The sequence below is a fragment of the Cannabis sativa genome, chromosome X (genome assembly GCF_029168945.1).
Source record: "Cannabis sativa cultivar Pink pepper isolate KNU-18-1 chromosome X, ASM2916894v1, whole genome shotgun sequence".
Lineage (NCBI taxonomy): Eukaryota > Viridiplantae > Streptophyta > Magnoliopsida > Rosales > Cannabaceae > Cannabis > Cannabis sativa.
This window is the reverse complement of record NC_083610.1, coordinates 18,577,149-18,648,653: the sequence shown is the minus strand read 5'-3', so window position 1 is coordinate 18,648,653 and position 71,505 is coordinate 18,577,149. Positions and strand designations below refer to the sequence as shown.

Genomic DNA, 71,505 nt, shown 5'->3' with positions numbered 1-71,505 from the left:
TGTGATTCAAAATAAGAACTTGGGTTTCCTACACTTGACCATTTAAGTTAGGTGAACTCTACAGTATTTCCATTAACTTTTTTATAGCAACAGCACTGTACCTGTGATTTGACAAGTGTTCATTTATTGATTGAGCCTTATATAATTCGATCTAGCTAGCTCCTCTTCCTTCTAAATTTTTAATGCCTTGCCTGCCTGCCTTTTATTTATTACTCACTTTTCTTTTAACTCATAGCTTCTATTCCTTGTAAGAGTAATTAATTATGGATCAATTCAAGACTTTTCTCTTTTGCTGAATCAGACAAGATTACATTAGAAGAGTTTTTTTTGGCTTTTACCATAGTTTACAAAAACAATGAATAAGGCTGGCTAATCACGCATTATCTCATATATATAAGGATTCAAACAAATTTTTAGAAGATAAAGTTTACTTTTCTGGGATATTGTTCCTCTTTTTCCTATTATTATTCTTATCCACTTCTGAAAAGTGACCTCATATATTACACTCTAGTGCTTTCATACTTTATTTCTATTTTTAATAATTATTTCAATTATATACATTTATATGGGACAATCACTTGGTGATTGTGACGACTTTTCTATTTGCCTAACCTATCTATATGCCAATTATCCCATTTTTATTAAAGCCTAGCTTCCAATACCATAATAACGTACACAACATAAGATAAGGAAATTAATAACCTACTAATCCTCATATTTTCCAAATATTAAAAAAGATTGTGACAATCTTAATTTAGATTAGTTGGTCTAATATTTCTGCCTTGTTCAATCTTGTCTTCATAGGCCAACTGCCCACCTCTGTGTGTGGACCATTTTTTGAGATAGGGAAAACCATAATAGGCGTTTGCTGGGTTTGGTTTAAGCTGACCAAAATATCAACTAATTGAAGTAACAAAAACCAAAATACTCTCTACTTAATCAATTAAGGTAGCCTAAGTGGTTGAACTGTTAGTTGATCAAGTTAGTTTTAGTTGGTACAAATACAATGATAAATAAATAAAAAAACGTGTTCTTTTTTTTTTTTTTAAATAAAATAAAATAATTAGGTAGTGAATTTAATTTTGAAGTAATTAAATTACATCACAGGTTGTGGGATCAAACTCGCTTGTGCTGGTTTCGCTGTGTTTGGTATCGATTATGAGGGTCACGGACGGTCGAGAGGGGCCAGGTGTTACATCAAGAAGTTTGATAACATCATTGACGATTGCAATGATTTTTTCAAATCAATTTGTGGTATATATTTAAAAAGATTGGAGTCAACATTATATAAAGATCTTAAATAAATAATAATGTAATAATTGAATGATGACGTGGCATGCAGCAACGGAAGAATACAGGGATAAGGGTAAATTCTTGTACGGTGAGTCCATGGGAGGAGCTGTGGCTCTTTTACTTCACAAGAAGGATCCTTCATTTTGGAATGGTGCTGTTCTTGTTGCTCCCATGTGTAAGGTAACACCACATTATTAATGTCTACTTTGGTTGTCGTTTTGGGTTTAACTTGTTCGTTTGTTGTTAGATATCAGAGAAAGTAAAGCCACATCCTTTGGTGGTGAATGTACTGACTAGGGTGGAAGAGATTATACCAAAATGGAAGATAGTTCCAACAAAGGACGTAATTGATTCAGCTTTCAAGGACCCTATCAAGCGTGAAGAGGTTAAAATTTACTGATAAACAACATCATTACTAAGTACTTTTAGTCAATAATTCTTCCTTACTCGATTGGTTAATGAGTGCAGATAAGGAGCAACAAACTTATCTACCAAGACAAGCCTAGGCTGAAAACAGCACTAGAAATGCTCAGAACGAGTATGAGCCTTGAAGATAGTTTACACGAGGTATGTCTAATGTCTCTACATTATTAAGAGCTTTGTATTAAGATTGGAAAATCCATTGTTGACTCTTTCTTTTTCAGATAATGATGCCGTTCTTCGTTTTACATGGGGAGGCAGACACGGTAACAGACCCGGAAGTGAGCAAAGCATTGTATGAGAAAGCTAGCAGCATAGACAAGACCATGAAGTTGTACCCTGGAATGTGGCACGGTTTGACATCAGGGGAACCCGATGAGAATGTTGAGATTGTGTTCTCTGACATCATAAGCTGGCTCGAGAAGCACACCAACGAACGAGATCATATCACGAGCATTCAACGTCCTATTCCCGCGCTCAGCAATGGTGTCGTGAGGCTTGCAACCACAGCCTCTGTGTTGCCAGAGAAAGTGAGCAAAAAACCGCGGACACATTCACCTGTGAGGTATTTGTGTGGACTGAAAGGCCGCCGCTTGCAACATCACTCTGCAATGTAGCTCTTGCTCTTGTTGTATTGAATATAGTAAACTAAACTCAGGTTTATAATCAGATCTTTTGTGCTTTAGATATACTGGACTTAGATTATCATCCCAGTGAAAAATGTATTATGTGTAATTTACTCGAGCTTTCAACCAAGGTTTGAGAAAATGACAGAGTAACTATGAAAAGCCATTCTAGCAAAACAAGAAAATAATATGAAAAAGAGTCATTCTGAGTGATAAACTTTGTTTTGGTATTTTTGGCTTTTGGTTTATTTCCTCAAAAAATTATTAACTACTACTGAAGTAAACAATGTTCTTTCATTCTGTTTGTTGGGCTTAAAGCTCAACTTTTGTCCCCCACCTTTTTTCAAAAGTCAAGAGTAGCTATACAGTAGGAAGAATGTGTAAGCTAAATACCATAACAAGGAATTTTAAAAATCAGAAAGCTCATCGTCTATTGAAGCTTAAAGAGGGTAACTGATACAAGGTTACAAAAGATAGACGTAAAACAAATGCCAAGTGGACCACCTAAAAGGATCTATTCCGAACGATAACCAATATAGCTGTGCTACCTCTTCTGCTGTTACTGTATCTTTTGGAAGTAGGGGAAAAGCTAGGAGTACTCTTTTTTTCTAGTAAGCAAACAAATTTTTTTCCCAGGTACCACTTCAAAGTATAAATTTTCCTCAAACTTGGGGGATTAAGCCGTTGTGGACGAACCACCTTCCTTGTGGTCACCAAAAATGCGTTGACGAAAGTCCTTGACCATAAGAGGAAGACCCTTGCGAAGGGACACCTTTGGTTCCCAGCCCAATTGTTCTTTAGCCTTGGTAATATCTGGTTTCCTTTTGTGTGGATCATCCTCTGTGTTGGGCCTGTGCTCAATCTTTGCATCTGGGTCAATGGTTTCCTGGACAACCTGAGAGGATGAACACATATAGAACGTGGTGTTCAGATTTCAGGATATAATGTGTGGTCACAGAGTACATGACAGCTAAGTAGATGAATAGCTAATTACAAAACCCACTTTCTATTTTATTCATAATTAAAACTACGAAAGTCAATGTTATTCTTCATCTTAAAGAGATCTTGATGCCAAAAAAAAGGCTTATCTAGTAGCCGACCCGAGATAATGTAGAACTACTACGAGACCTGTTCTAACATACAAGCTGGTCTTGACTATATCTATTGCAGTTGGATCTGACACCGTCTACCAATATTATTATAATGAGATTAGATTGCTGAATGAACTCATACAATAAATAAATATGCATCACTGATGACAATGACAGATATATCACCAACAAATGGAAGCGCATGGTCAACGGGAGTAATGCTCTTACCTTGGCAAGTTCAAGCATGGTAAATTCACCAGGGTTTCCCAAATTGAAAGGTCCTACATGTTCTCCTTCCATGAGGCGCATAAGTCCTTCAACCTATAATGACACATTTTAAAAGTCATCATCTTGCAACAAAACTAAGATTAAAAATAAATACAAAATTGCTCCGTAAAATTCTTCCATAGATAATTACAGAAAGACAGACAAGTGGAATCACTCTCCCAATCGTCCCAGCTTCGATTAATATTAAAATAACACAGACAACCCTGCCTACCACCAAACAATGAAAATATTCTTTTGAGCCCAGCCAAAATGGACAGCCCTATTCTCTACAACACATCAGTAATCAGAAGCCATCTGGTGCTCATCATCAATGGCATTAATGGAACAATTACTTTCAGCACTAAATTAGAAATAAACCCAGCTTCATTTTCTAGAGGGAGAAAAAAAAAGTCAGTTATTGAAAAGGACATCTATTTATTACCATTTGATAAGAACTTTCAATGCAAAACAAATGGTGGTATCTATCAACCTACGGTACAATAAATATCTGGGAAGGGATGGACCCAGACAACATTTCAGGAGGTCCATCCCTCTGGGCCACCTGTAGCTAATTGATATTGGCTCTATAGAGGAATAGATTTACGACAATGCAGGTTTAAAAACTGGCGCAGGTTGTAATGTGCTATGCACATGGAAAAAATATAAAGAAATATGGGTGTCAGAACCTCTAAAGAGTTTCAAACTTGCGGTTCAATTAACCACTCCAATAAAAATCTTATCTTCAAGCTAGAGTGGCGGTTTTTACAATTCATTAATCTCATCAAAACCAATCATATGATATGAAAAGAAGCAAACTAGGTTTGGCCAAATAAATAATTTTTCTTTTTAAGAAAAAAGTAAAGCAACTAAGGACCTGGCCGGGCACCAAAGGAACTTTAAAGAGAAAAAGAAAAAAAGAGACTGTAAAGTTGTGTAACTTGCCAGATCAGAAACATATTGGAAGCTCCTTGTTTGCTTCCCATCACCATAAACTGTCATAGGCTCCTTCCTCAAAGCCTGCAAAGTCACCAATAATTAACGTTTAATAAAAACATTAAAATATGTTAAGAACTCCTTTTGTTCTTTATTTAAATAAAAAACACATACATAAGAATAATAATAGTATACCTGGGCAACAAAATTACTAACAACACGGCCATCATCAATGCACATTCTTGGTCCATATGTGTTAAAGATCCTGGCAATCCTAACCTGCACCAAAAGGGTAAAAGTAAATATTTATTTCTTCCCCCAAAAGAAAAACCTTTTTACATCCATGTGAAAGTGCACATATCACAAAATTTAGTGTTTGTATTTCCATAAAAAAAAACAACCTTTGTCACTTTTTGTTTAATTTAATTAATATTTCCAAAAAGTTAGATTTTTTCATTACCACCTCTGTGTAAATTCATATGGTAAAAACAAAATAAGTAAAAATAAATAAAACTAACCTCAACATCAGCGCCTCTATGATAATCCATGGTCAACGTTTCGGCCGTACGTTTACCCTCATCGTAACAACTTCGGACACCTGTCAAACATACACAAGCACTGTCAGATAACCGACGAGCACTCTGTCTGTTTATCAGTCCCACCAGCTGACAATTACATAACTACCCTTTCCTTTTCCTTAACTCGTTTTCAGAAAGATAAATAACAAAATACCCTGCCTGAACTACTGGACGCAAAGTGCGTTTAAACCGTCGGATCAGTGGACCCCGACAATCAGGGCCAAACACGTTGACTGTAAAAACAAAAAATCAGACCGGATCTAAAAGAGTTTGGCCGTGTGGGTCCATGTGGTGAGGACCGACTCGCTGGAGAAAGACAAAGCCCCCTCACCTTAAACCCCGTTTGAACCGCTACAACATCACGATTCACATTTCACGGAAACCTCTTGGCGCAGGTTAATAGGGAAATAAGGTACTTAAATGCTAACGTGCGCCGATACCGGTATCTGACTAATTCGATCGGCAATTAAGAATTGAAAAAAATGGAGAGAAAGAGAGGAAACTGACCGATGGGATTGACGTTTCCCCAGTAAGTTTCAACCTGAGGATGTTGCAGAGGATCACCGTACACCTCACTGGTGCTCGTTAGCAAAAACCGGGCACCCACCCGTTTCGCCAACCCAAGCATATTCAGAGTACCCACCACATTAGTCTTGTGGGAATAAGAATTAAGGATTTTCCAAATATAAATCGAAAACACCATTTTCGAATCTCAGAGAAACAGATTTAAAATTTGAAAGGAAAATTGAAAACTGCGATATTTAAATTAAATGTGGAAAAAGGATATGATAGTCTTAACGGGGTTGAACTTGTAATGGACAGGGGAGGCAGGGCAAGCCAAATGATAGATCTGGTCAACCTCGAGGAGAAGTGGCTCGACGACGTCGTGTCGGATCATCTCGAATCTGGGGTTACCGAAATGGTGCATCACGTTCTCTTTTCTTCCAGTGAAAAAGTTATCAACGACAATCACGCTGTCACCACGCTCCATGAGACGGTCCACGAGGTGAGACCCGACGAAACCTGCTCCGCCAGTAACAACGATCCGCTTCCCCTTTCTCTTCAGCCCCAACGGAATCTTACCCCCGGAATTCCAGTTCTGAATCCCGAAACGACGCTCGTTGTACACAGGGCGATGAGTCAAGTGGCTCGATTCGAGCTCGGCAGGGAACGAATCAAAGATCGCGGAGCTGTACCTTTGGGGAGCTTGGTTGGACGGGAGAAGCGTGAAACCCAGAGTAGCTATAGCAATGCCGATGAGAACAAATGTCAACCGCTGTTCGCGGAGGATGTATCGAATCGGACGGGTCACGGCTAACCATGGCTTGGGTGGTTTGGGGGAGTAGGTATCGGCCATTGGTTGGGTCTCATGACCCCTGAAAGTAAGCTCGGAAGTCATTGAAACCCTTGTCTTCTTCGGTGAAAGGTTTCGATTCCGGAAAGTTTTGGGGTTTCGAGATACGAATTATTATTTGTTTTGATATCCCACCCTGGAATTACTGGGTGACTCGGGATTCAATTCGAGAGAGAAGAACATATACAAATGAAAGAGGTTGAAAATATTTCTGTATATATAGGAGTAGGGAGAAGAAGAGAAGAAAAGGTTAGTGAATAATAATAACAACAACAAATAAATAAATAAAAAATCTGATAAAAAAAATAATAAATTTACTCCACCGGTAACTCGCTCTCGCTTCTCGGCGCGTGGCTTAAGTTTTAGTTTTAGTTTTTCTTTTCTCTTTTTCTTACTAAAATTGCTTTGTATATATATTTGTGGGTTTCTTTCAAAAATATATATTTGTGGGTGATTTTATAAAGCATCTCCTTACAACAGATTTATTGATCTACTTTCTACTTGTTTTGATATTCAAGAAAAAATATTGAAAAATTTGAATATTTTATGTGCGTGTAAAATAAAATAGTCACGTATACAACACACTGTTTGAAAATAATTTTTAGTGTGCTAAACTTTTTAGAATTTTTTAAAATTACAATAAAGATCTATGGATGCATCCTTTTAAAGGAGTACATTATAGAATTTTCTTATATTTTTTTATTGAGGAGTGGAAATCATTTATTATAATTCTTTAGTTAATATTAGTGACTAAAAATATATGTTAGAATATTTTTTAAAATTTTTTTATGGTTTGAAGGTTTTTGAAGGCCCTTGGTAACTGGACTACCAAAAATTCTATTTTCGACATTATAAACCATTTGTAATTTTTCAAAAATTTATGAGATGATACTATAACTATAACAAATACTGCTATAAATTTTTTTTTTAAAAAAATATATCCTAATTTCTAATTTCAGGCATGAAAATTATAATAATAAATTGTAATTAGCATTCTTATTTTTTATTTATAAAAATGCCAAATAATTCAAACTAGAATTTTTTTTGTGGATTTATGCTAATTAAAATAATTTATATTTTGGTTAGTAGAGGGTAGGGGGCGGCGTTCCATTCCATGCTCATGAACCAAAACCCTTTAAATATCTTCCCAAGTTGGCTATTTTGACTTGGAAATATATGTTTAGGGTCTAAATCAAATCCTTATGGTGCATTAGTCTCGATGTGACTTTACCATATTTTGTATAAAACATCCACGAAGCCCCATCAATCATGTTCCATATTATTTGTGAAATTTCATGATATTTAGAAGAAGGCAAAAAAAAAAAAAAAAATTTCATAGCTTTTACGTAAAACATTATAAATAAATTAGAAATCGGTTTCACTTTCACCATGTCACAATTTTATTGCTAGCTATTAATTTGTTACTTTGCTTTAAATAATTCGTATCAAGGGTACACAATACATTATTAACCATGTAGATTTTTTTATTGTGATCATATATATTGAATGATCATTATTGAATTGGGTACTGGAATTTGGATTTTTATTGGCTGTTTCTAAATTTGATGCTCTTACCAACCACCTGAGTTTTTTATTTGGTAATTTATTAACACAAACCCAATAATATAACCATGTACGTTTTCATTCATTGTTTCAAAAAAAAAAAATGTATTTATATTTTATTTTTATTTTTGGTACTTATGTGTATTACAATAATCCATATTTATCAAAAATCTTCTTTTCTTTTTTTCTTTTTTAAAAAATATCCCTACCCTTTTAAGGAAACGCTCGGATATTTATATGAATGATTAAGCAGAATCAATATTTAATAATATGGGGGCATGTGTCTTTTGTGACAGCTCTTCTAGAATTTTTAATTTTCCAAATATGAGGGACAGTTCACCTTAAAATTTAAACATAAATTGGATGAGCAAAGAAATATATTATAGTAGTACCTCCCCTGATTCAGTTATGACCTATGACAGTCCCTCTAATAGAAGTAGAACCTACTGAAATTAAATGGCTTATTTGTATCACAATCTAAATTTTGACAAAGTTTATTTACAAAGTTTTTTTTTTTTTTTAGCTAATTAAGATTTTTGTCCCCTGTCATGTTCCCTGAACTCTTAAAGTCGTTAAAAAAGTCCAATGAACTATTGAGATTGTTGGATTTAAGGATTTTTTTTTTCTAATTTTAGTTAAAAAAGTCTAACATGGATGAAAGTTCAAGAGCCATAATTTACTACATATAAAAGTTCGAAGAGCATGATTTGGTAGATATCAAAGTCTAGGAGCATGACTTAGTACATAAACAATCACTGAAATAGTAAAATTGAATGATATTAGACAAAAGTCCTTGAATCTAACAATCTCAATACTTCAGGAGACATTTTTAACGATCTTAAAAGTTCAAGAGTCATAATTTAGTACATGTCAAAGTTGGGCAAAAATCCTAATTAACTTTTTTTTTTTTGCAAATCGGTCTCCCCAACTTAATCTCAAACAATGTAATGTTACCCCCATAATACCAACATTAGATGACTAAGCTCGTAGAATACAATTTTGAGATTCAATACAAGCTAGGGCGGGACACAAAGTTGCTAATGCATTATCATGGGTTAACCAACTAGTTAACTTTACAAATCTTCTTGTTTTCAAGGTATTAACTGGGTAACGGTGCAACAAAATTTATTTTTGACAAGAATGGTTACTGATTTGCAGCAGGGGAAGTCGAGGGCAGCTGAGTTTTCTTTGGAGCATGGAAAATTAATGTACAAAGGGCGTTTGATGTTGTCCAAAGATAGCTCACTTATTCCTACTATTTTTTGAGAATACCACAACTCTCATTTGGGTGGACATTCAGGTGAGAATAAAACTTTTCGTAGGAATGCTTCTAATTTTATTGGGTGGGCATGAAAAAAATGGTGGCTGATTAGGTTTAAGAATGTGAAGTGTGCCAGAAATATAAGACTATGAATACTTCTCCTACGGGTTTATTGCAACTTATAGCATTACCCTCGCTGGTTTAGGATGAATTGACTATAGATTTTATAGAAGGATTGCCCTATTCCCTCGAAATGGACATTGTAATGGTAGTGGTGTATAGATTGAGTACATATGCTCATTTCATATTGTTAAAGTATCCTTTTACTGCTCATAGTGCTGCTGAAGTGTTTTTAAAAGAGGTGGTCGACTTCACACAAGGTTTTGATAAGTCATTTTTGGCAAGAGCTCTTTAAGGTGCAAGGTATCAAGCTCTGACATAGCACCGCATATCATCCCCAAACTAATGAGCAAATAGAAGTTTTTACTTACGTTGTTATGTGGCACATCAGCCACAAGTTTGGATGCGTTTGCTAGCTTGTACTAAGTATTGGTATAATATTTCGTTTCACCCACAGCTAGTGTGTATAACAATTTTGGCAACCTTTTAGGCTTAAAAGAACCAAAATTTTGATTGTCTTATATGTGATGGTTGGTCCAATATATAGGCCACCAAGAAATAGACCAGATTAATGGGAACCAATGCAGAGTTAATCTCCAATTAAGCTCAACAATGGAGTGGGATTACATGACTAAACGAGACTGACTTCCCCATATGTTGGTCCAATGGGTTAGTCCTTTCTTCATGGTGATGTTGACAAGAGCCAGCAACCTAAGAGTACAACCGTTTGGAGAAAAGGTGCACACGTTAAGTATCAAAGTAGTAAGTGCACGAATCCCATATTTATACTCCGGGCTTACTAAGATCTTTAGAGGCTGTTTTTTCAACCCATTTCATGAAAAATTGTCCTTTGAATCGAAATTCATAACTGAAGTACTGAGATATTACAGATCTTTTAGATAAACATTTGTTACCGTTGCTCCAGGATCAACCAGTCAATATTCAAAAGATAAATTATTATTAGATTCTGCAACAATTTCCTATGATATTTTTTTGGTCAATTTTGAATTGATATATGAATATGACAGTATACTTGACTGGTGATTGCTCATGCATACATGTTATTGTTAGCTCCAATCGGTTGATACTTATATAAATATATGTCACGTTCTTTATTATATTTATATACAATACGTATAAATATATATCATGTTGGACACATTCTATGATTAGAGAGCGACTTCTCAATGTCATATTAAAATGGTCGATTTCAATTCATGTGAAATTGTGAAGAAACTAAATTAAATTAAATTGTATATGTTGGTACAATTCCTAACTTGTAGGGGTAGCAAGTTATATTCCTATTTGTGTGTGGTTGACACGTTTAATTAGCCAATTTTAACCCGATCATTTCATATTTCGTGTTAAGAAATCTCAGTCTTATCTTGACTCGGTGTGTAGCATGTTGACTATATTTATCTTATACAATATGTTGATCAACATAATTACTATCTCACATTTGATTTTTGTAAATTTTGTTTAAATAATTTTTCTTTCTAATTTTTCAGTAAAAATTAAGACAAATTTAATTATAAATTAGTACTTTTAGTAATATATTAAATATAACAGGTTTATTTGTGTTGCATGGGTTAATTCTAACCCAAACTTAAATAATTATCGTGTCATTCAGATTTAACTCAATTTCAACTACATCTACTTTAACACGTAATAATTTGTATTGAGTTCGTATCGTAACCTAAATTGCTACCCTAACTTATCACTTATCAACATAATAAACATCTTAATATAAAACATTTACATGGATGATTTCATGGTTAAAATAAATTTGTAGGCTCACACTACAAAAATTTTTACTTTTAGTTACAACAAAATTTGTGACTAAAAGTAAAAAAGTTGTGACTAATTATAAATTATTATTATTATATTGTGATTAAAAAGTCCGTGACTAAAGGTATTTGTCACAAAAATTACAATTTGTTGTGACTAAATGTGTTTTTAGTCACAATACTTGTTGTGACTAAAAGTAAATTAGTGACAACTTATATCTAAAAATTATGTTGTAGTCACAAGTAATTTTTTGTTGTAACTAAAAGTTACATTTAGTCACAAAAAATCTATGTTGCGACTAAAAATAGTTACTTTTATTCCAATGCCTATATCATTAAGTCCTGATTAAGTTGATTTTGAACTGTGCCCAAAAAAAAAAAAAATCAATTTCTTGTAGTGGTTTCAATTACATCCAATTACATAATTAAATAAATATAATCACATAATTAATTATATATCAAACATATTAAATTATATAATTAAGTTGCATTCAAATCTAATTCTTAATTATACTTGAGAAAGTTAAGAGAGTCAATTGCTCCTTCCAGTGCTCATCAATGCCCAAATCATACCCCCCATCGTAAATATGATGTTCCCTCAAGTAACAGAAATATACTTTGATAAATTATAATGTTATTTATATTATTTAAAAAATATCTATATATATTAAATGAAGAAAGTAATAATATATTGTTCAATGATGATCATGCTTAATTGCAGCCAATACCTATCACACGAGATTATTAGACTAGGTCTGTTGTTATTGTTACCCTCAAATCTCAATCCATACCAAATTAATTGAAACAAATAGTAAATATTATAAAAATAAAAATAAAAAAGTTCCTTACCAAATGTGTTTTCTTTTTATTATATTATTATTAAATACCATATAATGAGAAATTTATTTTAATTACAAATCAAATTTTTCAGTTATTATGGGAAAAATGATTTGTATATGGTTGATGAATAATGAGTAGCTTGAGCTGAATTAGTAATGACCCTTAGCCTTATTATATTAAATAATAATATTTCTCTTTAATATTTCTTACAAGAGACGCCAAATAACACTTCTTGAATTGTACAATAAAAAATATCTATAAAAGAGGATTTCATGTGCCATATTCAAAACCAATTTCAAAGAAACCAATCCTATAGCCCTACAATTACTTAAAGGCAATTTTGTTGAATCTTGGAGTGAGTTGGAAGCTGTACTTCTAATTAGTTATAACCATTAATAGAAATTTATAAATATATATATATATATATAATATATCTTTCTTTAAAAAGGAAAGGAAAAAAAATTATCTTTTTGACTAAACCTAAAATTTTATCATGAAAGTTATAATAGCTTGTTATTATCATTATTTTTTATACAATAGATGATATAATAGTTTGTTATTCATTACAAAGAATAGTGGTTTATTCTTTTAAGGCTAAAATCACTTTAACATAACCAAGCAAAAAAGAGTTACACTCCTTTAGATGAATGTGGACATAATTATATGTATAATATATACTTAATTAAGTTTTATATTCCATCTTGACATATACTATACAACTAATGCAAAATTAATAATAAAAATAGAAAGGTGAAGATTTGTGTGAGAGTAAATCAACTAGTGAACCATAGAGATGTGAGAAAGTTTGGGTGAGACACATGCTCATGAACATGCATTTAATTATTTATAAAGAAATATCCAACCCTAAGCAACTAGCTGCTTTTTATATTTTTTTGATCCTTATATTAAAATTTCTATTTTTCTAATAATAATAATAATAATAATAATAAGATACTACATTTCCTAATTGTTTTGAAGTTTTGGGAGGCAAAGGAAAGTTCCATTTAATTTTATTTATATATTCTATGTAAGTTAGCTGATAAAGACCTTACACCATTCGAGAGAATAGTTAGGGTACCACTACCACCTCATTCAATATATTTTTTTTATTCTTTAGTATTTAATATTTGTGAACACATTTAAATATTTGTCCAATTGAACTTTTTAGGTTGTGCATCATTTTTATGGTACGTTTATTTTAAGAGAATAAGAATCAATTGTATAGTATTTAAAATTAGGCTAGTTAAGATTTTTGCTCCCCGAACTTTGACATATACCAAGTCATGCCTCCTGAACTTTTCTGATCGTTAAAAATTTTTCCTAAACTATTCAGATTGTTGTATTCAAAGATTTTTGTCTAATTTCAGTAAAGAAAGTCTAACATGGATGAAAGTTCAAGGGGCATAATTTGACACAGGTCAAAGTACGAGGGGCGTAATTTGGTAGATATAAAAGTCTGATGAGCATGATTTAGTACATAAACAATCACTAAATTAGTAAAATTGAGTAAAATAGGACAAAAGTCCTTAAATTCGATAATCTCAATAGTTCATGGAGAATTTTTAACGATCAGAAAAGTTCAAGGGACATGATCTGGTACATGTCAAAGTTTAGGGGATAAAAATTATAATTAACCTTAAAATTAATTTTTTTTTTATGATTATCAAATTAATTATTTAAATTAAATAATTAATTATTGTACTGTTACCGAGATATTTAAACAAACACAAAAACTATTTGAATAAAAGGAGATATATTTAAACAAATTTTCAACCGAATGTAAAATTAAATATAAAATAAAGAACATACGAATACATGATATTAACAACCTTCTTAAATTGCTATTAGTTCACGATACCATATTCAGAAAATAAAATTTATTAGAAGAATCTCAAAATGATTATAAAACTGGATTGACTCATACAAATAAATAATTCCTCTTTGAATTTGTCACAACTTTACTAATATAAACTCCTAATCAAAGTTCTGAAGTGGAAGATCTTTTTGCAACAAAAAGAAATATAAATGCAACTATTATGAAATGATTTTTTTATATCTATGAACACTGTAAATGCTATATTTTGTAACAAAAAGAAATATAATTTTTTTCACTGTTTACTAGTGTGTATTAAAAAATTCTTAAAAAGATTCCTATAAATTCACTTATAAATAATTTATGTGAGATATGACTTATGTATTAAGAATAAAAATGATTTTTTATTTTTATTTTTCTTTAGTACTTATATTTTAAAAATTGGCCCCCTCATTACTTAATCCTGGCTTCGTCCTTGGCGGGTATCATTTGTCTTTTTTCCTTTTCCTTTTTCTTTCTTTTGTTTATTTGCATTAAAACAACCTTATTATGTGGCTACATCACTAATTATTTGGACTTAAAAGTACTACTGTAACTTATTTTTTGATATAATTATTTTAATATGTGAAAAACATATATTTCACAATCATTAAATAAAATATTCAAAATCAAAAGAAGTCATTTGTAGTTTATTTTACATTATTGCTAAATGTTATTGAAAAATAAGACACAATTATTTTTTTATTTTCGAGTTATATATGTAAGATTTGTTGATCAAGATATAATTATATTTTTTTAATAGCAATTTTTATGTCATCTTCAAATACATTAAAAATCTAATGAGTTATAATAAAATTAAAAAAAAAAAAGAATTACTTCATATATTATTTTTTAAAATTTTTTTTTTTAAATTTACAATTTAGGTTGCTCTGGTAGTTTTTATGTGGGTTATTATACGGATTTTAGTTGCGATTTAAGTTGCTCCGTTAATTGTTATAGAGATTTTCCTATGTGGAATTCTGTAAATATATATATATATAAAAAAAATAATAAAAAAAAAAACTGTTTTAAGGTGTGAAAATAAAAAAACTCCTAAAAAAATACCAAATAATTTATTGACAAAATAAATACACTTTTTTTTGCTAATTTAATCATTGTATGATGTTTAAGATATTATTTAGTTTCTTTATTTATTTTTATTAAAAAAAAAGACTTGTTGAAATTTCTCTATGGAATAAGCTTATATAAAATATAGGGAAATTTTGAAAAATACTTTTTTAAAATGTTTATTTATAATTTTACAGCCTAAAGTTTTCATTTACAATATTATAGTTTAAGATTTTCAAATTACAAAAATATACTTTTCTTAGCAAAAAGTAAGAAAACAACTAAAAGTCAAAGATAAATCAACATCACGATAACTATAAATCAACAATAAAAAATAAAAATAATTAGAAAAACAACCTCATGACAACTACAAATAACTCAAAAAATAGTTTATTATTTTTACTGAAGTGGTATTTTTGTAAATAAAAAATTCAAAGCGTAAAAATGAAAAAAAAAATTGTGTTGACGAATTTTTGTAATTTTAATAGTATATTATGTAATTTTTTCTAAAATATATACCGTTTAATAACTTTTAGGTATGAAATAACAAATAATTTTTAGAAGTCTATAACTAGTACATATTGAATTTTGTTTAAATTATTGGCTACTTTTTTTTTTATTATTAACAAATTCAAAAGAAACTACAAAATTGTTTTTTGTTTAATTTCGAATATATTATTTAATAATAATAAAAAATTTATGCTTCTCACATATCAAAATGTTCATCTCGAAAAATAGATCACAATGGTACTAATTTTGAGCTCAAACTACTAACGATGTAGGTAAAATTAAATTTTTCTATAAATTATTTACAATATATCAAAATTGTTCTACAAAAGAAATTGAGATTATTTAAAAAAAAATTACAAAAATACAATTGTATGAAATTTTAAATATTTTTTACGGTTTTTAAGATTGTATTTACATAAAAGACAATCTTTTGATGTATTTTTATACTGTACTTTTGTTATTTTATTGTTAATTTTTTGTTATTTATATACTATTTTTTATGTTATTTTCTTGTTACTTTTATGTAATTTTTTTGTTATTTTCTTTTTATTATAGAATATCGTAAAATGTAAGAAAAAAAATTGAATGCAAAAGTGTAAAATTTTTACCAAAAATAACAGCTTATGTCATTTTCCTTTAAAAATTTGTAAAAATACAATTTGGTATATTTTAAATTTGAAATAAAAAAGATACCTTTTTAGTAATTTATAAAGTTGGTTGGTATTATTAAATTTTCTTTCAAAAGACATAAGACTAAAAACTAATAGGTTGCCTATTTGATGTAGGTCATGTTTTTTTTAGTGAAGGTAAAATAATATTTGATTTCCATATGTTAAAATGAACACTTTAATAAGTAAATTATAATTAGTAAAAGTCTTAAGCACATACAACTACGGGTACGGTCTGAAAATTAATTTAAATTTATAAAGAAAGAAAAAAGATCTAAGTGTTATATAAATTAATATAAACCCCAAGATCAATTTGTATATAACATAGAACACAATAATAAGATATAATAATTAGGTATGTGTACCTGATTGATCCATAGCAATTATCTCTGTTTGATAGTGCAATACTATCAACTAAGTCTTCCTCCCTAGATCTCTAAATCAGAAGCAGTTTATTTATCTGATTATCAAAAGGTATACAATTGTGATTAGACAATATGTATTTATAGAGTTAGGGAGGGGACTTAGCTACAAAACCCTAGTTGGGCTGGGCCTGCTCATCAAAGGCTTCAGTCAACTAGAAAAGCCCACACTTCTGCTTCACCTAGACTTTACACACAGATGCTAAGCCCATTAACAATTGATCACCAACAACATGGGCTAACACAGCAAAAGAACTATCCAATCAACCCAAGTTTTAATAAAACCAATAAAATTTAATGTAAGCCCAAATAAAAGTCTAACATTCTCCCACTTGGGCTACATTGATTTTAATACATATATATTATATTAAAATAATTTTGTTTGAAAACGACTCATGGGTTGAACAACAGGAAAACATTTGTGGCCACTTTTAAAAAATGATAGTTCTCTGATAGCATCTCAACATACCGGTCCAATTTAACCTTTGATAATGAACTATGACAGTCATATTGTTTTTAACTCAACAAAGACATTCATAATCACAAATACCAAAGTATTAAATCGACATGGTCAATAAGTCTAGTAGTGTGGTAAGAAATTATGTTCAACATGTGATCAATTTAAAATAACATAATATCCTTATCAGTCCTCAATTTCACTGATACCGTGATGCTTAATAAATAAGCCAGTGAAATTAAACATACACAACTTAATAAATAAGTCAGTGTCACTAAATTTGCTTAAGAATTAAGCCAACAAAATATCATTGTCATTAAGCAAATATACTTAATATACAATGATCACAACAAGATATGAACTACATGCTTTCAATTCAATTATTCTCGAGAATATAACAAAGCCTAACTGAAAGCATAAACATCCAATAATCAAAAAAGTATTGGCCCACAAAGTAGTTCATAACATCAACAAGTAAATTACATATAAATGTAATCTCAAAAGATAAAGCAGAAAACTCCCACTAACCCAAAGGAGCAAAAGATTATAAAATGCCTATATCAAAAACATGTTTATCAAACAATATGGCACTTAATCCTTTGGTTAGAGGATCTGCAAACATCAACTTGGTCTTTCAATATTCTATCACAATGTCTCCTTTCTTAACCAAGTCTTTAATAGTGTGATACTTTATTTCCTTAATTTTGGAAGCACTACTAATCTCATTATTCTTTGAAAAGAAAACAACAATACTATTATCACAATAGATTAGTATAGGAGAGGAAATAGGATCAACTAGTCGTATCTCTAAAATCAAATTCTTTAACCATAAAGCTTGCAAAGATGCCCCATAACATGCAACAAATTTAACATACATAGTAGATGATACGATTAAAGTCTATTTAACACTTTTCAAGAAATAGCAGCACCAACAAAAGTGAAAATATAGCCAGAAGTTGACTTTAAATCATCTACATAACCACCAAAATCTGAATCTAAATAACCAACAACTTAAAGATTGTTGACATGCTTATACACGAGCATAAAACTCTTCATTCTTTGCAAATATCTCAAAACTTTATTGGCTGCAACCCAATGATCATGGCCAGGATCAGATAAATATCTCCTAAGAACATCGACCATGAAAGCAATATTAGGTCTAGTGCAAACCTAAGCACACATCAAACTCCCTACTGCACTTGCATATGGGATATTCTTCATTGCTTCTCTTTTTTTTTTTTTAAGTCGTTCTTAGGACATTGTTGCTTAGTGAACTTGTCCCCTTTCAGAATAGGAACAGAACCAGCTTTACACAAATCCATGTTGAACTTTTTGAGCACACGATTAATGTAAGCTTCTTGAGATAAGCCAAGAACTTTTCGATTCCTGTCACGATGGATCTCAATCCCCAAAACATAGGATGCCTCTCCAAGATCTTTCATATCAAAATTGGAAGACAGAAAATTTTTGGTCTCATTTAGTAATGACAAATCACTGCTGGCAAGTAAAATATCGTCTACATAAAGAACAAGAAAATTATAACGACTCCCACTGATCTTCATATAAATACACTGATCAAACTTGTTCTCTACGAAACCAAACGATGTCACAACCTTGTCAAACTTCAAGTACCACTGGCGAGATGCCTGTTTGAGACCATAAATGGATTGTTTTAACTTGCAAACCAAGTTGTCATTTCCATTTTCCTCGAAGCCTTCAGGTTGAGACATATAGACTTGCTCACTCAATTCTCCATTCAGAACAACAGTTTTAACAATCATTTGATGCAACTCTGAATCAGAGTGCACAACTAAATCCATAATAATTATGAATGAATCTTTAGTGGAAACAGGTGAGAAAATTTTGAGTGTAATCAATACCTTCTCTTTGAGTAAAGCCTTTAGCCACTAAACGCGCTTTAAACCTTTCAATCTGTTCCTTTTTATCCATTTTAGCCTTTAAAATCCACTTACAACCTATTGGTTTAAAACCATCACGTAATAAAACTAGCTCCCATATACACCATTTTTCTTCATGGAGTCGATCTCATCATCCGTAGCTGCTAACCATTTTGAAGATTGTGGACTATTAAGGGCTTCACTAAAAGTGACAGGATCCACAAAATGATCAATATCATATTCTCCTTCTCCAAGATAAACAAAATTATCATGACACTTTGTTGACTTCTTTTGTCTCTGAGATCTTCTTAGAGGAGGTACTTTTGGAATAACCTCTATTTGTTGACCACCATTTTGAATGACATATTCCACAATTAGATTTCTCTGATAACAAGACCCTCATCAACAACAAAACCTTCTTCAATAATAGGTTCCTCATCAATAGTAGGACCCTCGTCATCTTGGATAGTAGGAGCAATATATTCATCAGCAATGGGAGTGTTATCAACTAGAGTAAGAATAAGACTGCTATTATTATCATCTCTTGAAAAAGAGATAGGAATAAAATTTCCTTTAGATGACTCCCCCATTTCAAGAGATGGTGAAGTAATATTTTCAGCAACATCAAATTCCAGAAATTTAGCAGTCTGAGATTCAACAATTCGCGTACCACGAGTAGGACAGTAAAAGCGATATCCTTTTGAGCGCATTGGATAACCAATGAAATAACAACGATTTGTTCTCGGATCTAACTTTTTCAAATTAGGATCATAAATCTTTACTTCAATTTGGACAACCCCATACACGAAGATGATTCGTACCTAGGCTTCCGCCTACCCACAACTCAAAAGTGGGTCTCGGGGAAATCGCATTTACTGGGAACATGATTTAAAATATAAGTTGCAGTCATAAGTGCGTCACCCCATAAAAATTCTGGAAGATTTGTTCTACTCATCATGTTTCTCACCATATCCATGAGAGTGCGATTTCTCCTTTCAGCAACGCCATTTTTCTCAGTGAACTTGACATATTGTATTGAGAAACTACACAATTTTCTGGAAAATATTCAGCAAAAGGCCTCATGTGTTGTTTAGATTCTGGATAACGACCATAATATTCTCCTCCACGATCAGAATGAACAACTTTGATGACTCTTCTCATTTCAAAAAATTTTGAATTTATCAAGGGCGTCAGATTTTTCTTTAATTAAATAGGTGAATCCATAACGAGAAAAATCATTGATAAAAGTGATAAATACTTGTTTCTGCACAACGTGGTGGAATAAGGTCCACTAATGTCAGTGTGGATAATCTCTTATAAAGAGTGACTATAGATAGCAGTCTGCTTTCTTATTTTAGTCAATTTTTCACAAGTACAATCAGCACAAGTATTCCAACCAGAAACATCAACAGGAGGAAGAATTTTATCTAGAAGGAATCGATCATTTTTTTGTTTAGAAATATGACCCGATATATCGTGCCATAATAATAAGGATGTTATCTTAATATAAGATTTCTTATCCACAATATTCACAATATTGAAAAAGGAAGCTAAGGAAGTAAATGATAATTTGAAAAGAATATCAGAGTAAAAATAGTTTCCAATTATTCGGAGTCAACCATAATGTCAACACTATAATTTGCAAAACGAAAAGAAAATCATTGTTTAACTATAAGCGGAAGCGAAACTGAATTACTTTAAAAGTAGGAATCAAGAAATTACTGTTCAAAACAATCTGAACACTAAACTGTAAATCAAGAATAAGTGTGCCAATATAGATAACATCAACTCTAACATAAGTGCCACTTTAAGCTTTGACTCCCTCTCACTTATCTTCTAAGATCCCTTAGCCCCTGGTTGTGGTTGCTTCTTTTCATATTTTCTTTATCCTTTGTTGGGCTTGAGTTGAGAAACAAAGTGAGAAGACTCATTCTTCTCATTTTGTTAGCTTGCTTGTTTCAGCTATATACTGAGAAATAAGGTTATTAACACTCCATATTTTACTATAAGTGTTTAGGTTGTCTTGGTAAAGCTAAAAGAAGTAAGAAGTTCATGAAGAACTTGAAGAATGGTGTAAAAGTCAGGAAGAGGAATATTATGATTTTCAACTTGGACTGAAGAATAATAATTTTCAAAATAAAATCTAGCACTCCTTTGATTTATCAAACTAAATGGTTGTCATTTTATCCATAAGATGTCCAACTTCAGCGTTTTCACCAGTGTCATATAGTTTTTCTACAACATTGAAAAACTCTTTGGCATTTGTGGTGTTTGGCAAACCACCAAAAGATGTTCAGGAATTGATCTTTTCATAGTAAGAAGACTAAGACGACTTGACTTTTCCCATAGTGCATGATGAGTTCTGCGGGCGGTTATGCGGAGTCGGTAAGATCGACGGGTTTTTCTTCTCGAAGGCATAAGTCCAAATCTATTATGCCGAAAGTAATTTTCACATCTCGTTTCCATGTCTTAAAGTTGGAAGCATTCGTAATTCGTATAAAAACGTTATTGTTGTTCGCAGAAAGGAGACCGAAAAATCCAAAAAATTAAAACTTGAATAAGCAATATGAGCAATGCATTAGAAAATATTGTAGAGTCAACTGGTCATTATAAACTCCCCTTTGGGGTGAGAATATAACACACACATGATCTACCTTCATGAAGTTAACAACAAAGAAAAAAATACATATCATTTAAGAATTTTATTACCTTTGGGCAAATAAATTTCTTAAAAATATGTATTAATTCAAGCAAAAAACTAATAATAAATTTATATATTTAAATTATTACCTTTGGGCAAATAATTAAAATATATACATTTAATATTAACTCACTTCATGGAATGTGAACTAATATATATAACTACTACCTTTGGGCAAGTAATTACACATATAGCCAACCAAAATAAATATTTTCTATAACATATGAAATTTGGTGATAAAATAATCATTAAAAATTTAATAATTTTCAACCAAATTTCTAAAAAGTTATATATAAGTTGCTTGTAATATATTGATAATAAAAAAAATAAAGTGTCCACCATAACACATTATTTTTACATCAAACAATCAAGTTTTAAAATTTTAGAACAACAAATAATCAAAAGATGTGAATATAAGAAAATTGGTGGAGACTACATAGTCAAAATAAATTAAATAAGAGAGTGACTATGTCATATGGAACGAGAAGAAATTCAAAAAAATTTCTATGATTTACGGATTTTGAAAAATCATCAAAAATTATTTTTAATAATTTTTTTTTACTGCATAATTATCATTAAAATAATAATAATTATTAAATTGCGTCAAAAAATTAATTAAAAATCACCAAAAAATCAGAAATCAAATTCTAATAATGCTGGAAAAAAGAATCGTTGAAAACGGAGTCACGAAACTACCTCACTCTCTCTCACTCTCCGGCAGCCGCGAGTGGGCTTCGTTCCAGCGGGTTGTCTTCAACCTCCAGCAGCTTCCATAGCTGCAACATGGATCTTGTGCGACCCGGTTCAAACCCGGTCGGGTCGGGATGAAATTCCGGCCATAAAAGTGACGAAACGGAGGGGAAAAAGAGGGATTTTGATTGGTTTACAATTTCTAATAGATCTATGTCTCTAATTTCGGCTATTAATTGCTAAAAAAAAATAGATAATAACGAAATAAAATAATAAAATTATTTTAAGAACAAAAAATTCAACATAAAATAATAACGAAATTAATATGTAATTGAAGAAAATTAACATATACATATTAATGGTTATACAAATTATAGGTTCTAAATCATATACAATAGGCAATCTGATACCACATGTTATATAAATTAATATAAACCCCAAGATCAATTTGTATATAACATAGAACACAATAATAAGATATAATAATTAGGTATGTGTACCTGATTGATCCATAGCAATTATCTCTGTTTGATCCACAGCAGTTACTCCACTTTGATAGTGCAATACTATCAACTAAGTCTTCTATCAAAAGATATACAATTGTGATGAGACAATATGTATTTATAGAGTTAGGGAGGGGACTTAGCTACAAAACCCTAGTTGGGCTGGGCCTGCTCATCAAAGGCTTCAGTCAACTAGAAAAGCCCACACTTCTGTTTCACCTAGACTTTACACACAGATGCTAAGCCCATTAACAATTGATCACCAACAACATGGGCTAACACAGCAAAAGAACTATCCAATCAACCCAAGTTTTAATAAAACCAATAAAATTTAATGTAAGCCCAAATAAAAGTCTAACACTAAGCTCTCCATTAAAAAGCATACATAAAAAATAAAATCTGCTCCTATATTAAAGTACCAAATAAGAAGAAAAAGGTTTTGACAAAAAATCAATGTATGAATAAATAAAGAGAAAAAAGGGAAAAGAAATCCTTCAAGAAAAAGAATAAACTAATAATAATAATAATAATAATAATAATAATAAAGGGATATTGTTATGCACGTACCAAAACTAATAGAAAAACATTTTAATTTTTAATAATAAATTGTGTCTAACTAATTCCATTAATAATTTGAATAAGTTAAAAAATATTATTTTTTTATTACACATTAATTAAATATAACTCTAAAATAATTTTAATTAATAAACATTATAAAAAAACAACTACTTTTAGTCACAACTTTTTAATCATAATATAAATTTTTGTGATTAAATGTAACTTTTAATCACAACAAAAAGCTACCTGTGTCTAAAATATAGTATTTAAATACAAGTTATCACTAATTTAGTTTTAGTCACAACAAATATTGTTACTAAAAATACATTTAGTCAAAACAAATTATAATTTTTGTGACTAGTACTTTTAACTACGGACATTTTAGTCACAATATAGAAATAATGATTTATAATTAGTCACAACTTTTGTTGTAACTAAAAATAAAAAAAATTATAGTAAAATGCTCTCTTTTATAATCAAAATATCAAATATAATCTCACATAATTTATCAAAATTAGAATCCTTAACTTATAGAATATTAACTTATAAAACTGAATATAAATTAAAGAGTAATAAAATAAAAATTAAAAATAAAAAGTGAATATATAAAATTTTATATACAGTATAATTTCCTCAAATTTTATCTTAAGAGAAAGCAGGCCCAAAATAAATTCTCAGCCCTATTGGATATATGTATTGGGTATATGAAAATGTTGTTTGTTTTTTCTTTGAAAGGAAAATCTCTTTTGTTGATAGAAACTGTGGACTCATGACAATGAGAATATACGAGTCATATTTGCTGTATTAGCTCTAGAAAAAAGACAACCGAAATCAGTGTTTTGATTCCAACTACCATACATAATTGGGGCATAATTTATTGATTAAATTTGATAAATGCATCGTATAATAATGTGAAAGAGCACAATTTTAGTCTCAAGTCTCAGGTGAAAGACTTTTTCGAATGGCACAATAATTAGATGTGCTGAGAAACAAAATTCCAATCTAATAACGTTAGCCCAAGTTTGTGTTGTGACCCATAATTTGTGATTTATTCCTTCGAGCCTTGACCACCACTACAAAGAGTGGTTCGCACGACTTATATGAGTGTGTACGTACATGTATTTAATTAGTGACAATAATTATAGTTGAAATTACACACATTTGAAATTTTTCAATGTTTATAAATTTATAATATATTTTTTTAATTCATTTGGGCTATAAACTTTTAACAATATTTATATTTTTGTGATTTTATTTCTGCTACATTCTTATAATATATTTTTGTATTCTCATAATTTAAGTTTTTTTTTATACCTTTTTACATTTTTTTTTAATCTTTTTGACTTATTATTTTGAACCTTGAACAAAGTCTCCAATTTTAGAGATGAGCTACTTAGTGTTAGTCCTGTCCTACCTCCGTTTCTTGATGGGTTTTTTTTCTTCTACTTCAACAACTTAGAATGATTATGTGTGCATTGGTATTAGAATAAATCCTATTGTTAGAAATAAGTATTAGTGATATAATTTTTTAATTATGGAGATTTATTAACTTCTAAGTTGTTTGACGTACATGTTATATATATATATATATACATAAATTTTGATATTTTTAAGTTTTAACCCCTATAATAGTAGAAATTTGACGTTTTGGCCAATAGTCACTTTCATATTTTTTAGTATCTAAAATTAAGTGGGGCAAGATTTATAGATATTTAAAATATTTAAATTATGCGGAATATTTGGTTATGGTCATTTTACACCTAAGTTGAAAAGAATACTTAGTAGTGAAGTAAAGGTATTTTAGACTTTTTCCACCCAAGTTTATTCTAGCTAATCCTTAGTGGATTTATGAGATAATTATGAAATTTATATAGTGATTATTAATTAGTTATAGTAAAAATACTAATCTGAACACGTGACCGAAAGGTAATCAGAGATTCAACTTGCTCTGTTTACTGTCAAACTTGAGAAACAATTGGTCATGCTCTCTTTAGCTGTAAATATGCTCGAGCTGTTTGGCATCACTCGAGCATGACTTTTGATTTGCAATTGTCATCTACTATGCGTAAAGATAATCACTTGTTCCATCTATCCTCTACTTACTCCAATTTTGTAAAGTTTGGTCAATTTGGACGAAACACAATAAAGTCGTACATGGGCATAATGCAAAGTCAGTTAAAGATTTTGCCTCTTTTAGTGTCTCGTATCTCCACAACTTTCGCTCGGCAAATACTAAATATCACTCTACTGCTACTGCAGCCCCCTTGTGGCCTCCTATAGCTCAATCGTTGCCATGGAAATCACCTGGGGTAGAAGATTTAAAACTCTTTGTGGATGCTGCGGTAGATGTTTCAAGAAATATTATTGGTGTTGGAGCTGTTATTTGAGACACAAATGGTCATGTCGCTGCTGCTCTTACTATACCAATTATTGGTAATTTTAAATCACATGAAATGGAGATTAAAGCTTTATTCCATTGTTTAATCTGGGCTCTACAACATCAGCTTCCGATTTCTCAAGTGGAAACTGATGCGCTGCTTGTTTTTTCTGATTTGAGAGCTCCCTTCAATTCAATTCCCTCTTTCAATGATCTGATTGTTGACTTCTCTAGTCTTTCGTCATTTTTTCCTAATAATGTAACTGTTTCTCATGTCAAATGCACAACCAACATAGCTGGTCATAATTTGGTTAAATTTACAATACGAGTGAATGAGACTTATTTTTGGTTAGAATCTATTTCTCTACTAATTATAAATGACCTATCTTTTTAATTTATAATAAGAAGTATTTCCACTAAAAAAAGGAAAGGAATGTACACAGTGACGGACCAAAAATTTTTCTTTGTGGGGGCTTTTTATTATTAAAAAATATTTATGTATATATTATAATCATTTTTATTAAATTTATTTAATTTTGTGGGGGTTTTTCTACTATTTTAGTCTATAATTATCAAATTAAAAAAAAAAAGAATTTAACTTTTTAAAAGGTAATATTTTTGTTAGTGGGGGTATAGCCCCCACATTAAAACAATTGGGTCCCTCCCTGAATGTACAAGATATATATTTGGACAAACAAACCCTTTGGAGAAACAAAGATAGAAAGTTGTTTAATTATTATGTAAAATCATTTAATAATCTCAAACAAACGGAAGGTTTAAAAGTATTTTAAGTGGAGGGACACACAAGGCACAGGCAATGGGAAAGAACAGTGGATTTCTTTTCTTGGTTAAGTTACTTATCTATAACTGATTTATGTATGATTAAGTTACTCATATGATCACAAAACCAAATAACTGGCTATAAAATATTCAATTTCTAATAATGAGAACGAAATAGGAAAAAACAAAGGAAGAAGAATAAAAGGAAACCACCAATTACGTAATGAGTTTTTAATCATATGCAGGCGCGCACGTACCAATATATAACTACTTATTCGAAGAGGTACCCAAGTCTTTGGCACAGCCTTTTCTTACTAGCTATGAAAAATATTTATACATATATTTATATATATATATATATCCAAACAAGAACACTTAACAGTTTTGACAGTCAATGTATATATGGATCCATCATCTTTTTCAAGAGAGGCTGCTCAAACCAGTGGCACTGTTGCAGCCAATTTGTTAACAAGAGCCAATGCATTACTCGCAGTATAACTGGCTCTTGACACCTTAGACCGTAAAGGGTTCACTTCTCTTCTTCTCTTTAGTCCTTCAAGCCCTTCCAAGCACGTGTCTGCATCGGTTAGTGCCGCACTCAGCCAAGTGTTTACGTCGCCCATCTGTGTCCCGAAAGTTCTCTTGCTCAGATTTCTCATCACCCTAAGTGACTGGTGGAGCTCGTCAACCGCGTTGTCAAAGAGCTCCACACAGTCCGACACTGCAGCTCTGAAGTAGTTTCCTTTTCCTGATCTGGTTCGATTGTTGTTGTTTCGATTGAGCTTCATTAGGTACTGCGCCGTGTCTTTGGCCTCGCTCAGAGTAACAGAGACCCCTGCTCTGGCCCAAAGGACAGGGCTTTCCTTAGCCGCGCTTGAAAATGGCGCTAAAGTGCGGATGCAGAGGCTGCGGTACCTTGTCACGCTGCAGGCATTGCGGACGTACTTGTCGCCACGGCTGTTGTTTGCCGTGGCGAAAATGGCCGTTCTATACATCATGAGTAAGATTATGAAGACCGAATATGGGTTGGCTATTTTTAATGTCATAGCTACAAATATATGTATATTACTTGTATGTATAGTAAGAAAATTTGGTGACTTGAGTATGAATTGGAAGAGTTGGCTTGGAGATTATAATAATTAATGAGGTTATTTTGTATTAGGGAGTTGTAGACACATATATATATAGATAGGTTTAGTGTTGTAATTGAAGTGAAAAGGGAAGGTTTTGTGAGTGGCTTTTTTAGCTGAGTTGGAAAGGGTAATATACCATAATAATTGCTATTGGGTACCAGTGGATATCGTAGGAGAGTGTTAGACACTACTAGTGCCTTTTAACATTTCTCTATACGTATATATTTTGTTTGGGGGCCGGCAAATTAGTATAGCTGATAAATTAGGCAAGAGAAAGGTGAGTACATTTAAGAGGGGAGAGTAGTGATTAAGATGAAATGGGTTGGGATACACGTGAATGTAAGCAACTAGGCATGTGATTATGTGAAGTTTCTAGCTATGAATAGAGAAGATAACTGAAAACATCTTTATTGCTGGATAGGATACTCATTGTTTCTGTCTGTGCATATCGAGAAAGTAATCAATTTATGAAATATATACTAGCTAGGGTCATATAATTTGGTTATACCATGTTGGAGTTCTGATATATAATGATCAAAGATAATAGAATAATTTAGACTGTATTTATTTTGTAGAAAATTACTTAAGATAGGTTTCGTCATATTTATTCTTTTCAATACTAACTAGGCAGCTACCGTAGTATATAGCAATACTTGGAAAAGCATAAGATAGCTAGGTCAATATAGAAAATTACTTTTTGGTTCTACTCACATTATTTGTTTGGAAGGATTGGTTGCAAAATCACTGCCTTATTCTAAGCCAAGTAATTTGTTCTTATAATTAACATGCAAAAAAATACCAAAGTTTTTGAAGGAATAGGCTTAATTTGTTCAGCTATTCAAAAGATTCGCACGTTTGAAAAGTTACGGCGTAATTAAATTTGTATGTAGGAGGTAATTATATTATTTAACATGTTTGTCTAATCATGTAATTACACTGTAACGGTGTAATTTGAAGTAATTGAGAGGTTTTAATTACACTTTTCAATTCTCATGATCCTATAAAAATTAAGATGAGAATTGAGTATAATTACTATAAACTTTTTATTAATTACTAAAAAATATTATTTTCACGTGTAATTACTATTTGTTTTGTGAAACAATATATTATAAATTCATATATAAAACCATTTTATATTCAAACTCACATTATATTTAAAATATAATATAATTATTAGACTGTATAATTTATCACCTTAATAATTAAATAAACTGTTACTTTTAAATACACCCTTATTAATCATTTGCTTTATTAATCTTGTGATCAATTAATCAAGAAAACGAAAAGTTGAGCTATCAATTCACACACTTTATTGGCAGATGGTCCAAAAGGTTGCCACCTGAGAAAAGTGCATCATAGCTATCTATATTTATTCATAGAACCGTGCTTCTCTTTTTCTAATTTTATTTTGTTTTTATTTTTTTTCACTTTTTTTCTTTTCTTTTCTTTTTTTAAAGAAATTGTGCAATTTTATTGTAACCAATCGGCTAAAATAATAGCTTAAAACTCCATTACGACATCTCCCCTATTAGAAACACTATCAAAATTAAAATCAGAAAAACAAACCAACCAATCCCTCTCTTATTCTCGAATTGTTTAACAAAAACAAAATCGGATGAAAAACATTGTGTTAATTGTCACAAATGTATTAGTTTTATTTTTATTATTATTATTGTTAGTTGTTTATTAATAATATCTCCATGAGATTAGGTATGCCTAGAATAGTGGCTTAGTTGTAACAACCCTAAGTTTAAAGGATGTTAACGTTAAACTATAGTAGCTTATTGTATAGTTATTTAAGAAATTCTTCAGTTTTGTATTATTCAATTCAGTAAATAAATATATTTCCTTCTTTTTCACTGTTTTTATGGTATCAAAGCGTAATTTGGGCCAATCTATCAACTAAAAAAATGGCAAAAACTTCTTTTGAAACAACTGAAGGAGGCTCAAAAGTTTCATCACAAGCCACCTTCACTCAACTAGCAGCTCTTGCACCCGGGACAGACCCATTAATATTAATGTGGGGCTATATAGCCCCCACAAACAAAAATACTACTTTTTTATAAAAATTAAATGTAAATTTTTTAATTTAATAATTATAGACCAAAATAGTAAAAAAGTTCTCATAAAATTAGATAAATTTAGTAAGAGTAATTATAAAGTAACTATAAATATTTTTTTTTATGATAAATAAGTCTCCACAAAGTAAAAATCCTGAGTCCGTCAGTGATTGCACCATTAAGTTATGATCTTTCTTCTCTTCAAATCACCTCCCATAAACTTAATGGCAGAAATTTCCTTCAATGGTCACAATCTGTGACACTCTCTACCTTCGTGGTAAAGGAAAGTTATGTTATCTCACTAGAAAAACTACAACTCCAGCTCAATCAGATCCAACCTATCAGCAATGGGAGTCAAAAAACTCAATGGTTATGGCCTGGCTGATCAACTCAATGGAAAATGATATTGGTCAGACTTATCTCTTCCTACCTTCTGCTGTCCAATTATGGACAGCAGTGAAACTCAGACCTTGGAAATTCAGCCCAAATTTTTGAGATAAAGTCTCACCTTCGTGATCAAAAACAAGGCAATCTTACTGTTATAGAATACCATAATATTCTATGTAATTTATGGTAAGAATTGGATTTATTATATGATCATGAGTGGTATTGCCCTGAAGATGCCATCAAATATAAAAATATGTTGGAAAAGGAAATGTTTTTGATTTTTTACAAGACTTAGAGCAACACCGAGGTGATGTCAAATATCATATATGGCGTGAATGGAGGGTCCCACGAGGCTCCATTTCTGCAGCATTTTGAAATTTTGTCTACCATGCACTGTAGTAGACATTGCATATCTTTTTTTTTTTTAATTTAATTAATCTTTATATATTTGTATTTTTATATTTATAAAATTAAGAATTATTTTTTGGGAAATTTTACAATGAATATTTTTAAAAGTGATGTACGAATTTATTCTTATTTGTTTCGGCACCATACAGATTCTTTTAGTCTATTTTTTTTATATAGTCGTGGATATTATAATTATTTAAGATATCCTTTAAAATTTTAAAAAATTTTAAAAAAAAATTAACACACTAAAAAATAATGTATTTCTTTAAGAGATTTATTTAGTTTTTTTTATGGTCGTGTACATTATAGTTATTTAACACATCTTACATAATATCGAAAAATTTTAAAAAAAATTAATATGCTGAAAATATTATTGCAATATAATATTTTAATTTATCAAATTTAGCCAATTTTACAACATTACTATCTTTAATTGAATGTTATCTTTAATCTAATTAGTAGGTTTATTTAATTTATTAGTTAAAGAAGTAAATCTAAATTGCAGAGTATACTCACATCTTGGAGCCTTGGAATTTTTAGGAGAATCAGCATCAGTATCTGAAAACTTCCCTCTTTTCCTGCTACAGTTCATGTCTGCAATTACAAAATGGAAAATGGAAACCATAAATTGATTATTAGCTTTCAAATTATAGTAATGAAAGTATATTAAAAATGGTTGATTGAGTGATTAAGTGAAACAAAGAATTTGAAATTGATTAAAGAAACAAGATATCGAATAAAGATCCTAAAGCACTCCATGAAAACCTGGCTGAGATTGAGTTTGAATCCACGACGGAGCCTTAGTGTTAGGTTTGCAATAGCTTCTCTTCATTGTTAATCCCCAATCGGAACTTTGGAGTCAGTGGATTCCATTGTAGCCAAATCGGTGGATTTCAACGACAGTTATTGACGGAAACGACAACAGTTCGGAGACGAAAGGATCAAAGGAGATATTCTAGATGTTGAAGATGGCTTATATTGTCGTTTTCAGAAATAAATATATAAAACGACAATAATCGTAACAAACGACAACAATCGTAAAAACGACAATTAACTTAAAAAACGACAACAATCATAAAACGACAATAATCACAAAAACGACAGTAATCTTAAAAACGATAATAATCGTAAAAAAACGACAGCAATCGTAAAAACGACAATAATCATAAAAAACGACAACAATCGTAAAAACCGACAACAATCGAAAAAACGACAATGATTAGAAAGAATGGCAGCAATTAAATGAAACGACATTAAACTCATGAAAACGACAATAATTAAAGAAAACAGTGATTTATGAAACGACAATAATTTAAAGAAACGACAGTCATTTTTGAAGAACAGATAAAAAAATTTATTAAACGACAAAATTTGCAAATCAGCAATAGTTAAAGGCATACGACAACATTTGCAACAAATGACAACCTTGCTCATTTAATATACTTGTTATAAGAAATTGAGATTCAACCTTTGTTAAAAACTAATGAAAAGTGCACGAACCTTTTTTTCACCAATATTACTTAACACTAAAATAAGATGATATTTTCTGAATAATTAACGATTTTTATTATAATTATTAGACTAAAATATGTGTGATGCAGTATGACATTTTATAATAATACCTGTAAATATTTTCTTGTTTTGTGGTGGATGTATAAAATATTTTAAATTATATATAAAAAATTAAATTATGTATTTTAATTAATAATAATTATTTAATAAAATTATATTAAAATTTTAACTTTACTATTAAAAAATTTGTGACTAAAATACTTAACATATTAAATTTATTGCTAATAAATACTGAATTCGAAAAATAGTAGCATAAATTTTCAAATTTCTAAACTTAACAGTTTCATAATTTTATTGGTACCTAATTTAATGGTCTTGAGCAGAGACCAAGCCAAAGAATAAAAAGAAGACAAATTTGAGTTTGAGTTTGATTCATTTGTGGTTTAATTTTTATCCTGATATGTGTGTGTTAAGTTCTGGATTCAAATTTTATTGTGTGTATTTTTAATGTTTGAGTTTTAATGTTTTATTGAGGTTTTACTGTTTGAATTTGTGTTTATGAGATCTGTTTATTTATTTATTTATTTATTTTTATAGATTTTGATAACTTAAAATTTGATGTTGTTTCTATTAATTATTGGGATTGAGAGTTTGATTTTTCATACAGGAATTAAAATTTACTTTTTCGTTTCATTGATTGAAAAATATTAGTATAAATTATAGAATGAAAATTTTAAATATATGAAAATAGAATTAAATTATGAATATGTATATATAAATCTAACAATTATTTAATTTAATTATTATTAATTTAGTGATAGTGTAACACTAAATTTAGTGTATCATTGGAGATACTCTTACACAAAGGTTTGGATGAGGTTCGAGATCAAATTCTTTGTAAGGATCCTTTACCTTCATTACGAGAATCATTTGCTGAAGTTCGTAGAGAAGAGAGTTGACAACGAGTGATGCTAGGGCTGTCAAAGAACCAGAAGCTGAGGTATCCGCTCTTACTGCACAACGTGAGAAAAAACAAGCTAATCCTAAAGGTGCTCGGCATGGGGATGACCATGGTGTGACCATTGCAAGAAAAAAGGTCATACCCGTGAAACTTGTTGGAAATTGCTTGGTAAACCAAACAATTAGAAGCCATCTCGTCCCATGAAAAATGTGGCTTTGCTGTTGGAACTGAGCAAACCAACATGACTTTTACTCCATAACAGTTTGAGCAACTTCAACGACTGTTGAACTCATCTAAAAAAATCTGAAATAGCTGCTTAACAACCTATTCCATCAACTTGCGTTGTGGTTCAATCAGGTATTTCCCTTACTATTTTGAGTGTCAAAAAATTCAATCCTAATTCTTGGATAGTCGACTCAGGCGCCTCAAACCATATGACTGGTACCTCTAGTATTTTTGATTCATACACTCCATGTTCAGGTAACTATAAAGTAAGGATAGTAGATGGAACCTTGTCCTCTATAGTTGGGACAGGTTGTATAAAATTATCTCAGTCCCTTACTCTTAAATCAGTTCTCCATGTACCCAATCTGTCTTGCAATCTCCTGTTTGTTGTGAATTTCAGGATCTCTCTGGGAAGACGATTGGGAGTGTGAATGAATGTGAGAAGTTGTACTTCTTTGAAGATGAGATGCACGTTTTTGGACAAGCTCAAATCAGTTCTTATGATTCCTCCTCTAGTTCTAGGGACTCTTTTGTTAAAAAAAAAATAATGATGTGATACTACAGGCTTGGCCACCCTAGTTTTTTTTTTCGTAAGCACTTATTTCCATTACTATTTAAAAATAAAGATTTGAGCTCTTTCCATTATGATTTGAGACTTATTGTAACTGTGTTGGGTTTGCTTATGAGGGAATTCAAACCAACAGGACTTATTAGTGCTTGTTCTTTTTGAATAAAACCATATTATTATCCTAACAAAGAATAATAAACAAATAAAAACGTACAACCTAGGGGTGGGCATCATCCAATCCAATCCAATTGAACCGAACCGAACCAATCCAATCCAATTACAAAAAGTTGGATATCCAATTACAATTGGATTGGATTGGATGTTAAAAATTGGATTCTAATTGGATTGGATCGGTTATTGGATGTCAATCTCAAAATCCAATTAAAAACCGATCCAATCCAATTACATTTATATATATTAAAAAATTATTTATATAATAAAAAATATTAAAAATATTTATTATATTTTTATTTGATTTTTTTGTATGTTGAATTTGTAACATTTGATTGTTTAGTGTATTTATTTTCATGATGTTTTGTTCTATTTTATTACTTAGACATATTATTGTTTTAATTATTTAAAACTTTTAGCTACAATACACTTGTAAGAATAGTATATTTATGAAGTATTAAACTTAAATAAAAAGTGATACTTAGTTTTTTAGTTATTTTTCTTTATATTTTTAAGCTAATATTGAAATTTAGGTGTGTAATTAGATATCCAATTAAAAAACCGATCCAATCCAATTAGTAATTGGATTGGATTGGATTGGATTTTGAGGTCTAATTGGATTGGATCGGATGATGATTTTTCAAATCCAATTACTAATTGGATTGGATCGGATGAGGAAAAAAAGGTTGGATTGGATCGGATGCCCACCCTAGTACAACCCATCAAAATGATTAACCAAAAAAACACCACTAATTAGAAATAAGGAAGAAAAAAAAAATCATTGCCCAAATTTTGGAGACTTTATAGCCCAAATCCTAAAGGTCATGGAGATAGTTTGAAGCATCAAAGATTCAACAATAATGCTTTGTGAGCTAATAAAGTATTTGCCATAAATAATTTGAGGGGTGCCATCGAAAATCCCACCAAAAGATGAAAGAATAAGGGAAAGAAAGTACCAAAGGAGGAAGGAAAGTTTTGAACTAATTTTCTAACTTCTATTTGTTTTGCTATAAGGCACCTTAAATCGTCCAACATTGTATGAGTAGTTAATTGGAAACAGTAATATTAAAATGTAAAATCCAATATTTAAATTGGAAACAGTAATTAGACAATAACTTATAGTATTGAGCACCTTACAAAAACCCACAAAATATTTATTTCTCTTTTAGTTTTTGTCCACACTATGGGATCTTTATTCATTCAATTTTTCTGAAAAGTAGGATTATATTTATTTGGATAAGATATTTTTATAACATAATTTATTAAGCAATTAGAGAGGATGTTGTGAAAAAAAAAAAGACTAACCTAAATTATGAAATAACTTAATCGAATTTAAATATGTGATACCCAGTATTAAATTGTACTTATAGGCTTATAGCATAATGTGTATGAGGATATTAGACACTGCCCTTTAGCAATTCTCTTTTATCATATCCAATTCCCCAACTTCATGTGGAAAGGAAAAAATCATAACTTTTATATTCTATTTGTGTTTTCATAATTTATTATTGGCAAATAATCAACTTATTCACAGGGAACCGCAAAAGCAACAACAGGAAAAAAAGATGAACAAACAGATAATATGGACATAGAAACCAGCCTGTGGAGCCTTTTTTTTCACTCGAGCATTTTCTGCAGTGTGTTTATTTGATATTGCACCAAAACAAAATGTATGTATAGTTGAACAAGCAACAACTATCAAACATTCCCTTCATACAGTGATAGAGTATTTTATCTAATTCTTTAAGTGCTGTGCTACACAAAATGTAATTCAAACATATAAGGTCTCTCTCCCATATTCAATATTCCTTAAAAGGGATGATAAGAAATTCAAACAAGAATCATATAATGACACCGGTGAGCTATTTCTTGCTAGAAAAAAAATGGTATTACATAAAATCTGAGTCCTTCAGACACTCCTAAAAGTTCATACATACCTCCACCCAGCATTGGTTGCCATTTTCCTCAAGATTTCCTAAGGAGTTCTTCCGAAGGAACCTCCAATGTTGCTCCTGCATGTTCTTTATCCGGTTTTACAGCTGTGACAATCAACGTTGGTAGCCAGAATTAGATCATGTTATACATCTTATATCAAAGATAGAGCTTTGAAGCCCAAATTGAAGACTCTAGTGGCCAGTGTTATTCATGATCATATCTCAATTATATATAAAATTCTAGGCTACTATCCACAACTTGTAATCAAAGACCGCAACTTTTCACATTGTTCACATGGGATTTGTTGATAAAGCATCTCCTATTTCTAGGATTGATGCTCCTCACACAAACAAACATAAACATGGTAAAAGTTTCAAAAATAAATAAATAAAAGAACTTTTGCAGAAATTAAATGCAAGAAATCTTTTTTAACGACAACAACCAGACAATGAAAATTCAAACAATAAATACCCGAGTGAGTATTGAACTGAATCGAGTTTTCATACTACCAAAATATTTAAACATATAGAAGCAAAATCCCAGCCTTTTTTATTCCCCTCTGACTCGGCTGAAACTGTAATTAAGTTTTGAAGATAAAAATGTATGGTGCAAATTCACAAAAATGGATCTAATTTGAGGAGGAAAACGAATACACAAATGAAGGCATTTTGACGAACATGTTGGATGCATTCAATGGCAAAACTCGATTGAGCCAAGATCCCAAAATTAGATACGCAATTCGGAACTTTAAGAAGGAAAAGGCTTACCATAACCACCACTAGAGTTAAGCTTGGCTTGGACTATCATGTTGGTAATGAAATGAGATGCCTCTTGCGCCTCTCCCAGTAGTCTCTGAATATCAGCCTCTGAGGTCACGTGCCGATTGTCTTCAAATTTCCGGCGAACTTCGACAGAGGACTCCTTTAGCATGAAGGTATCGCCGGCGAAGGTTTTTCTGGTGGCTCTTAGCAGAGCTCTGTAGGCGTTCAGTGCCTCAACTCTCGCCATTTCTCTCCGCTATACACCTCGCTCCACCCTTGTTCTCAATTCTCCCACTCTTTTGTTGGGCAAATATTGTCTCGCCCAGTTGCCCTCCTTAAACGCTGCGTTTTGTATTTTCTCCCAAGTTCTTTCAAGAAGGAAACTTGTACACCAAAAAGTTATGAGAAATGATTATTACAATCTCCTATTACAACCTCTTAGTTAACTTCTATGTCCGAAATTACATGCTGAAATATTTTTTTCAAATAATTTTTCATAGTGGTATTCGTTATAATTACAGTATCATTCATGTAAATTTTTAAAAAATTTCGAATAGTTTACAGTTTCGAAAACAGAATTCTTAATATTTCAGTTTACTACTGGTGTTCAAAAACTTCAAACGTATTTTCGGCACTGTAAACTATTTGAAATTTTTTAAAAATTTACAGGGATAATGTTGTAAGCATAACGAACACCCACATGAAAAAAAAAATTGAAAAAAAAATATTCTGACATGTATTTTCGAGCGTGGAGATTAACTAAAAGGTTGTAACAGGAGGTTGACGGTAACACTTCTCAAAATTTATTTATTTGTTAGTAAAAAGAAAAAAATAAATATTTATTTTCATAAAATATTATTTATTTTTGTAAGGATACCAACACAAATTTTAAATAATTCCAAAATAAATAAAAAAAAAATAATTAAAAGCTTCATTTTAACTACCTTCAAGACTATATGTGGAAATTAATTGTATTTTTATTTTTAGACTATATTAATATTGTTATCGTGTGTTTTCGATCTAACAACTCATAAAAACTTTAAAGAAACACATTTTATAGGATCCAATAATCCGGGTATACTAAAAGTTGCCATTAAATGCGATGCACGAAACCAAAGCACATTAATAACGAAATCTACCTCAAAAACCTCACTAACATGTCCAGCCATCAGTATGCAAATGAGGTCACATGCACATCCCTGTAAAGTGTGACACTCATAAACCAAGAAATTGATGACACGTGCACTCAAACTCATGGAAAATGAAAGGTCTATGGGCCTCCGCGACCTTTCACTTTAGAATTCCACAACTCTCGAGCCTTGAAGGCTTAAGAGGTAAATGTTAACCACACGGGTGGCACATATGCATCTAGTGTCCCCAAATGATCAATTTACGGGCCCATTCTCAAAGCCCAACCCGACAGACCCACGAAGGAAGTCAAACGGGTGTTTTAGATTGGGTTAAGACTTGATTGCGGAAAAAGTCAGACCAGCTAATCCAAAGGACTGACTCGATCAAAACTACCAAAAGTTTGAGAAGGCATAAACGGATGCTCCATGGACGTCCCAGAAAAGAAGTCCAAGAGAGTGTGTGGAGTCGATCCGACTTGGCACACTTCTGACACATAATCCCAGGAAAGTAGGGGTTTGTTCCCTATGTCAGACTTGGGAAAGGCACATAGCTTAAAAAGTATTATACCTTTTTTCCAATGCCCACTACTCTGACATTTACTATGCACGATCGACGACATATGGACATCCATCAACATCATATGTACTATATTGTACGGACAACGGTTATCCTTCAATTAGGCATCACCTACCAAGCCTAAAGTCAATATTATATTGTATGTTACCCCATCAGTGGGCTTATTTTCCATGTACAAAACCGTAACGGGTTCGACTTCATCCGAAACCTAATTTTTAGCCTATATATAAGCTTTACCCTTTCAAGCTAAGGGTTACGAATTTTGGCTAGAAACTCTAGAGAAATTTGGTAAGAACGTTATTGTGTAAAATACTTTATAGTCAAAAAGTTTAATTATATTGACTCGTAGACTATAACTCATTTCTCATTTGTGGAAACATTTAAGATCTCTTCTCAATCTAATTCGAGATGAATCCCTTTGCTAGATATCTTTAATATGTGATCATGCTTGAAAGAGACTTTTAGTGCTAGATATCTCTAATATTTGTTTGATTGAGTCTTAAATATTTGTTTTTTAAAATATTAAGTGCATGTTTGGCATCATAACTAAAAAACTGTTTTTTGTTTTTAAAAACAGAAAATTGTTTTTAAAAACAATTTGGCTTGTTTGGCCTTATTTTTTAAAAACAGTTTTCAGAAAACAAAGTTACAAAAAACAAGAATTTTGAAAACAACAAAATATTATTTTCTGTTCTAAAAACTAATTCACCTTTGGTCAATATTGTTTTTAAAAATCACTAACCAAACATGATTTGTGTTTTAAAAACTTCAAAAACTATTTTTTGTTCTCATTTCTAAAAACAATTTTTTAAAACAAAAAACAGAAAACAATACCAAACATACTCTAAAATTCTCATATGTGTAGCAATTGATATCTTCCATCCAGCTAAAATTTTCACCAGAATATTTTTGTTTGGCTATTGAACTGCAGAAGCATGGAATAACTAAAGTTCAAACAAAACAAAACATATTACATTATATGCTTTTTTGAATGGATATTACATTATATGCTTAGTTTTGCTTTTTAATTAAATTATTTGAGACATTGTTTGCTTATTGTAATAACTAAAAATTTAATTACATAAATAGAACAAAGCATACATAAATTACTAGTAACAATAATAATCTAGTTTATTATTAAAAGTATCTAAAATAATTTCAAAATAATTAAACAAAACAATTGAACATAATGTAATTTAGCTCTACTTGTTTTATTTAATTTTCCAAATTCCCACATTTTTTTAATGTTTGGTAATATCTAAGTACCAAATGAAAACTATAGATCACGTTACCAAAAAAGTTTTTTTTTTTTTTAATGTGATGCCAAAATAATTTTATTTTTATTTTTCATTTTTTTTAATTAAAATAGTTTTTCCTTTCTTTTTCTTCTAATTTGATACCAAAATAAATAAACCACCATAACTTTCAAAGATAGAATAATAATTAAAAGCAACAAGATGAAACCTTAAATATTGACATCAAAACCAACTTCACCTCATCTGAATTCATCAATAAATTATGATAAATTAAGTAGCGTTTAGTTGGAAAGAATAAAAACGTAAAAATAGGAATAGAAATAAGAATAGAAATAAGAATAGAATAAAATTAAAAATACATTAAAAAAATTAATAAAAAACCATCAATTTTTTTCTCATGTTACATTGGAATAGTCTTTTCTTCCACTTCGGAATAGTCATCCCACCAAAACAGTGAAAGGCATTCTATTAGAATAATATTCCAATACTATAAAATGCAACCAAACAAATAAATGTAATGAAAATTGTTTCCTTTCCATTTCATTACCTCCAACCAAACACCACCTAATTATATACATGAAATAACATTCCAAAGTTTTTGAGCCTCCTGCCCCAACATTTTGCTTAATGCAATTACTTCACTCGAACAAGATCTTGTAATCTAATGACATTCTATGATAACACGTCCAAACCAAATTACTGAAATAGCAGTGGAATTCTTCCACGCTTCTTCTCAAAGTGCAGGAAAAAAGTACTGAAATACTAACTTTTAAAAGAGGATATCTTGTGACAAAAATAAGAACCAAAATAATCTGTAAGAAAGTTCATATACTTCTCAACAAAATTCTTTCATTACCTCACTGAATCAACCATTCTACAATCATGTTTCTTTCGTCTACATCTGTGATGAGCTTTTTGATCTGCAAATGTGTTCTCCCCCACAATCTCCATTATAGAATCACTTTCTGCTACAGAGAAAAAGTAAGACATCAACAGAAGAAGAATGAAATGCAATAACACTAATGCCACCTTCTAATCTCATTCTCATGTCATGGGTCTATAAAGGAAGAAATCAAATGATATTTTAACATGGTGTATAGGATACAATGCTCCAACTAATTTTACATTCACTTTTCATAACTATTGTAGCAGAAACCTATATACAAGGAAATGACACAACCAGCAAAATGTTAGGTAACCAACTAGTTGAGTCTTAGAACAAACTACAGCACACCCCACCACCACAACCAGAATAAAGAACAGACAAGAGTGAAGCTTTGAAATGATATAGAAGGTACACAATGCGATCACCAATGAAAGTTATGTAACTTTCCAAGGACCTTATACTAGTTTGTATATGTTTGTACAAAACCAGAAATTTTCACCACAATAAAAGTATCAATTAGTTCTATAGTCTAAGACCATAATTTAAGCATAAGCTAACAAAAGACTAAGAGCCATAGACAACAGAAATTTTTGTATTGAACACAAAGTTGTTGTACCTCCAAATTGGTTGCCCCAAAATAACAATCTTGTATCGTCTTCTTCCTCGTCAACCTCATCACCATACCCAAACTCTGCATCTCTCCTATAACCCGGTTCGCTTCCGTACCCAGATTCAACCCCTTGGGAATCAAAACCCCCAATTGGACCAAACCCAGAAACCAGATTCTCATTCTCTCCATTCCCACCGTCTCTATCCCGTCTCGGATTCCGGGCCTCACTCACATCAGAAGACCAGTTCGTCTCACCGTGCACAAAAAGCTCGCCGCTAGAATCCGTAGCAACCACCACCGGGAAATCCGAACACGTTCCGTACGCGGCCGAGGCCCCAACAGAGCAGCACCGGCGGGTTCCGCTCCGATCGCTGCTTCGACCGGAAACAGACCTCGACCCACGCCTGCGCCGCTTCCTGGCGATCAATCGGTAGCTTCCTCTGGCGGAAACGGGCCTATCGTCGTCGATCAAGCTCAGTCTAGACATGTCGATGGCTGGGTCGATAGAGAAGGAAGTGGCGCGGTCGGAGAGGCAGGGACGCTTGGTGTAGGCAGCATTGGAGGAGCAGTAGGGTCTGGGGTTGGCGGTGGGAAGTAGGGGTTCGTGGGGTAGGGTTTTGGTGGGTGTGGTGTGTGGAAGATGAAAGGGTCTCCAGCTATGGAGTTGAAAAGCACATGAATCTATAGAGTGACGAGAATCTAGAGGCTTGTTGGGAGACATGGATAGGGATAGATAGGACTGGATAATCGGCGAGGAAAGAGACAAGGTTGTAGCTTTATTAGTTTAGCTTAGCTCGAACCTTGGAACTCAATCATCGGATTCTCCATTTTTCCTTTGATTTTAATATTTTTCAGCAAGAAATTGTTTGTGGAATAAACAACCTATGACAAAAAATTCTACTCTTGGCCCACACCACCCACGTTTCCATTTTTACAACTCTATTCAAATCTCCTGAAAAACTTTATTATTGATAGCATTGTTATTACTTAGGTCAATTATGATTTTTTGCCTTTTAACATATATTAAATAATAAATATACTCTCTCAATTTTTATGGTGGTTAAATTTTTTTTTTTAAAGAAAGTTTAATATAAATTGAAAGTTTAGAGATTTTAATAAATGTTAAAGTTTGAGAGTAATGATTTAGTAGATATTAAAATTTAAAGAATATGATTTTTTTTTCTAAATGTAGCGTAATGGTATTTTACAATCTATTAATTGCTTAATAGCTTAAAGGTCTTGGGTTCGAACCCATGATCTCTCTCTTTTTCCCATCCCTCCCTCACTTAATGGCTAAAGAACATGATTTAGTACATATATAATTTAGAATTAGTAAAATTTAATGAAATTATACAAATGTCCTTAAATTCAATAATTCAAGAGATTTTTTAATAGAGAAAAAAATTCAAAGGACATGATTGGTAGATATCAAAGTTCAGGTGATAAAAATTTTAATTAACCTATTACTTATTAGTAAGTAATATAAATATCACATCACGAAATACCACGACTCATACACGAAAAAAAATTAGGTTGAGTGTTACAATATTGAAAAAGAAAAATTGTTAAAAGATATTATTTATGTCTAACATATTTTTCGTTGTCATATTACTATACAATTTAAGAAAATAATTTTTAAAAAATATTGCTAACAAATTTTAAAATATCATTTATAGAAAATATTAACTATTAAGTATTACTAGTAGCTAATAATAATAATACTCAATATCATTTTAGCACTACCTATTTAATTATAAAATATAGTTTATAATTATTATTGAGCGATTCACTTTGATTACATGTAATAAGGAGATTGGGATAATTGACTGCTTCGGTTTTATCTGCGGGATTAATAGTTTGATTGAAAATTAAAATTACATTCATTAATAGGAATTATGAATGATTGTTGAGAGCGGTGAATAACTTTTAACTAGTTTCTCATATATTAGTCTCAATTTTAAATTATTTTTATTTTTATTTATGGTATTTTACTCTCAATCTCAAAACCCTCTTTTTCTGACTTTTGACACTAATTTCTGACTAATTAAATAAACATAGTCCTCGTGGGATCGACCCTTACTTGCAATTATACTTAAATAATTGTAGGTATTGGAATTAGAATATTAGTAAATTTGTTGTGGCTTACGACACTCATCAAATTTTTGGCGTCGTTGCCGAGGACTATTATTTTATTTTATTATTCATATTTAATCTTTATTACTAACTAGTTCTTCTAGTTGTGGTTTTTATTTTCATATCTTTTTTTAGAAATATGGCGATGTACAATCAACAATACTATGATCCATATTATACCTCGCTACAAGTGTATCAATATGATCCCCACTACGGTACTTACACATACAATCAACAATGGGGAGATTATTTTAGCACTTCTTATAGTGGGATCAAAAAATATGTTCAACCAACTTCTTACTATCCTCCTGAAGCACCACAAGATCAAGATCATTCTCTTATTGATATGCTCAACACTTTAGAGCCTTCTACTATTCAGATGGAACAGAATAATGCACAATTTTAACAACCTACTCGTGTTGCACCATATAGTGAAAAACTAACTAATGTTGAGTTGATTGAAATGTTAGCAGCTAATTCCTTGCAGTTTCAGCAAAGTAAAAACTAACTAATGTAGAGTTGATTGAAATGTTAGCAGTTAATTCCTTGCAGTTTCAGCAAAGTTGTCATGAAACTATGTAGAGTCTTCAACAATCTCTACAAAAGTTAAAGAATCTTGTGGAGTCAATGAAAATATCTATGAGTGGGAACAAAATTCAACGTTCAAATACTTTACCTGCACAAATAGAAAGTAACCCAATGGGGAATGTCAAGGTCATAACACTCCAAAGTGGTACATAACTTGAATTACCACCACGCCAAGAAGTTAATGATTTGATTCTAACTAACGGAGTCAACAATTCATCCCTTGAAGAGTCATTTCCACCAAAAGTTGAATCTATAAGAATATTTCTATATTGGGAAATATATTTTTATTTAAGGAAATAAATAAACAATTAATTTTGTGATAAATGAATATTTTATAGGGTAAATACTATTTTGGACCTTTTGTTTTGCAAAAGTTACCGATTGGACCCTCTGTTTTGTTAAATGACAAAATAGACTATGTATTTTCTAAAATGGTAAAAATAGGACCCTGAACTAATTTTTTGTCAAAATAAAATTTAATAATAATCCGATTGAAAAGTGTTATGACAAAACTGTTTACATTTTCTGTATCTGTTCATGTTTTTAAATTGGTTATATAAAAAAATAAAAGTTGTCAAAAATTAAGCTCAGGGTCCTATTTGTACTATTTTGGAAAATATAGGGTTCATTTTGTCATTTAACAAAGTAGAGGGTCCAATTGATAACTTTTGTAAAACAGAGGGTCCAAAATGGTATTTAGACAAAATCAATTACGTAATATTCATTGAATTTGGACAAAATCAATTACGTAATATTCTATATATGGTCAGATTTCTATATTCATTACCCGATTTGATTTTCTAAATTAATTGTCAAAATATTCTAAAAATTAATGTGGCGCAGATATTGATGGAATATCTCACCTATAAATATAGGGTCTCGGTCCCCGAGCTCCTCACTCATTCTGTTTATTCAACAAATTCCATCTAAAGAGAGTTGAGAGAGCGAGGAAGCTCGAACTCCAATAACGAAGCTATCGCAGGAATTGAAGCTCAAAGATCACTGGCTGGAGGTATTTCGATCCTTCATTGCATATACATTTCGATATGTTTATAGTATTTTCTGCATTACACATCGTTTATATACATGCTGTATTTCATATACTATATTATAGTTTAACAAAATCTCCTACTTTAGTTGGTCCACCATCACTGAAAAAGCCATACAAACTAATTGTACCAGCTTATGTCACTCCTCCACCTTTTCCAAGTAGATTGAAAAAATTTAAGAAAGAGGAGCCCATGAAGGAGATCCCTAAAATTCTTTCAAAAATTGGGGTAAAAATTTCATGTCTTGAGGAAATCAAAGAAGAGCCTCATTGTGCTAATATTCTTAAGGAGTTATGTCCAAATGAGAAAAAGTTGAATGGATGTAAGAAAATAAGTGTGGGGGAGAATGATAATGTTGTGACTAAGGATGATTGTGGCAACATTAAGGCTGGATTAGTCATTCCAGTTGCAGGTGTGATTCCTCCTGAAGTCGCTGAACCTAAAGCAATCCTTGCTGCTCTTTACTCGATCCAAGCAGTCAAGCTCCCAGTCTCTATTATTGAATCAGATTGCAAGAGTGTTGTGGAGAAAATCTGTAACTTTTATTGTAATAATTCTGTTCTTAGTGATATTATCATATGTATTAAGAACTCATTGTTGTTAACCTGCTTATAATTTATGTTTCAAGAGAGTATAACAAAATAGCTCATAATTATGCTAGAGCAGGTTTAAAATTAAACAATAAATGTTTTTGGAATGGTTTTTTACATTCCATTTTAGCCCAAACACTTTGTACTCTTTTCTTTTCTTAAGTAAAGTATTCAAGTTTTCTCAAAAAAAAAATCACATAAATAAATTAAATATACTTTTTAAAAAATAATGACAATATTACAATTAAAAAAATGTATTAAATTAATTAATACTAAATGATGATAATAAAAATAAAAAAAAAATATTAATTATAAGTTAAATTTGGCATAATATTATATTTTAAAACAAATTTAGTCTACTTTTACTTTTAGTATACGTCACACTAGTATTTTTTTACCAAAATATGTATATATATTTATAATATTGCACTACCTATCAGGAATACTGAAGCTAAGACTGTATCAAAGATGCTAAATCTAACTCACTTTTTGCAATAAAGGTCCCACATCTTAACAAGTTAGTCTTTTCATACAATCAAAAGACAAAAAAGTTTGAATCTGACTATCATTCGGTGGAACTTGAATCTAATTGTTCGTTGATCATTCAAGCAATTCGTAGCAAAATTTCCTTGGTGTCAGCTCTTGGGGTAGTCATACATGATTGTCATAAGCTTCTTCTTTTGCTTAACAATGTTCTTTTGTTTTTCATTAAACGGTCGGCTAATATAGTCGCCCATAACTTTACAAGAGCGTCATGTTCTTTTTCTGATTTAGTTTTCAATAAAAGGGATGTCCCTATTGCATTACAGATTTAGTGAATTAATAAAATTCCAATTTGATTCAGAAAAAAATACAGGCTTTCACTGTTCAAAACCATATCCATCGTAATTTTCTTTTCATCCCAGCTCACTCCACCTCGGACTTGGCAGCGTCTACTCTATAAACATCAGACAGAAGTTGGTGAAATTTGGTTGTGTAATCACCAAATTGAGCAACATAAGGGGGCTTCAGCCTGAAAACGTATGAGATGGCCTTCGGTTTCACCATTGGCTTCTTAGTAGTGACTTTATCAGGCAGCTTTCCAAAGCTTCTTTCATCAAACCGAAATGACTCTGAAAGGAAGAAGAAACATTCTCTGCCCAACTTTTCCACCTGAGACAAAAATCATAACCCCCATCATAATTTCATAAACATAATCTCAACATTTCATTGGATAAGAGCACCTTTTGAGAGCATAATCTAACTATTTTATGGCATTAGTTTACCTGTAGTTGTGAAAATCTTAGATTATTCATGGTGAGGATAACTTTCACTTCGCTTAACGCATCAGCTAGTATACGAATGGCCATATATTCGAAAAAGCTCCGTAAGATTACTCTGTCTTGTTCCATCATTTCACTAGAACTGCCAAGGTTTGGAAACCATAGAACACACTGAACTTTACTCCAAGGGATCGGGTTCTCTCCTTCTTTGCAAATGATGGTTTGGAACGGGTGAATCAAACCCCAGAAAATCTTTACTTCTTCCAGGTTTGGCTCAAATATGGAAGCCTGTGACAAAGATGTGGTGGCAAATATTTTGGATGGGTTGAAGTGGCTAGCAATTTTCGAAGAGAAAAACAAATCGGTGTCATCCAATAATAGAATATATCTATCAGAAGATGCTGCAGGAAGCAATCTAAGAAGGAATGTTGCTTTGGCGTTACCATCTTCTGGTAAGCAGAGAGTTGGACTGTGTGACGATACTTGCTCACCCCTATCATGGAAAAATGAACATGACGATCCATTTCGACATCCCTGTCAATTAAATATGAATATAAATAAAAGACTAATGCTTCAGACACAGTCCAGCATTGATAAATTTAAGGTTTAAACTTCACATAATGGAGAAGAAAGTTCAGGAATCATATACAAATATTGTTGAGCATAATACAACCTATCTAGGGAAATGCATGAAGACACTCATAAGTACAATTAAATGAATAAACATGACCCACCACATAAGAGCTCTAATACACGTTGCAAACTGAGATACAATTTGAATGTACACTTACATGTGGGTTTAACGTAATGCAGAGACTGACTACTATTCTGCATAAAGTTCTAGGATGCTGAGAAAGCAGTCCACATCACATGGCTAATGATATTGCTTGTAGTCGATGAAAAATTAGTTTTGAGAGTTATACAGAATTAGTGGTCGTGGACAGAATTGGAGGGAGGAAGTAGTTTGGAATTTAAGAAACACAAAACATAACTGCTAGCTTATAGATAGGGACGAATGTAGCAATTATGGAGATTGGATTGATAAAGACCAATTCAACTAAGTTATGGTGATTTGTGGTTGTAGTTGCAGCTATGGCATGATTACAAACATGAGAAATGGAAAGGAAGCAAGATTTAGAAAATTTAGTAGTATTAAGAAGAGATTTTCACACTTAGAAGAAATATATTGGTTTTGTTTCATAGTAAATATCTTAGAATTTATGTTTATAGATATCTATATATATAGTTAATTGATTTGCAAAATAATATTGGATCCGTGTGAGTAAAATGACATGTACTTTTTTAATGAGCAGAAATGAAGACAACTTAATATTTTATACGAAGACAAAAATATCATAAAGTTCATTAAGAATATTGCTAAGGGATCACTCAATCATGTCACCTGGAGGGAAAAGAAAAATTTGCATGGAGGTCTTGGTACTTGCTGTGAATGAGAATATGGCCATTGATTGCCCCAATAGCCGGCTTCACTGACATAGGATAAACCCATAGGCAGCTCACCATTGTAAAGGGAGCCATGATTTGTATTCTCATAACCAACAATATCTTCTGTCCACTGAAGTTTTATCTATTAAATACAAGGCAATAAAAAACAATCAGTTTTCACATTGAGGATAACCAACCCAGATAGTGAATGCTTGAATATTAATACCTCTTTGATAATAGCTGCGAACTCCTTAGCCACGTCAATTCTTTTGAAGTTATTAGAATTAACAAAGGGTACTGCAAGACATTTCTTTGTAGAGTTCTCATCATCCACCTCAAGTGCATCTGAATCTACCTTTGGATGACAACTCATGAGAAGGCAGCTATGGTCAAAATCATTAGGATCATAGTAGCAAGGCAAGCCTTCGGAGCTACCCAAAAACTTGGGCCGAAACTGGTGGACTGAGCTTAATACATCTTCATCTGGAAAGCAACATAATCAGAAAGGAACTTTAAAGATGTAAAAGAAATACTCTAGTATACACCGTCGTTGAAGATGATCATACACACACTAAATCAAAGGCATTAAACTAAAAATGTACAAGATTACTTCACAAAGTTAGGAGTTTAATCAGAGTAAGATGACATATACATACATATTTCAGAAATATGATCCAGAGATGATTGTACAAGATTATGAAGGTAGCACCATTCTTCTTCAAGCTTGGTAGCAAGTGAAGTAGAAGCTTTGGTTGGCTCAAATTGTAAAATTTGCTTCAAATGCTCAACATGTAGCTTATCCTTCATAATAATGAAAATTGTTTGAATCATGTAAGACAAATCCATTGTAAGGACATTAAAAAAAAAAGTTGTCTAATATTACCTTGAACACCCGTTGCCAAAACTGAAATGCACATAAATTTCCCATGAGTATTATCTCCTTCTTGCCAGTTAGGCCAGTGTTATTACTATCTTCCGCGAAATAGCAGTCCATATACTCTGTACTCTGCATTGCACAACTGTCTCTATCAATATATATATATATATCTATATATTATTTTAACAATCAGGGTTCCCAAACACTACAAATTTCATCTGTTTGTTGAGAAATTACCAAAAGTTCATCACCAAAAGGACGCAGAATGGGTAGGGGTTGTGTATCCATCAATACACCCAAAACAATGCCTTCCCTCAGCATCCCGATGTGTCCAAACTTAAGTATTAAAACAGAAGCATCAAAGGACAGAGAAAAGCTTGCAAGCATTCGTCCATAAAATGTAGGTTCAAACCGACCCCTTGGAGATGTTTTCTCCAATGTACGCATGTGAACTAACAAATTTAACGCATCCTCAACAACCTCTGGGCGTGGAGGATCTAGAGCCCTCTGCAGCAAAACTGGAATCAAAGTTTGACAATTAGAAATTGAAACACTTTTGTGGAGCAAACACATATTTAGCGAATTAGTGCAGTTTTATCCATGTGAATGTTCAATTCAAGCACTTCTCAGTATGCATGACATAGTGAAAAATAAAATGATCCAGATTTAGTGCATATACCCTTCGGGTCATTGATTGCTTTAGAGGTAGCACAGCAAATTTGAAGCACTTGCTGCCTCAAAGACAGCCTCAGTATAGAGGGAGGCTCATAGTCCTCAAACTGGCTGAAAAATGATCCAGTTACCAACCGATAAACCTGGCCGTCACAAGTTCTTCCAGTTCTACCTCTACGCTGGTCAGCCTACAAAATAATTTGAATTTAAGAAAAAATAAATAGAATTAAATTTATCAAACCAGTATATTTTCTGCAATACCTGAGACTTGGAAACCCAGGTTAGCTCTGCAGATTCATTTTTCCTGGTATTATCCCAAAATACTTGTAAAGATCGGCATGAATCAATGACAAAGGCCACCTTAGGTATTGTCACAGATGATTCAGCAATATTCGTGGCCAGTATTACCTATTATTTTCATAGCAGCCACAATGAAAAGAAAAGGGACTATTTGATCAAACATCAGCGTGTTAAAAGGGAAAAGACTATTACATGCAACTTAAGTTTCAAACCAACTAAACAACACTTCTAAAATGTTATATTCCATATGAGAAGCTTTAGAATAAAATTGCATAAAAATTTATTTGACAAAGCAAGGTATCTAAGTGCACACCTTACGATGCGATTTCCAAATCTTCATAGCCATGAGAGCTTGTTTAGTGTCAACACTACTGTGTAGAATGTGTACTTTAAAAGATGAGCTAAGTTGCTTCAGAAGAAACCATTGCTGCTCCAGAGAATAGTATGTTGGAAGGAAAACCAAAATGCTCTTTTCAATGTCTGGTTCATTCTCATGAATGTGCAGCACCAGATCATGAATAAGTCTATGCACTTCAGGTTTGATATCAGCTTTTGATATGGAAGGAAGTTGACCAGAACAATATCTCCAACTCAAAGAGGATGACTCTGAAGTTTGTCCTAGTAATTTAGCTACCTGTGACATAGAATATAAAAGTTGCAATTACAATTAAAATTACAGAACACTTTAACTACCCATATTTTGTATTAATAAAAGATGAGCTTTTAATTAAATGATACAGTCATATTACCAATTCTATCATAAAATTCCTGGTTCCTTTTCTAATATTTATATCAGTTATACTCACTTTACCCTTTAAAGCTCCTGCTTGTAAAAACTAATTTCAATTTCCTATTCAGAGTTTGCACTCTAGATCATCTACTGGGATGGTATGTTAGAAGCCAGTGTTTCTTAAATTTTAAGTTGTTAAAAGATGATCAACACTAACTTTTTATACTTTTCACCATAATAACCTTATATTTCCCGCTTCTCACAAGCAGGAAAATTAGAACAGTCAGAGTGATACAAACCTGTTCAAGATAAAAGACCCTTCGATCATAAAAGGTTTTGTGGTGAGAGTTAGGGATAGCTAGCACTTCTACCCGTTCACCCCTACCAAGATCCCTGAAGTAATCTCTATATCTTGTGATATCAGCAGTTGCTGACATCAGCACTACCCTGCAAATTTTGTAATATTTTAGATACAAAGCAACCACTGTCCCATAAATTCTAATGTCACAATTAGGTCACATACAGTAAAAGTAAATATACCAAAAATGACTTGATATCTCAAAATCTAAAAGGGTTAGAAATTTATCTCAACCTCAAGTCTTTGTTCTTCATCAGAAACTGCTTCACACAGACAAGAACAAGATCAGACTCAACAGATCTTTCATGCACTTCATCGAGAATAATAACCTTGTAGTTAAGTGCAATCACCCCCTTGTCTCGGATTTCCTCCAACAATACTCCAGCAGTTTTGAAAATAATATCCGAGCTGTCAAAAATTAATTAAAAACAAAAGAGAGATCATAATTAGACAACATAAATATTATATTTATTTTGTTAGACATTATCAGATTGAATGCCACATGAATGGAAGCTACAGAAACATAGCGAAAAAGCAATCTCTAAACTAACTAGTACCCGAATTCTCTACAAAGTAAAAAACCAAACCTTCCTGCAACAATGTTAGCTAACATCATATTTTAGAACATCAATTACAGGTACCTTGGTGATAAGTTCTTTGAGTGACCAATGTGATATCCAACCTCTCCTCCAACTTCACAATTACGTGACTTTGCAACCGTTTGAGCAACAGCAACAACAGCAAATCTCCGAGGCTGTGTGCACAAAACAGGCTTCATATTCGCATCCACTAGAAACTGTGGAACTTGAGAGCTCTTCCCTAAATAGAAAAAAACAAATCCAAAAACATTACACTCAAAATCCAGGATTCTTAGATAGACTAACGTGCAATACTTTCTTCAGGGGTGATATAATAATCCATTATGTCCGCTTTCATGAAACAAACCCATAATCAGTAATACTCTAACATAGAACAACCAAAACGTTAACAATAATCACGAATCCAAATTCCAAGCCATTGGAAAACAAAAACTGAAACGATCAAGGAGAATGTATTAGCAACATATCAGCAAACCGCAAACCCATAATCTCACACCGAAATAGTTAAAAGTGAAACTACTAAATCATCAGAAAAAGCAACCGCTTCGTATACGCATTTTTCTTTCATAGTTCCTATACTGTTAGAAACTCCATTTTTTCTCTTCCGTTTTTTACAGAAACCAAACAGCAGTCAAAGGCACAGTTCACCATAGTGACTCCCACAAACGCAAAAACGGAGGAAAAAAATATAGCAAACAAGCAAAAATAAAGCATGTTTATCAGTACCACAGCCAGTGTCTCCGACAATCAAAGTAACACGATTCTCAGTAACTTTCTCGATGATTTTCTCGCGGTAAGCCATTACAGGGAGAGACGAGAAATGGTGGGGAATCGAGGACGACGAAGAGTATGAAGAGCTGCAAGTTGAAGAACTCGGAGACGACGGCGACGCCATTGTCGAAAACCTAAGCCCACTCTCGTCGTTCTCCTTGACCGGTAACTAAACGAGTAACAGTCTCTAGTTGATTTTCTTTGTTTGGCTCCTAAGAAAGTGAGAAATGGAGGAAAACAGAATGGCCTTCACTCCAGTCTCCCTCCTTGGGCAATATTCACATATGGTCGTTTCCACGTAAATTCGGTAGACTAGCTTTGAAAAAGTGGTCAATGTAGAGTATTTTTTTTCTTGTTGGACCAATAGGAATGGGCTAGCTTTGAAACGACGACGTTTTAGTTTAGAGTAGCCAAAAAATAGAAATTGGGGAGTTGAAAATCAAAAATCGAAAACTTGTTTCGCAAGGATTTTGTAGAAAGTGGTGGAGTCCACTCCTGTGCTTCCCTAAAATGAGAATCTTTGTGGGGTAGTGGGTCTGGTTTTTTTTATCGTAATTCACTTTGTTTTTTTGACTTAAAAATTAATTCTTTAATTTTTTTATAAGGAAAAAATGTATTTAATATTTGTAAGAATAATTATGTCTGAGAAGAGACTGAGACCGAAGAACATACCACTAGTATTTTTCTATTTAAAAAAAGAAATCATTTTCTTTCTCTTCCTTTACACTATGTTTGGCAGGATTGAAATTTGGTACATATCTATCGCAGCGGAATCCAAGATTTAATGTGGAGGGATGTAATTTTTTTTACATAAAGATAAAAGTAAATTTATAAACAAATATAGTAGTTTTTAGCCTTTCTATTTTTACACTTTAAAACAATTTTTTTTTTTTGTATTTTTACATAATTTTACATAAAAATTCCTACTGCAACTACCATTGCAATCTAAATAGCAACAAAAAATCGTATAGCAACCGACGTAAAAACCACCGGAGAAACCATTTTAGAAACACAAACGGTAAATTTAAAAAAAAAACAATATATGAAGTAATTTCCCAAAAATATATTCTTAGTGAAATTTAAATCTTTAACATCTATCACATATGTGATCTAACTTAATTATTACATCAAAACTAATAATATGTCTATAAACATTATTTTTTGTTACAAATTTATTATGTCTCTCGTCTTCCTCTTCCTTTAGACATATCATTACTTTTGAAGACTTATTGAAATTGATTTCAGCTCAATTTTTAATCTCTTTTTCTTTTCTTTTTAAATGAAAACTTCATTCAAAGTTTTTTTTTTATTATTTTTTTTATTTAAGCGTTTATATATTACAACCATGTTTTACCTAGAATTCGAACACAGGACCTCCAACACACACACACCCACCTATGGCCACTTGAGCTAGCCTCAAGTGGTTAAACTTCATTCAAAGTTAATAAAAGGGTAAGAGCCCTACAAGTCCAACAGAAAAACCGCAATCTCACTAGGAGATGATAATTGTTGGCCAACTGCGTTGATTCAAAAGGAGCAATAAGCTCAAGACCCACGTAAGAGCATATAGAGGGACAAACTCTCCATAAAAACCTAATGTCAATGCCACTAAGAATATGAGGTGCACAACACCGAAAGAACTAAAAAAACTAAAATAAGCAAGCCAAACAAAAGCATAAAGAAAAATAACTTCAAAAGTCATCCCCTAACGCAAAGGAGGCAACACGATGACCCAAAACAAGCAAACTAAAAGCAAAGGAGCGATGCCATCTTCCAATGAGAAAAGTCCACACTCAGCCCCCCATTGTGGTTTTCAACGGTGAAGATGCTGGAATAAAGGAGGCACACCCCTTTGGGTAAAACATGAGTCCGTCCTCTACATCAACAACACTCTGAAAGCTAACCACAAGCCATTGTGCACCAGAGCCTGGATGCCAGAATGGTAACTTAAGGGCACACATCAATATCTAAAATAAAAAGAAGAAAACCAAAGCTCCAAAGCCTAAGCTCGTGCCTGAAAAGAGCCACTAGAAAACATCATCCCCAAAATCGAAAGGGAAATAGCCAGTAGAAGCCCACCATCGTCGGCTCTCACCATCCCAAGAAACCAGAGCTACCCACACCCACCACCGTCGTTGTCTCATGACCCAAGAGAACAGCTTCAACCGCAACTCCCAACTTATTGCAAGAGACGCCCAACCACTGTGGTCGGCAGCCAAGCGCTTAAAAATGCAAGCACTACCGAACCAGCACCTAGGAGTGAGGCCCAACACCCACACGAGCCATCCAATGCCAAAACCCACTAGAGAAGAGCTTTGTCGTTACATTGAGAGAACCAAAAGCCCCAGGCACCACCAGCCTAGATTCGGGCGACGGCACCCATGAGAGCATTAAAAACCCTATAAGTTTCTAAAAGGAGAAAAGAGGGAAAACCCTATCTAAGAGAGAGAAAAAAAAATCACCTCGTTTTTATGAGTAGATAAATCTTATGGTGGTGTACTTTAGAAGTATATTTTTTTATTCTAATTTTAACCTTTTAGAACAATACTGTCAAAAAGAAAAAAATATATTTTACTATGATAAGAAATTAGATTTTAGTCGTAATAGTGTCTAAAACTATAATTAGACTTTAATTTCTTTTTATCTTCAATGTAATATATTTTGTATGATACATTTATTTATATTTATATTGGGGAAGGAATATTTAAACTTAGGATTTCCTCTTTGTAAGTAGAAGTATAAAACAACTATATTTTTTTTAGGAATATTGACGATAAAACTACTTAAATTATATAATTTGTGACACTTAACCCTACAAACCCATTTTTTGGTGGTAACACCCTCTGAACATTAGTTCTGTTTGCTATTTACTATTATGTTATAATGATAGTCGTCCTTGTCATACCAGTCCTTGATGTAGCCGTCCTCGTCTTCCTCTTCTTCTTCATTCATCTTAGTATCTTTTTCATCATCGACACGGACATGTTGTTTCTCTGAATCATCCTTTCGACGATTCACATCCCGCCTCTCGCATCGCTCGACTGGGCGTGCTCCGGCGAGAGGAGGAGTTTACCTCCTCCATGATTGCCTTAAGGCCGCTTTGAAGAATTTATAGGGAACCATCTTTCGTGTGAATACCATGGCTGTAGCACTAGTCTACTTATTTTTTCAGCTTTGAATGAAAGCATCAAAATATTAACCGAAATTTTTAAAAATTGAATATTTAGGAGCTAAAGAAATTATAGCTTGCAAAAATAAAGAGATGAAGATTTTTTACGTGATTCAAGTGTTAATAAATCTTAGTCCATGAGTCAGTCTATTGGCATTTAATGTCGGTATTGACGTGTTTATAATATTTTATAGGAAACTCTAACTCTGTACCTTAAGTTTCTCTTGAAAAAGAAGAAGACCTAGAGTTATATTAACAGAGCTTTAGCTATTTTTGATTTGCCCCCTTCATATGAGAAGTGAAGGATATTTATAAGCTAAGTGACAAGTATGGACAGACCCATGACCCGCTTAAGGTATCTGCTTGCATCCCATTATTGGGATAAATTACATGCAAAATAAGATTTGACTGTTGAATCCTTGGACCAAATCACGCTCGTGCGCCTTACAGCAAGGTAATTTGGGATAATGCGTACGACATGGACACTTGTCCTTCAAAACTTTAACCTTTAAAAGTGATGGTTCGTAGTACCTGCCTGGGAAAAAGGTATTGGAGGTGCGCACCATACTATGCTAGGATATAGGAGACATGATCTGATCTTGTAAAAAAAAAGTATAACCGTCACTTTAGCGACCTGTCGTATGTAAAAGGTCGACATCCGCGACACTTCATGATGGTCGACATCCGTAACACTTCATTCGAATACTAGTTCAAATATAAAATAAGCGAGCTTTCCTGTTAGACCCTTTCAGATTCGGGAAAGGTATTCTGCCTTCCACATTTAAGAAGTCGAGGCAAGTATGAATTTGCTTCCGTGTATCCTTCCTTCCTAGGTACTCTTCAGTTCCAGGAAGCCTTCCCATGACAAAACGGTTCCAAAGGACTCTCAATTAAAGGAATAAATTATCCATCATCATTAAATGCCACGTGTTATGTTTCACAGAAATGCAAATAACAATAATTATATTAATATTTTTTATTTTTATTTTTTAAGTATTCTTTTATATATATAAGGGTTATTTGCGGCAAAACCCCCTAAAGTAGGGAGATTTTTGCAACTAACTCCCAATTCTAAATTTTTTGCGGTAAAACTCCCTAAACTCAAGTTCTGTTAGCAGTTAGCCCTTTCCGTCCATTTTTGGCTGTTAACTGCCATGGTGGAATGTCCACGTGTACACAGTGTACACGTGGCACAATTTTATTGGTCCACATAAATAAATATTTAAAAAAAATTAAAAAAATAATTATTTTAAAAATTAAAAAAATAAAAAATTATTTTTCTTTAAAAATAAAAAATTAAAAATTAAAAATACAATTTTATAAAAATAAAATTTTTCAAAAAAAACCCTAACTCCCTTCTTCTTCTTCTTCTTCTTCTTCTTCTTCTTCTTCTTCCTTCTTCTTCTTCTCTGCTAAAAACGACACACGCACAACCCCTGGACACACACACTCTCCCTCTCACCAATTCAGTCCGCACAACCACACCTCACCGTCCTCATCCAAAGCCCTAACCCTAATCCACCATAACCCTAATCCATCATAACCCTAGAGTCCCCAAATCCCCCAAACCCAGATCACCGAATCCCCCAAACCTAGATCCCCGAATCCCCCAAACCCAGATCGCCAAAACCCTCTTGATCTCGACGACCCAGAACCGGCTCCATCTCCTCGAACCAGCGAGAGCAATCTCCCAAATCTTCCCGCTCACCAATGCCTCTCTCTCTCTACTCCTCCGTCTCCGTCTTCTTCATCACCCCTCGGATCTCATTGTCGACCTCCTCAACTCCAAAATCCCCACCTCTCCGAGACCGAGGCTTTCATCGTCAGAATCTCCACCTCTGCCATCGCCGGTTGGGTGTTTGAAGTGGTTGATATTAGGGTTCCGATTTTGGAGGTCATGGATGGGTGTTTGAAGGAGACGAGGAAGACGAAGTGGTGGTGGAGATTGAGAAGGAGAAGAAGAGTGGGAATGGGGCAGCTTGACAGAGAGAGAATGAGAAGAAGAGTAGGAATGGGTTAGGGTTACTAGGGTTTTTTTTTTTATTTTTAAATTGTTTTTTTAATTTTTAAAGAAAAATAGTTTTTTTTTTAATTTTTAAAATAATTATTTTTTTTATTTTTTTAAATATTTATTTACGTGGACCAATAAAATTGTGCCACGTGGATATTCCACCATGGCAGTTAACAACCAAAAATGGACGGAAAGGGCTAACTGCTAACTAAACTTGAGTTTAGGGAGTTTTACCGCAAAATTTTAGAATTGGGGGTTAGTTGCAAAAACTTCTCTACTTTAGGAGATTTTGCCGCAAATAACCCTATATATAATTATAATATTTAATTTTTTTAAAAAATATTTAAAATATACTTTATTCATATATACATCTATATATCTATATATATAAATAAAGGAAAGCATAAGAGCATTGATGTGGCATCTTTTCCTTCCATTTCTCTATTTTCTTATGTTTTCTAATTTTTTTCTATTGAATAATAAGAAAAAAATAATGTAACCTCCCCATTCTTAATTTTTTATAATCTATTAGTATTCTTTTAAACTATTAGTAAGTATTCTCATCTATATATACATATAGATATCTTATTACACCCAAAAAATATGATATATGTATAGTAATTTTGTAAATCTATATAATTGATTAATCTTTAACAATTCAAAATATATGCATACATATTTATATTGCAAAAAAGTATATACATATAGCTATATTTATATATCTATCTATATATTTATATATATAATTATACAATTCTAATGTTAGGATAGATAATGTATGTAATCCTTTAACTTTTCAAATAGCTAATTTTTCTATTCTCTCATTTTTTTTCTCAAATTTTTATTCATTTTCTAATTATTTTAATTAATTATATGTTAATTCATATTTACATTAATATTTGCATTGATTTTATGATAAATAAAGCTTTTGGCATTCTTCAAAAGAAAAAAAACTATTCAATAAATTCATGTTATAATTACAAAATTTATTTTAAGAGACCTTTGGTTATACCTCCTCATATTCCATATAATATATATAGATGAGTTGAGGATATAAAAATACAAACACTTTGACACATATATGAAGATGGGAAGGGAAAAGAATTTTAAGAAGAGGATTAAAAAGATTGGAACAAATTGCCATGGATAATCATATATGCTAAAAAAATAGCATTTTATATGAGGTTTCTTTTTAATTATTTGTTTTCTCTATTTTTTTTTTTTTATTTATTCAATTGTTTTTTTATTATTTTCATCGTCATTTTATAATGTCAAGTATTCATACCTTTCACTTCTCTATGTAAATATTTTAACAATATATTTGTGTTTTTTTTTTTATCATTTTTTACTCCATTTTTATACACATGTATAGATATTACATATATATATATATATAGTGTAATATTAGATACTTTCTCATTTTTTCTCTTTCCTACTATTTGTATAATTTTTTAGTCTTACAATACATTTTTTCTCATTAAATATTGAGATGATTTATTAATGCATAGAGAATGTTATACCACTCTCAATAGTGTAGATGATGCAAAATAATAATGATCATACCTAAAAATAGAGGCAACTACAACAAGTACATGATGGAATATATTATTTTTAATTTATTTATTTAAAATATATTTTGTGTTAATAAATGCTAATGGTTCTATATTTGTAATAAAATAAATATCTTGACATTATTTTAATATTGATTATGTGATCATGATACTCATTTTTAGCATTAAAAAAATTAATTGAACAATAATAATTCATCTCTAATAGGATTGTTAAAAACAAAAAATACTCTCAAAAGTAAAAAAAAAATAATGATAATATAGAGAGGTGAGATGATACTTTATTTTTCAAATATCTTATTTTTCATAATTTTTGATAATTTCAATTTTTAATTTCACATAAATAATATAATTAAATAATTGATTTGTCTTAAAATAATAATAATAATAATTTAATTAAGTAAAAAGTAAAGTTACATGATCATTCAACTTATAATATTTATTTAAAAATAAATGCAACAATAATATGGTAATAATTTTCCCACAACAAAAAAAACTAATTAAAGAGGTGGCGGTATATTCTTCTTTTGCTAATCTCTCTATTTTTGTAGTAATTTTAATATTTATTACAAATTATGAATAATGCTAATTAATTAATTAAGTTGTTGTATGTCTATTATTAAAAAAATTAAGTAATAATTAATATTAATAATTGTAACTTATTATTGAAAGTTTAAATAATGTTTTATATATTTTTTTATTAATTTATCAGTGAAAAAATATGTGTGTTATTAGTGACTATTAATTTTGTTTTAAAATATAGTGATCGTCGATTTTTAAGAAAAAATACACCTTAAAAACTTTTCTCAAAAGATATTTTAATAAATTAATTGTTAATAATTAAAAAAATTCATATATGTAAGACTAAGAATGATAAGATATCCATTCAAAAAAAAAAAAAGAATGATAAGATAAATCATATTTTTTCAATGCATTTTTTTATTTTTTAGAAACTTCAGTTTTTTCTATGATATAACTTTGTAAAAAATTCACATTTAAAAAATAAACTTTTTTCAATAATAATTATAACTTATGATTTTTTTAAGACCGCGCAACGCGCGGCTTTTGTTTCCTAGTTATTAATAAGAAAAAAGAGTATAGAGATTAGCGGACATATAATGGCTGGAGAGAATTTTAACCCTCTCATATTGTTATATTTTAGTATTTATAGTATATTTTATTATTAATTTATGAAATCTTATATTATAAATTTAATAATTTTTTAATTATATATATTTATTGAATATTTAAATTTTGCATCACGAAACATAAGCTGAAAAAATCAATAAATAACATTTTCTTTATGCATTAAAGTTACTTAATAAATCGACCTTTTCTTATATCATATAAATTTTTTAAACAACAATTTCTTAGTTTAGATGTAGAAAGTTAAAATTGTTTTTCAAAGTATTTTAGTTGTATTATGCAAATAAAATAAGAGTATTGGGAAAACAAATTGGACAAAAACTCAATTCCATATTTCTTTTTATGTTTGATGATTAGAAGTTTTTTATGCTTTTGTCATAGTCATAGCTAATTAGAAGCTTGAGTACTTAATTGTTAATTCTTTTATTTTTTTGGAGGGGAACTTTAAAAATCGAGTGGTTCAAGAACAAAAGGAAAGAAATACCCATTCTAAATCATTATCTTTATCTAAACAAAATGCCATCAGCTAAATTGAGGTAGACCATCTTGTACCATTGTGTTGAAAACTCATATCATTTACAACCAAGCAAAAGTAAATGAGTCGATGAAAATTAGTATAGAAAGGGAAACAAAGGGTTACTTTTCATTACCCTGCGGCTGTTGTTGCAAGAAAAAAGAAATTAATCTTTGTTTTATTGCATAGACCAGAGAGGTCTATACCAATTCCAGTACAAACAAAACAGATCCACAACATGAAGTAAGAATCTAGTCCAGAAAAAAATACAATATGGAATGCTTAATCATTATTTTGACCTCAAAAGATAATGACCAAATGTTATGCATGATGATTATCAACATTCTCACCCTCCTTCTTCTTCCTGGCAGCTGCTCTTATTTTACGCTGCTCCTCCTTGTAAATTCGGTTTCTCCGTTGGAACTGTAATACATATCCATTGAAAAAGATAACATGAATCATGAATCAGTATTTGATCCAAGTTAAAGAAAGCTAAATCAAAAGATAAAGATTTTGCAAGTTCACAAGCTTGTTTCAGCAACACCAAAATACTACTAATGGTTCACTCATGATCAAGGTAACATGTCAAAACTATATGATACATTAACGAATATAATTATTGCGTCAATGGCCAGAAAGTCAATAAGTGCAAAGACGTCGATCCAGAACAACTTTCTTTCAAGTGTTTATAGATATAAGTAATAAGTTTGGAGAATCCTTCACATAATTAGTGAAATTGAGAAGAAATGACATTTGTAATTCCTTCCCATTACTCTCCAAACTGTTTCCCTTGATAATTCTTTTTTTTATTGCACAATAGTACACATGCCTCAAATGTTGAGCGAGTATATCAATCACAGGAAAGCAAATAATCATGCTGCATAGTATTATGATGGATTAAGCCTCATGCATAATTTAATTTTCGTTGGCTAAAATAAAAATAAAAAAGAATCCCAATAGTCATAATACTCTTCATTGGTTGCACAACTTGTTGCCTCCCACGTACTTCAAGCCTTAAATTGGCTGACAGACAGTTATCTCACACTCCTAAGCCAATATAATTCCCAAGCAATGTCTTCGATAATGCAATCTATCCTGGACTCAACATTGTTTAGAACCACAAATCGTCGTCGTCCTCTAAGAATGTACCTACTAAACTACAACATTGTATTTCTAAGAGATGCCTTGTGATATGAAATTCCCTCTCAAAAGAAAGGGCTTGAAAATGTAAAATGCAGCATCTTCTTATGAGCCACAACTTCATACACGCAGTATCAAGATAATTCATGGCAGATAACATTTGAAATAATTTTTAGCTTGTTGTCAATGAAGCTTGATTTGAAAGCCACTTTTAATGGATGTGAGTCCAAAAATCCGAACGATCTATTAATGTACATATCTAACACTTCATTCAATTACTAAATAAGCAATCATACTACCAATTTCTACACAAGAAAAACTGAAATCTCTTTTAGTTCTCTCTAGAGCTTTCCATGTACTAAAAAAACCATCATAGTCTTCAAAGAAAACCACTCATGCTTCAAACTAAAGAAAATCCCAGAAGAGAACTAGCAAACACATACAGAAATTAATAATTCATACACAAAAAGTTGAAATTTGAAACCCTTGATTGGTTGCTTTGCAGTTAATGTGATCAGGAGCAATTTCACTTCCAACAAAAAACAAAAGAAATGTAATTTAAACGAGCATGCTTATCATGACAATTGACAACATTTCTGAATAATATTTCATCAATTTTGAATAGCATATACACATAAACAGTAACACTACCTTCATATGAAATGAAAAACAGGGCAACTACAAGTGGTTTCACAATTTCCCTAAAAACTAACAGACCCTTCAAACAACATTGTCGATCTCGTGAATTAGGGTTTATAAAAGGAATCGATGGAGGAGATTGTGAATGAGTGAAGAATTCAAACTAATAAGAAATTATGCAGAGAAAAAAGAAAGTTTAGAGAGAATGACCTCTTTGGAATGGTGAAGGCACTCGAGGTAGTCTTCCCGGAGAAGAGTACAATCCTTGGGCTCACGGCATCGAGACATGCACTCGCTGAAGTCAACCCAAAAGTCATAGCACCGCCCTTTGTTCCCTGTAATACCCCACCCTGATGCCATATCTCTCTCTCGATGAAATCAACAACACCTTCTTCTTCTTCTTCTTCTTCTTCTTCTCAATTGAAACAATCAGAGGGTGTTGGGATCGATTTGGTGACTGTGTCTGTCTAGGCTGGAGTTGGGTTGGGTAAGCGTGGTGCCAAATTTACCAAAAAGCCACCACTTTCAGACCCGGACGGACCAGGGTTCAGCCATTTTTGGGCCTGGGCTAAGTGGGCTTCCGTTTCATTTGTTGGGAAAGTTCTCTTAGTTTTGTCATTTTACTTCTTGGGATAATTTCAGAAAAATACAAAAACAAAAAAAAAATTACAAAAATACAGTTATACAGTTATACAAAATTTTAAATATTTTTATGATTATTTACGAAAAATACGTTCTTTTGGTATATTTTTATGTTATAATTTTATTAATTTGCTGTTAATTTTTTGTTATTTGTGTATTATTTTTTGTTGTAGAATTTAATTTCCTCTTGTTCAATTCTCTCTCTTCTTCTTTTTTTTTTTTGTTGAGAAAATGCTATTATATTAAACAAGAGTTAAAATACAGTAGGCATTAGAGGAGGAGGCATTTCCTCCACCCCTGAACATTTAGAATCCACCGAGAGAGCAAAGCGCGCCAATAAATGCGCAGCATTATTAGCAGATCTGTATACATGAGTGATCTGAGCTCCAGGGAAGTTGGAAACTAAAAGAGAAATATTGTGCAACAAACAATGAAAATCGGATACTAGCTCCCGAGATGAGTGTAAACCTTTAACTACAGATAGAGAATCCGTCTCGATATAATGTAATGGTAGTTGAAGGTCTTTGATCCATTGTAGAGCATGCATAAGAGCAAGTGCTTCCGTAATTTCTGGTGTGAAACATCCACAAAAAGGTGTAGACATGGCTGCTATGATTTGTCCTGAGCAGTTCCTCAAGACAGCGCCAAAACCAGACTTGTTTTTCATTGTGTCCATTGTCGCATCAGTGTTCATTTTCAGACGACCTGAAGGGGGATTCAGCCAATCAATCTCCCTTGGCACGGCTGTGTTTTGTTCTGCTGCTGGTGCAGAAGAGGTAGCAGGGTGCTTACCGTGTGCATCATGATACTCAGTAATGTAAGAGAGAGAAAAATACAACAGGACGTCATGTGGTTTGGATTTGGAACCATGCCTTTCTTTATTCCTTTCAGTCCAAATGCTCCAGAGAATTGTAGCAAATTGTTCTAATCTTAAAGATGACCATTTAGAGGAGACTTGGAGAAACAATTCCTTCAGTTCTCTCTCTTCTTCTACTCTTTAAAATTCTTTCAACCCAACTCTTGTAGTGTGGGCTTAAGAGTGTTACCATTGTGACTTACCTTTTAAATTAGTCATGAGAAGAATTTTTTTTTTATTGTTGAAGAAGATCAGAATTAAAGATAATGCTGTAGTTTTTTTTTTTCTTTTTCTATTTGGTTAACTAAAAATAACCAAAATTTAGTTTAAAAATAAATATCATATACCAACCAACTTCACGAGTTACTAAAAGATATTTTATCATTTTATACTTAAAAGTTGTTAGATTGTATCACAAATAAATTTATTTTATAAATAACTAGTTAACATAGTCGCTCTTCGCGCGACTATTTTAATTTTCTTAGTATTATAATAAAAAAATAACTATTTATTAATATAATAATATAATATATAAAACTTCAAAAAAATAATTCTAATATATAATAACAGTAAAATTATATTATTTAATTACATATTATTACTAATAAATTTATTTATTAAAACATAAAGCTAAAAAAAAAATATATAGTTTAAATCTATTTATTATATTATTAATTATTATTATTAAGAATGTTAAAAAGTTAATTAGGGCGTTTTATTATTTATTTCTTAAGAAGTTTAAAATCTATATTATTAACGTATAATAGAGTTTTAATTTACATTTTTTAAAAATATAGAGTGGAGAGAGAAAAAAAAATTAAAGGATTATCATTATTTAAACAAACATTCTTTTTTATAATGTATTTTTTTTTTATATATTTCGATTATTTAAAGTTGTTATCATCATTGTATGTCCCGTTGTTATCACCTCATCCATGCTCGACCATTAGCATAGATGGGCTAAGCCTGTGCCTAGGGCCCACCTAACCTTGGGGCCAAAATTTTTTTGTCCTCTTTTAAAAGTACATATTTTTTTTTACTAATTTTGAAAAATATAATATTTTACTCTAAATAAGGGTCCAAAAATATTTTTTTTCCTATGTCCACTAAATTTCAGGACCGACCTTGACTTTATCTTACCCATTGTCATCAGCATATCTCACCGATTGTCATCACAATATCTTACATGTTGTCATCACCGTATCTCTTATAGTCACCACTATTATCCTTCACAAATCTCAATATTAATCTCAAATTTCATCCTGAATTTCAAATAATGTGTTTTTTATCCGCTATACACATCTCACCATAACGCCAACTCTATAAATAATTTAGAATTTAAGATATATAAAATTTGATGAAATAGTAATTGTTAAAAAAATGAATTGTAAGTTCATGAAATAGTTTTTTTTTTTGAGTTTTTTTTAAAAAAAGTAATTTTTTCTTAAAAATGAATCGTTATTTTTTTTAGGCATATAAAAAACGTTTTTGCTGTTAAGAAAGGAAAAAAAAAGGGCATTTTACATAAATGTATACATTTTTTTAAATAATTACAAAAAATGTGCAAAAAAATACAATTTTAAAAATATACACATTTCAAAACATATTTACAAAAATTCATACATATTTTTAATTAAATTATAATAAATATATTAATGATTTAACTTTCTATATATAGATTTGTATAATAAATATTTATAACCAATTGATATGATATTAATGAAAAGGCCACAACTAATTAGCAAAATATATATATTAATAATTAAAAAACATAAAAGATTCTAATTATAAATTTGTTATCATACAACTCACGTGAATATCATAACTGTTATATTTTTAAAATTGAAATCATATATAATCATAATTGCAAGGGAAATGAAAACTAATTATGATATTATTTTAATAATCTGATTATGTTATATGATTATTAAAAAACTTATAGATATACGTATATTATCATAATCTAATCATAATTATCAAATTCTAATTATGTTATATGATTATTAAAAAGATTATATTATCAGATTTTATTGGAAAAATATTAAAAATTGATATTAATTATACATATGATCATATCAAGCCAATTTAATATATTTTAATGTTAATTAACATATATTTTGAATTAGTGATATATATATATGTTCCATATTTTACTTTTCATTCATTCATTCTTTTTTATTTTATATATGTTGTTTTTTTTTTCTTTTTTTTTTTTTTGTGGTGTTTCTTATTATGTTTTGTTGTGTATGGTATTGTAATATTTTTTTAATATGTTTATATGTTTTTAGTGTTTTTTTAAAATTTATATATGTTTTTGTTAAACTTGATGGGTTGTTTTTGTTTATTTTTTTTAATGTATTTTTTTGGTGGAAGAATTATTCATGCTCCATTTATAAAAGTCCTTTTTTTTTTTGGTATTTTTATCTTTTTTAGTTGTTTTTTTTTTTGTTTTTTCTTGGTGTTTCTTATTATGATTTGTTGTGTATCGCATTGTAATATTTTTTTTAATATTGTTTATTTGTTTTTAGTGTTTTTTTTTTAAAATTTATATATGTTTTTGTTAATCTTGATGGGTTGTTTTTGTTTATTTTTTTAATGTATTTTTTTGGTGGAAGAATTATTCATGCTCCATCTATAAATGTCATTTCTTTGTTTTTTTTATCTTTGTTAGTTGTTTTTTTTCTTTTGTTGTTTTGTGGTTTTTTTATTATGTTTTGTTGTGTATTGTGTTGTAATATTTTTTTAATATTGTTTATTTGGTTTTAGTATTTTTTTTAATTTATATATGTTTTTGTTAAACTTGATGGGTTATTTTTGTTTATTTTTTAATGTATTTTTTTCGCTTTTTATTATTAATTTAAAACTGTTTATTATTTTTAATCGTTAATTATTTTTTTATGTCTTATATTTAAAATATTACATCTGTATATTTTTTATAAATCATCTTCTCATCTATGTTATTGTTTTGTTTATTTTTTGGTTTTTTTTTTTTTCATGTGTGTATTTTAAGTACTTTTCATATAAATTTATTCATGGTGTTTATTTTCATGTGTTTATTTATATTAGGATTGAGATTTTTATTTCATGTGTTAATCAATAAAATTATGATTATATATGTTTTAAATTTTAAAAATATTGCATTTATATTATAAATGATGTTGCCGTGAGTTGTATGAGAACAACAAATAATATTGTTTATAAATAGAATTTTTAAATTATTAATATACACATTTTGTTAATTAGTTGTGGCCTTTTCATTAATACCATATCAAGACATAAATATTTATTATCCAAATCTAAATATAGAAAGTTGAATCATTAATATTTCAATTATAATTTAATTAAAAATATGTATGAATTTTTGTAAATATGTTTTCAAATGTGTACATTTTTAAAATTGTGTTTTTTTGCACATTTTTTGTAATATAATTGTTTTTGTTGTACACTAATGAAAAAACCCCAAAAAAAAAAAAGTAAAGAAGATTGTTTTTGTAATGCAAGAAAAAACTTCCGGGGTCAAACTGAAAATATGTAATAATTTAGAGACAAATTAATAAATTGTATATAAAGAAAAAATATCCCTTTAACTCCCGAAACCTGAAAAACGCGAAATATCTTTTGGGCCATTGGCTTTCAAAATTGCGATATCTGCCTTTAAAGAAATTGAAAACCCTAATCTTTGCTGCGTTCGTGTTCGAGTTTCAGTGCGATTCCCAATTTTGTCCGGGGTAAGTGTTTGTTTCATCTTCGAACCCTAGAAAGTTAGAATCCCCATTGTTTTGCCATGTTTGGTTGAGAAAGAAAGGTTTTAGTTTTCGTTTATTTTGTATCGACTGGGTGTTGTATAGTTACCGAACTAGTTCACTCTTTTCCGGTAGTCAATTTTCGTTTGGGTTCTTAATTATGTAAGATACCAGATTTTATAGTTCGTTTTTCTTTTCAAGCGCATATTTTTCGTAGCGCGTTGTTCCTTTTGTTCTGAAATGGAAATCTGTGATTTACAATTTTATTAATTTTCTCAGATAAAATGAGTAGCCGTGCGAGCAGAACCCTTTACGTTGGGAATCTCCCAGGTGATATTCGTGAGAGGGAAGTGGAAGATTTGTTTTACAAGGTAATATATATATTTGTTTTTAGTTATACGTCGTTGTTAGTTAAGACTTACCCAAGTGGATGGGTCTCTGTTAGAATGTTTACTTTAGGGGTTCTTCGTTCTTATTGGTTGTGTGGTGAAGTTCATTTACAGTTAGTTTAGATTTACACATTGTTTTGCGAATTTCCCCTTGCAGTATGGACGCATAGCCCACATTGACTTGAAGGTCCCTCCAAGGCCTCCTGGTTATGCTTTTGTTGAGGTGTGTTCTGAAACAGTCAAATTATTTCTAAACACTTTTATTTCATTGTTTTAATTTCTTTTTATTTGTTTTTGTATTGCTACAGTTTGAGGATGCCAGAGATGCTGAAGATGCAATTCGTGGTCGTGATGGCTATGATTTTGACGGGCATCGCTTGCGGGTTGGCAACCTTCTAATGTTTCAGTTAAAATATTTTTGTTTTTTTGTCTAATATGCTTTCACTGTATACGTATGGTTGTGCCTGTGGAATAAGCTTTGTTCTCTTGTAGGTTGAACTTGCGCATGGTGGACGTGGACATTCATCATCAACTGATCGCTATAGTGGCCACAGTGGTGGTGGTGGTGGGGGTGGAGGCCGAGGGGGACGAGGCGTATCAAGGCGCTCTGAGTATCGTGGTTTGTATTATATTATCTCATACATTGTTACTTAGTTTGATGTGGTTCACAGTTCTTATGTTATTCATGCTTTGTCTACAGTGATGGTATCCGGATTACCTTCTTCGGCTTCATGGCAAGACCTGAAGGTGAGACTTATATGTTTTAGTATTCCCTTACTCTCAGCTCTTATTTTCTTGCACAGGCAGTTTCTCTCTCTCTTACACACACATACACGCACTTGCACCCACCCACCTATTTTGTGCAACTTTATAGTGTTGATTTATTTGTGCTGTTTTTTCTTTTTAATATAAACAATTGCGTGTTACATATTCTTGTTCAGGATCACATGCGTCGTGCAGGGGATGTTTGTTTCTCTCAAGTGTTTCGTGGTAGTAGTGGTAAGATAAATGTTGCCAATTTTCTCATTTTTGCAGTTTGTTATCTCTAACATGTAGAATGATGTGTACATTTTAAGGAGAATTTGTGTTAGTGTAATCTCAAGCAGGTAGGTAGTTGGATTATGAGATACATACATATATACATTAATGAGCATGATGAGTTTTACCATTTGTTTATCAGGAGCTTTGGTGTGAGAAACTGTTTTTGTCTTTTCTTGATTTATTTGGTTTCTATATAGGCACAACAGGAATCGTGGACTACACTAACTATGAAGACATGAAGTATGCAGTGAGTGACTGCTCCCCTACTAAATTTAAGAATTGATTTTTCCATGAAATTCATCTGTTCTTGGTTTTGATTGATGTTCCCAGTCTAATATATTGTATCGGAAATTTGTGATGTGAATCTGTTTTGTGATTACATTTCGTTTTAATATTTTATATTCTCTGCAGATAAAAAAGCTTGATGACTCTGAGTTCCGGAATGCATTTTCTCGGTCATATGTTCGTGTAAGGATCTATTCTCGTGCACCCCCACACCCACTCTTTATATGGTTTTTTCTATTATTTTAATGACCAAAGGTGGTTGTCTCTTCTCTATAATAATTTAACTCTCTGCTTACTATTAATATCTCATAGGTTAGGGAATATGATTCAAAGAGAGACTCATCTAGGAGCCCTAGCCCTGGTCGTGGTCGTTCTCATTCAAAGGGGAGGAGTGGCAGTCGCAGTCGGAGCCGTAGTTACAGTAGGAGCAGAAGCAGGAGGTTCTACTGTTTTTTCTTACAAAATTTGGTATTTTGCTGAAAGTGTTTATGTATTCTGATATTAGACTTGTAATGCAGCAAATCTCCAAAAGCCAAAGCTTCACGTCGCTCACCGGCTAAATCTGGATCAAGATCTAGGTCTCGTTCACGCTCTCGCTCCTTGTCTGGGTATGTGTTTATTGTCATAGATATTATTCTTTTTTTGTCGTGTGTTGCTTTTCAGCATCTTATTTCAGTCTAGGATAACACCTATGTGTTAAACTGTCATTTTTCCCGTCAACGTCAAATTTGCCGTGTCATGATCTTTTAGCTGCAGTGGGTTTTTCCACAGGAGACTTTCTATTTGTTCTCTGTGGAGGCACATGTTTGAATTCTAGAATCATTGGGTTGGCTTGTTTATTTTGTATTTGCTTGTTCAGCAATGGGTCTACTCTGAAATTATATTTGTCACCACAAAATATTTATTTTTTTTCCTCCTTTTGTCGTGTGGAATTACCTTTTCTGTTGTCATAGATTTGGATTTATGCAGCGAACTGGGGATTGGATATTAGGATCTTGATTGGATATGATTCAGTTGCACTCTTTTGGTTGTGGAGGTATGCTGTTTCTTAGATAGGAAGTTTGGAAGCCTTCATGGTTCCTATGTTCTAATGCTTTTAGCATTGCAAATGTCCATGGGTGCTAGATTGGGAACAAAGGTGGTCATGGATTGCTATAGTTGAGCTGGATAACTGTGTACTAAGTGCAATGGGATTTGGAAGTCACCATCAATTTGCAGTAGAGACATTACACTTTTGATTACCTGCTTCAACACTTGCCAAGCTAATAGGACGACACTTTCTGGATTCCCTGGATTTTGGTGGTACAGTAGGGAAGAATACTCCTCTCCTGTCCACTAGTGTCTTGAAAACAATTAATACTGTTTTCTTTAAGATATTTGTTTTTATAATCTTAGGTCGTTTGTAGGTGGGAATAATATGCATTGACCTGTTTTTTCTTCTGTTGAACTGCTAAACCTTTTATATCTTTCCTCTTATCCATATTGGTTCTGGTATCTCTGACGTGGAAGAGGCATCAAGGATCTTGGATCAAATTTGGTAAAAGGAACATGTGGAATTTAAATTGGTTGTTTCTGGAACTTTTGCAGATCTCGGTCAAGATCTAGATCTCCATTACCGTTGGTAAGTGAAATGTTTTTCTTGTAGTAATAGTGAAGAGTAGGGCGAATCTTATTATTTAGTTTTCATTTTTTTATGCGGTTATTTGATATAGAAGAAAAGGAGAACATGCCGATGTCACTATCTGCTATGTTTTTTCTGATAATGCTACTATAGTAATCGTTGTTTAGTG

At 31.4% G+C, this 71,505-nt stretch overlaps 8 protein-coding genes and 1 long non-coding RNA gene across 17 annotated transcripts in view; 2 read left to right on the top strand and 7 right to left on the bottom strand.

Moving 5' to 3' along the window:
• LOC115699266 (caffeoylshikimate esterase) overlaps positions 1-2,636 on the top strand; it is a 4,164-nt gene extending 1,528 nt beyond the window's left edge. For all 3 annotated transcript variants that reach the window (XM_030626626.2, XM_061107044.1, XM_061107045.1), the window contains 5 exons: positions 1,108-1,254; positions 1,343-1,473; positions 1,541-1,678; positions 1,762-1,860; positions 1,938-2,636. In XM_030626626.2, coding sequence (XP_030482486.2) covers positions 1,108-1,254; positions 1,343-1,473; positions 1,541-1,678; positions 1,762-1,860; positions 1,938-2,330 — 908 coding nt within the window. In that variant the 3' untranslated portion in view covers positions 2,331-2,636. The remainder of the gene's footprint in view (positions 1-1,107; positions 1,255-1,342; positions 1,474-1,540; positions 1,679-1,761; positions 1,861-1,937) is intronic.
• On the bottom strand, positions 2,548-6,833 carry LOC115699192 (UDP-glucuronic acid decarboxylase 2). The gene is given in 6 exon segments (XM_061107043.1): positions 2,548-3,234; positions 3,659-3,751; positions 4,640-4,714; positions 4,826-4,909; positions 5,149-5,228; positions 5,716-6,833. Coding segments are annotated over 6 exon segments (1,443 nt in total). The 5' UTR covers positions 6,608-6,833; the 3' UTR covers positions 2,548-3,015.
• A 19,898-nt stretch (positions 6,834-26,731) lies between these two features.
• Positions 26,732-27,867, bottom strand: LOC115702405 (pectinesterase inhibitor 6). Its single transcript, XM_030629874.2, has one exon. It carries the CDS (start codon positions 27,661-27,663, stop codon positions 27,052-27,054), a length of 612 nt encoding a protein of 203 aa, XP_030485734.2. The 5' UTR covers positions 27,664-27,867; the 3' UTR covers positions 26,732-27,051.
• A 3,079-nt stretch (positions 27,868-30,946) lies between these two features.
• Positions 30,947-31,521, bottom strand: LOC133032813 (uncharacterized). Its single transcript, XR_009685405.1, has 2 exons — positions 31,371-31,521; positions 30,947-31,199 (listed from the first exon to the last, which is right to left on the bottom strand). It is a non-coding gene; the product is annotated as an uncharacterized LOC133032813 (long non-coding RNA).
• Positions 31,522-35,625: 4,104 nt separating this feature from the next.
• Positions 35,626-37,106, bottom strand: LOC115698800 (mitochondrial zinc maintenance protein 1, mitochondrial). The gene is made up of 2 exons (XM_030626021.2): positions 36,745-37,106; positions 35,626-36,081 (listed from the first exon to the last, which is right to left on the bottom strand). The coding sequence occupies exons 1-2, from the start codon at positions 36,983-36,985 to the stop codon at positions 36,008-36,010; spliced, it is 315 nt and encodes a 104-aa protein (XP_030481881.1). The 5' UTR covers positions 36,986-37,106; the 3' UTR covers positions 35,626-36,007.
• Positions 37,107-40,040: 2,934 nt separating this feature from the next.
• Positions 40,041-42,168, bottom strand: LOC115698598 (uncharacterized). 2 transcript variants are annotated; one of them, XM_030625824.2, is made up of 2 exons: positions 41,204-42,168; positions 40,041-40,666 (listed from the first exon to the last, which is right to left on the bottom strand). In XM_030625824.2, exons 1-2 carry the CDS (start codon positions 41,916-41,918, stop codon positions 40,554-40,556), a joined length of 828 nt encoding a protein of 275 aa, XP_030481684.2. In that variant the 5' UTR covers positions 41,919-42,168; the 3' UTR covers positions 40,041-40,553. The 2 variants fall into 2 exon arrangements, with proteins under 2 accessions (XP_030481684.2, XP_060963025.1); XM_061107042.1 differs by having other exon boundaries at positions 40,041-40,669; positions 41,204-42,131.
• Positions 42,169-46,229: 4,061 nt separating this feature from the next.
• LOC115698519 (DExH-box ATP-dependent RNA helicase DExH8) lies at positions 46,230-52,849 on the bottom strand. The gene is made up of 14 exons (XM_030625629.2): positions 52,528-52,849; positions 51,844-52,021; positions 51,437-51,610; positions 51,144-51,291; positions 50,428-50,748; positions 50,076-50,222; positions 49,822-50,002; positions 49,380-49,660; positions 49,149-49,271; positions 48,922-49,066; positions 48,492-48,748; positions 48,222-48,407; positions 46,823-47,353; positions 46,230-46,709 (listed from the first exon to the last, which is right to left on the bottom strand). The coding sequence occupies exons 1-14, from the start codon at positions 52,694-52,696 to the stop codon at positions 46,464-46,466; spliced, it is 3,087 nt and encodes a 1,028-aa protein (XP_030481489.2). The 5' UTR covers positions 52,697-52,849; the 3' UTR covers positions 46,230-46,463.
• Positions 52,850-61,077: 8,228 nt separating this feature from the next.
• LOC115698387 (NADH dehydrogenase [ubiquinone] iron-sulfur protein 5-B) lies at positions 61,078-63,371 on the bottom strand. Its single transcript, XM_030625553.2, has 2 exons — positions 62,970-63,371; positions 61,078-61,403 (listed from the first exon to the last, which is right to left on the bottom strand). The coding sequence occupies exons 1-2, from the start codon at positions 63,117-63,119 to the stop codon at positions 61,302-61,304; spliced, it is 252 nt and encodes an 83-aa protein (XP_030481413.1). The 5' UTR covers positions 63,120-63,371; the 3' UTR covers positions 61,078-61,301.
• Positions 63,372-67,827: 4,456 nt separating this feature from the next.
• Positions 67,828-71,505, top strand: part of LOC115696009 (serine/arginine-rich-splicing factor SR34-like) — a 4,424-nt gene continuing 746 nt past the window's right edge. Inside the window, exons 1-13 of one of the 6 annotated variants that reach the window (XR_009685333.1) lie at positions 67,828-67,985; positions 68,280-68,371; positions 68,547-68,612; positions 68,698-68,772; positions 68,882-69,008; positions 69,090-69,136; positions 69,331-69,388; positions 69,628-69,677; positions 69,842-69,898; positions 70,028-70,155; positions 70,234-70,323; positions 70,685-70,751; positions 70,841-71,336. Coding sequence is in view for 1 of the 6 variants with exons in the window: in XM_030623114.2 (XP_030478974.2) it covers positions 68,285-68,371; positions 68,547-68,612; positions 68,698-68,772; positions 68,882-69,008; positions 69,090-69,136; positions 69,331-69,388; positions 69,628-69,677; positions 69,842-69,898; positions 70,028-70,155; positions 70,234-70,323; positions 71,303-71,336 (819 nt within the window). In the remaining 5 variants the exon portion in view is untranslated. Of the gene's footprint in view, positions 67,986-68,279; positions 68,372-68,546; positions 68,613-68,697; positions 68,773-68,881; positions 69,009-69,089; positions 69,137-69,330; positions 69,389-69,627; positions 69,678-69,841; positions 69,899-70,027; positions 70,156-70,233; positions 71,337-71,505 lie in introns of all 6 variants that reach the window. The other 5 variants (XR_009685331.1, XR_009685332.1, XR_009685330.1 and 2 more) reach the window with 5 other exon arrangements.

What these genes read in the sequence shown, in the direction of transcription:
- LOC115698387 (XM_030625553.2), bottom strand. Translation starts at nt 63,119, where the DNA reads ATGGCATCAGGGTGGGGTATTACAGGGAACAAAGGGCGGTGCTATGAC. An exon ending in GCCTTCACCATTCCAAAGAG is followed by an intron (nt 61,404 to 62,969) that starts GTCATTCTCTCT and finishes TATGTATTACAG; the next exon opens with TTCCAACGGAGAAACCGAAT.
- LOC115702405 (XM_030629874.2), bottom strand. Translation starts at nt 27,663, where the DNA reads ATGACATTAAAAATAGCCAACCCATATTCGGTCTTCATAATCTTACTC.
- LOC115698800 (XM_030626021.2), bottom strand. Translation starts at nt 36,985, where the DNA reads ATGGCGAGAGTTGAGGCACTGAACGCCTACAGAGCTCTGCTAAGAGCC. An exon ending in TAACTCTAGTGGTGGTTATG is followed by an intron (nt 36,082 to 36,744) that starts GTAAGCCTTTTC and finishes TGATTGTCACAG; the next exon opens with CTGTAAAACCGGATAAAGAA.
- LOC115698598 (XM_061107042.1), bottom strand. Translation starts at nt 41,918, where the DNA reads ATGTCTCCCAACAAGCCTCTAGATTCTCGTCACTCTATAGATTCATGT. An exon ending in TTGGGGCAACCAATTTGGAG is followed by an intron (nt 40,670 to 41,203) that starts GTACAACAACTT and finishes TTTTCTCTGTAG; the next exon opens with CAGAAAGTGATTCTATAATG.
- LOC115698519 (XM_030625629.2), bottom strand. Translation starts at nt 52,696, where the DNA reads ATGGCGTCGCCGTCGTCTCCGAGTTCTTCAACTTGCAGCTCTTCATAC. An exon ending in TCAAAGAACTTATCACCAAG is followed by an intron (nt 51,611 to 51,843) that starts GTACCTGTAATT and finishes AATTTTTGACAG; the next exon opens with CTCGGATATTATTTTCAAAA. An exon ending in GGATCATATTTCTGAAATAT is followed by an intron (nt 48,749 to 48,921) that starts GTATGTATATGT and finishes GTTGCTTTCCAG; the next exon opens with ATGAAGATGTATTAAGCTCA.